The sequence below is a fragment of the Bos taurus genome, chromosome 18 (genome assembly GCF_002263795.3).
Source record: "Bos taurus isolate L1 Dominette 01449 registration number 42190680 breed Hereford chromosome 18, ARS-UCD2.0, whole genome shotgun sequence".
NCBI lineage: Eukaryota > Metazoa > Chordata > Mammalia > Artiodactyla > Bovidae > Bos > Bos taurus.
The window spans coordinates 34623734-34692067 of NC_037345.1; the positions used below are offsets into that span (position 1 = coordinate 34623734).

The following is a 68334-nucleotide window of genomic DNA, read 5'->3' on the forward strand; positions in this document are numbered from 1 at the left end:
AGATCGTGCTATCTCTATCAACACGAGGAGGGCACCAGCTTGTTATTAGCTTTCTCTTCCATCAGACTCGGAGGCCCTCTGGGGCGAGACTCAGGGACCCAGTAATTAATGACCTGGTCCTTGCCTGGCCCTGGCAGCTCCCAACTGACTTGTGGAACTAAGATAAGGAGCTGGAGGTGCCATGTGCAGGATAGGGGAGTGGTGCATGACCTGACCCAGATATTCGGAGCTCCAGACCACCCACCAGTGTGACCAGTGGGCAGGCGTAGGAGGACAGCAGCCCATGAGAACCCCTGAAGCTCCCTAGGTGCTCACACTAGCCCCTGGACACAGACAGGGCTGGGACAATGGACCGCCTCGTGCCTTTGAGAGGAGAGAGGAGTTTGAGCCAGTTCAGGTGACCTTGAGTGAGTTGCAGGGCTGACGGGAGGCCCTTCCCCCACTGGTGTAGCCTAGAAGCTCCTGGGGCCTGAGTGTGTGGAGTGGTGGGAAGAGGGTGGGAAAGGTCAGGGATCTTGGTCTCCGATCTCTCCTGTGGTTTCCTTGGAGTCCTTCCCATTGCATATCTGGTTAATTTCTCTTAGGCTAGAAGGCTGGATCAGGACCCTCAGCTGACCCCAACTTTGTCCATCACAAGCTGAGTTCCTGCCTCCAGGTCACTTGGGCACCCCAGCCTGGAGCAGTGCAGCGTGGGAATGTTGAAAGGGTCTCACGTGTATTAAGACCACATGAGAGGGGTCTCCAGCTATGTGCCTGGCACTACTGTAAGCAGATACCATCATTATTCCACCCATTCCATTCTGAAAAGGGCACCGTGCCCATGTCACACACTGGAGCACAGAGAAGTCGAATGACTTGCCCAGGGTCACACAGCCAGTAAGTGACAGAGCTCAGGAGGTCTGGAATCTTCTTCAGGTCTCAGCACCTTCACCTGTTCTGAGAAAACCACGCCCGCCTTTGCCTTGGTGAAGTACACTGAGACTGGGAGTGGGACTGCAGCTTTGAGCTGCCCTGGGGGGCATATGGGTTAGTCACGGGGATCACACACCTGAGGAACGGCTTTCAAACCTCCACCTGCTATTGAACAACCGCAGAGTTCTAACCAAGTTCTGAGGGCTCCCAGGAGCCCTGAAAAAATTGACTAATATATAAATATCTGGATCCCAGCCTGGAACCTTCTCAGAAACCGTCCCCAGCCTTGCCCCTGCCTGCCTCTGGGCTCCCAGTCCCCACTCAGCCACTTCTGCCCATGGGGCCCCAGGTAAGTACTTTGTCCCCCATCTGCCATTGTTGAATGGGAATGCTCACTCCTGAAACCACAATGGTAAATCCAAGCAGGCACCTGTGCCCAGAAGTCTCCCCTTCCCAGGTGTGGGCGGTGGGGAGATACACACCTCCAGCTATCAGCAAAGATGTACACATTTATACAAGAATGCAAGGCCTCTCATTCCAGGCAAGGAGGGCCCCAGGGACCTGCTCCTATATTAGGCAATGCCGAGCATGGAATCCTCTGGCGTGGCCACGCAGTGGGGAGAAGAATGGCCCTCCCTGTCCCCTCACCACTTCCTGCCTAGCAACCCAGCCTCCGCCAGGAGGTGGGGAGCCACACGGAGTCAAGTCCACCTGAGTGTGCCTTCCTTGTGCATGTGTGTGTGCTGTCACTTCAGTCGTGTTCAACCTTTGTGACCTGGTAAACTGTAGCCCGCCAGGCTCCTCTGTTCATGGGATTCTCCAGGCAAGAATACTGGAGTGGGTTGCCATGCTCTCCTCCAGGGGATCTTCCCCACCCAGGAATCATTTGGCATCAAACTGGCATCTCCTGTAGCTCCTGCATTGCAGGCAGATTCATTACCACTGAGCCACTGGGGAGGCCCTGTGCCTTCCTCACCCCAGCCTTAACAAACCAGCTGCTTCCTTCTCCAGCCAGGGAGTCTCGGAAGTCTTCCACAGTCACACCACCTTAGCAGCTTTCCAGCCCCTCAAGAGGGAGCAGGCCAGAGACAACCACCCAGGAAACAGACCCAGGAATCTTGTTTGGCCATGACACCCGGGGGCAGAACGTGGTCTCTTGGGCAGCCTCAATTTCCTTTACGTACAGTATGTGTTAGTCGCTCAGTAATGTCTGAATCTTTGCAACCCCATGGACTGTAGCCCTCCAGGCTCCTCTGTCCACAGGATTCTCCAGGCAAGGATACTGGTGTGGATTTGCAGTGATTGAACCCTTGATCAGCTGGGCAATGCCAGGCCCCAGTACAGAAGAATCTGAATAACAGGTTGGGTGAGATTCATGTCTCTTCCTGCTGCTTGGACCCCCACCCCCAACCCTGTTACCCCTGCAACCAGACCACAATCCACACCTGCCCCTTGGACGCAGCTGGGCACAAACATTAGAATAGTTAAGGCCACAGACTGGGGTAGGGCAGTGAGCCCCCTTCCTCAACTTAAGGAAACTCTCCTGTTCCTACAGCCCCCAGAATCAAAGGAAACACAAAGTTGCCAGCCCTGGCCTATCGGGAAATAGTCTTTATTACAAAAATCTGCATGTAAACAAATAGCCACTGCACTGAACAGCCTCCCTCCAGGGCATGCACACCAGGGTGTAGGGAAAGGCAGAGTCCTCTCCCCATTCACAGGCCTGTCCCCAAGGGCTGGCTGGGGTCAGCCTGCTGCTTGGGATGCACACGGGCCGGCACAGGCATCTTGGTGGGCCCAGCCCTCAACGGCCACTGGGAGCCGCCTCCCTGGGCAGCACTGTCTGTCTGTCCATGACCGTGAGCTGGGGGACGCCCAGAGTCTGAGCCAGCTCTGAGGCACCTTGGGCGGTTGGCTGGGCCAGCCCACCAATCAGCCCATCTGTCTGCACAATACAGCAAGTGCCCCAGGGTCTAGAGCACCGATAGGTCATGGCAGGACTTGGACTTGGCACGCATGGCCATCTTGCGGCTGTTTCGAGCGACGATGCGGCCCAGGAAGCGCTTCGCCTTCTTGCCCAGGCTCTCTCGCCGCCGGGTACCCGCTTGCCGACGCGCGTTGGCCTCTTTGCTGTCCCTGCGCAGGCGTATCTGACGCACGACACCCTCGAACAGTGCCTGGACGTTGTGGTGCAGTGCAGCCGACGTCTCGATGAACTTGCAGTCAAAGACAACGGCACAGGCCCGGCCCTCTGGTGTGTGTGGCGGGGGTGGGAGACAGGCACACATCAGTAAGCAAAAGGTGAGTGGGTGAGAAGCCCACTCCAACCCTGGCCACACCTTGGCAGCTATCCGTGGGGAAGGGGAAGGGAGTCCTGGATCCTCCCCAGGAACATGATGAACCCCGGCTCATGTAGGGAGGGGCCCAGGCATCACTGGGTCACCCAGCTGCAGAGCTTGCCCATGTTTAAGGAGCTCACAGAGGCCCACAAAAGGAGATTCATTTATTGAAATAATTCGAAGTTTGATATTTAAACGGTAGTGCTGGGGGGGAGGACATCATCAAGTCACTGCTGGTTCTTCTGTGGGGTTCAGGTCTGAGGGTCACAGAGGATGCTGAGCCCAATGTTGGGGGAGGGGTTCTCCCCAGGGGCAAGACTATGCAGAGACTGGACTGGGCCTGGAATCCAGGCTCTGGCCTCCTGGCCTGAGTCCCTGAACTCTCCTCACCCCTCATCAGCCAGGCCAGGGACAAAGAGGACAGAAAAGGAGGGCTCTGAGTTGGTCCAGCAGCTTTTACCTCCTCTAGTGCATCTGGTCCCTTCCCCAGGACTCAGGACTTGGGAGACCTGTGGGAGGGCAGAAGCTCTCCCCCTGCCTCCCTGAGTTTTCTTCCTGGACATTTTTAGCCACTGATGATCCCCAGGGACTCGAGCTGAGTCAAGACTGAGTGGACCACAGTGCAGCCAGGATCTCCCTCCCTTTCCAACCCAGCTCCCTGCTCACCGTCCAAGGAGACCTCGCGAGAGCGCACCAGGTCGCTTTTGTTGCCCACTAGGATGATGGGCACGTCATCTGTCTGCCGCGCCCGCCGCAGCTGAACCCGCAGCTCTGAGGCCTTCTCGAAGCTTCCCTTGTCGGTCACTGAGTACACAATGACATATGCATCTCCCATGGCTAGGCAGTGGCCAGGTAGCCAGCGACCCCCATCCTAGGGGACACAGACACATATTTACCCAATAGTCCTCACACCCCAGCTACAACGCTGTCATTCCCAGCAGGTCCCTACCCCAGCTCACCCCTCACCCAGCCCTGGGTCTCAGCCTACATCCTACCTGCTCCCAAATGTCATAGACCATGAGTGACGCCTCTTCTCCGTCCACCATGATGGAGCGGTCATATGTGTGCCCTGGGCAGGAGACCAGTAGTCAGGTTACTTGCTGGCAGCCACAAGCCCCCCCTCCTCCAATACATCAGGCGTCTTATTCTGGCCACACCCTTCAACTCCTCCCCAAAGCCCCCCAACCTTCTCCTCCAATGATGGATGCTATATAGTAACGGAAATGACAGGGCTGAGAAATGGGGGGCGGGTGAAGGGCGTGATATGCCGGGGCCCCCACCTAGCTACCCCTTCCCCAAGCTAGCAATGTCCTGGGTGGCCATTCCTGGGCTCCCTGCCCTTCTGTTGCCTGAGACCCAGGATAGTTTTATCACAGTGGCCTGAGTTAGAACAGACATGCCCTGGGGATCTTGGTTACCTAGGACTCCTCTCCTAGACTCTCCCTCTGGCTGTGTTCTCGCCGGTCCTGGCAGGGGGGGCTATCCTGTCCTCACACTACAGAACAATTAAACATATGCCCTGGGTCTTCTACTCCAAGCATTTCTTTCCCTACTAAAGGCTAGGGTACCTTCCCCCTTAGTTTCCCCATCTGTGAAAGGGGGAGGTAGACGCGATTCTCAAAGCACCTTCAGAATTCCGTTGGTATTTGCTGCTTTTAACCCTGATCCCCAGTCCTGCAGCCCCTAGTCCTAACCCTGTGTTCGCCCCTCCCTCGAACAGTCCCTCCCAGTCCCTCACCTGCGGCTTCCGCTTCAGGCCCGTCCTCTACACCTCCGAAGATGCGCGCCAGAGCGCTCTTGCCCACGCCAGGCGCCCCCAGCAGCAGCACCTTGTAAACGCTCTCGTCTGAATCGCTTCCTCCTGAGCTGAGCGAGTCGGAGGAGCCCTCGGGCCAGTCCAGCCTCGGACCCTGGGCCCCTGTCCCGGCTTCGGCCGTTGTCAGAGCGCCCGGAGACAGCGCCGCCTGCAGGTCGCGCTCGTCCACCGGCATGCTCCGGCGGTGCAGCGGGAGCGCGGGGCCCCAAGGTGTGCTGCCCCGACGGCGATCGCGTTCCCGGCCCCCGCCGCGGTTCCCGCCGGCTCCGCTGCCGCCGCCGTTCAGAGTCATCGCGTCGGACGCCGTCTGGGGAACGGGAATCCGGGTGGCCGCGTAAGCCGCGGTGGACATGGAGTAGGAGGCTGGACCCGGGACACGCCTGCCTGACCACGGGTCCGGAAAGATGCTCGGGGTGTAGGACCTGCCGCGGAAGGTCTTTGCGCCCTGACAAGTGACCCACCCTCCTGGCTCGTCCATCCCAGACGGTGAGACCACCCCAACCCCGTTCTGCCAGGACACTCACCCACTCAGACACGGTGAGGACTAGGTAGGTACCAGGCTCGGATACAGTCCACCCGTAGACCTAGGCGCGAACACTGGACCAGTCGCAGCCACCGCCTTCTCAGTCCGTACTGGGCTCAGGCTCCAGAGTCGCCTATTTAAGCCTCTGCCCGCCCCCGCCCCCACCCCCACCCCCGCGCTCGCCCCCGTCTGCGCGATGCGGGGGCTGACGTGTCGGTCTACCTCCCCCGAGGGGAATCCCCCACCCTCCTCCTAGGACCTCACACCCATCCAGCCCTGCCTCACTCTCTAGGGCGGGGCAGGGACAGACCCCGCAGACAAAAGCCCGGTCTGAATGTGTGTGTGAGAGACAATTGGGGGTGGGTGGAGGGCAGGTAAGGAAGAAGAAGGAGAGGGTGTATGTGAATGGTACGAGGAGGAGGGGGACAGAGGTGGAGAGTGCCATCACGGATGGGGCGGGGTGGAGGGGGGGTGCGGGGGTGGGGGGGACAAGGCGGGAAGAAGCCCTATCAGCCCAGTGGGCCAAGTCCCCACTAGGGCTGACTTAGGTCTGGCCCTTTAAAAGTGGTTTCTCGCTTCCCTCTCTCCCAGTCCTGGCCTGTTGCCCAAGCAAGCAGACCAGTTACAGGTCCACGGACTTCACCCTTCACTGCCCATGACACCCATTTGTTTTGGGGCCCTAAATCCAAGCTTCTAACCTCAACCCCAGGTCCTACCCACTCTGATTCCTGCCTTTGGGAGTTGACGATTCTACCTGATGAGCCTGCCCTTTGAGATGAGGGTTAGTGACACCTGAGCCCCCAAAGGGGCCCTCAGAGGCCTGTGGGGAAGGGGTGGAGAAGGGAGGCCCTCTGGCAGTGTGGTGCAGGTAGAGGTGCAAGTTTGAATCTTGAAGAGGGAATGTGGGCCCAGAGAAGGAAAAGGATGGACTCAGCACCACCTCCCCCTCAGCACCCTCCAGGCAGCTGCCAGCAACTCTGCTAAAAATACCTGGTCATTCGGCTCCTGGCCTGGAGGTTGCCCAAAGTTAGGGAAATCCTGGCAGGCAGGTGTCAGAGACCAGCAGGAGCGGATAGGGGTGGGACTAGACTGGATCAGGTCTGGTTCCAGTCAGAGTCTTCAATGTCTTCTTCCTTCCCTTTAGTCTCAGACTGGGCCTATAATTCAAGGCACACTCGGGGTCTGGAGGTTCATAGTCATAGAGCATGGATGGGATCGGGCTTCCCAGGTAGCTCAGTGGTAAAGAATCCACCTACAATTCAGGAGACCAGGTTCAATCCCTAAGTTGGGGAGAACCCTAGGGATTGGGAAGAAAGAAATGGTAACCTGCTCCAGTATTCTTCCCTGGGAAATCTCATGGACAAAGGAGCCTGGCGGGCTGCAGTCCATGAGGTCGCAAAGAGTTGGACACGACTTAGCAACTGAGTGTGCATGCACACATGGATGGGGTCAGGCGGTTGGGAATGGGATAGCCACCACTTGGTGCCACCACTGCCCAGAGATCAGCCCCTCCTCAGACCCAGGGAAGATGCTGGGGCACAGAGGGGAGGAGATGTAATGGAGAGACTTGGTTTCTAGTCCTAAATCTGTCCCCAGGCTCCTAGGTTTTGCTTCTCTCCCAGCTTCTATTACTCTATCCCAGCCCCTCTATTATTGCCTTGCTCGTGTTTGGGGTGTGTGAGGACTGGGGGCAGGCAAGCTGTGAGGTACTTTATAACAGGGACCTCCTATTAGACTGACGTTTGATTGTGAGGGGTGTGATGGGGGTGGGGGGCACCCATTCAGGGCTCAGGTGACATCACGAATGGATGGATCCTAGTGGGCTGCTGTAGGTTGTCATGGAGACCAGGGTCAGGGCTCTCTGGCTGCTGTGTCAGTTTCCTTGGCAATATCTGAAATGGCCTTGGAATGAGCAGGGCCTGGTTAGGTAAGTGTTAGAGAGTTCACGCAGGCCCCTCTAGTTCTTGACGTCCTCAAAGCAAGCAAGGCCTGAACTGAGGGGTGGTCCATCCATTTGTGTCCTTCACATGGCTTGGGGGGTCTTGGGAGGACTGGGCAACCCCATGTTGGCTCTAGCTTCCTGGACCAGGTCCAGTGGGAAGATGGAGTCATGGATTGAGCCTCCTGTCAAAGAACAAAAGTCTTGGGACTTCCCTGGTGGTCCAGTGGTTAAGACTCTGCACTTCCAATGCAGGGGGCATGGGTTTGATCTTTGGTCAGGAAACTAAGATCCCACCATGCCATGCAGCATAGCCAAAAAAAACCCAAACAAACAACAAAAGTCCTAAGAGCCAGCAAACCACTTTCCATCAGGAATCCCAGCTGGGCTGCTCACGGCCTCTCCTAACCACCTTACACATGACCTTGCTGCTGACAAGAGCCCCTGGATGTCCGACAGAGGGTGGGTGTTGGGGGGGTAGCTGTGGTCATGTAAGGAATTAGGGCTGGGTTTCCCCTCTGATAATCTAAGCTCTTGACCTCAGCAATGTTTCCTCATTGCCAAGGGAACTGCATCCACACTGGGCCACTCAGGCCCCAAGCATTCCCCAACATGCATCAGTATGGCCAGGGGCCCCAGGAACCATACCAGGACATGCCCTTGAAACACCCCCAATTCTCCGTCCTCTCAGTTCTCTGGGCTGAGCTTGGCTGCCTAGGAGGAACAGACCGAGGCAAGAACACCCTCAGGAGAGCCTGGCCTTCAGATCCCAGCTCTGCACCTTGCTAGCTGTTTCACCTCTTCCCATTTAGTTTGGCTGAGCCTCAGTTCCCTCCTGTGTAGAACAGGAATAGTGCCTTCATGGCGGTGGTTATAAGATATGAATAATCTGAGGACTTCCCTGGTGGTCCAGTGGTTAAGATTGCATGCTTCCAATGCAGGGGATGCAGGTTCGATCCCTGGTTGGGGAACTAAGATCCCACCCACTGTATGGTGCATCCAAAAAAGAAGAAAGAAAAGGTATAAATAACATGAAATTCAGAGGTAAACTGGTTGGCATGTGTCTGGCATATAGTAATATCGATATCTCAGTATGAACACTTTTATTATCACCCTTGGTTGGACAGGACAGGCTGAGTGGCTCTGTGGGCCCTCTCCTGCTGGTTCTCTCCTGCTCCTGCTCCATTCTGTCCACAACAGTGGTCTGCCCAGGACAGGGGCAGGTACAGATACTTCTCCCCTCTCCCCACTACCCACCTTTTCTCTGTGGGACCCTAAGCCCTTCCCCTTCCTGGGGTAGCAAAATGCTGCAAAGGGAACTTGGCTGGATTTCAGTGTCCCCACCCCTTCTCACACCACAGCTCCCATGCCCCAGTTCCTCTGTTCTGTTCTAAGGCTCGATTCATTCATTTCACTGACCTGTATTACCTAACTGTATGCCAGGCCCTTGTGCTTTGGGCAGGATGATGAGCAAAAATGGACAGACCTGGCATGTTCATATGTGTCCTCTAATCCCTGGGTTGGTCTCACTTAGCTATGATTTGTTGTTCCCATTTTGTAGACATGGTAACCGAGGCCTGAGAAGTCATAGGCCAGAAACAGCACAGCCAGACACACCTGGTGGAGGGCTTCAGGGACCTGAAACTTCATTCCCCCCTCACCCTCCAACCCTACCCCTACCCCCGTGTTTGCAGATAGCAGCTGGGATTCCAGAAAGTTACTCAGGCATTAGTCCAGTATTCACAAATGGTGTCACTGCAGGCAGCTGGGGGCCAGGCCCAGATGAGTCAAAACTGAAAAGGGGATATCTGATACGCTGGCTGGCTGGATGTGAGCAGCTTGGTGTCCCTCATCCACTGTGGCCTGGCTGCCAGGAGGGCCAGCTGAATGACTCAGTGACACCTGTCTCCCCTGTGACCCACCCCCCCACAACCCCCAGCTGAACAGAGACACCACAGATCTTAGACAGATCCGGGCTGTCACTGCAGACGTACACAGGCGGTGAAATCTACAGCTGGGTACTGGTGGTTGGGAAGCCTCCTTGGGGCCTGAGGGACCCTGGCTGGTTGGTCACCTGCCTCTCTGGAGCACTGAGCTGCCTCATCCTTGGAAATGGGAGGGTGGGTACTCTGCCTGGAAGGTCACCTGAAATGGTCCTAGATCCACTTGCAATCCCCTCAGAGCAGTCCTGAGCTGTTGTCACCACTTCCCACATCACACATGAAGAAACTGGGTGACATGAACTGATGACTCCACCTCTCTGAGCTGCCAGATCTTGGTCACTGGGTGGCAAAGCCACTCCTGCCTGGAAACCAGGTGACATTGGTGGTAAAGAACCTGCCTGCCAATTCAGGAGACTTAAGAGATGAGGGTTCGATCCCTGGGTCGGGAAGATCCCCTGGAGGAGGGCATGGCAACCCACTCCAGTATTCTTGCCTGGAGAATCCCATGGACAGAGGAGCCTGGTGGTCTATAGTCCATGGGGTCACACAGAGTGGGACAGGACTGAAGTGACTTAACACAGCATAGGCCCCTCCAGCCAGGCAACAGCGCCCCCTGCCAGCTGAGCAGTACCTGCTGAACTCCTTAGGTACCTCTACTCTAACTGGAGGTCTTTGGGAGTCACTTACTTATTCTAGAAGCTTCTTTCCTCACCTGCATAATAGAGATAAGAAAGATGCCACACAGGGCTGGCTCAAGAATTGGCCACCTAGGTACTAACATATCTAGGCTTCTGCCAATGCCCACTCTCAGGACAGGCTCAATATCTTCAGAAGGCCCCCAGGAACAGATGTGCCAAGGGCCCAGGCCCCTTGCTGAGGCCTCTGGAAGGCTCTGCCCACCAGATGGGCTGGCAAGTCTTCTTAATAACTGAATTTTTCCTCAAAGAAATGGAGGCAGGGAATCACATTATGACTTCTGACTGGCTGATCCAAGGGCTAAGCCCCCCAGCCTATCCTGGTGACCAACTGTGCTGTGGGAGGCAGAGGCTCCAGACCTGAGCACCTGGGGTGACACAACTGGAGGATACTGGTGGAGACAGTGCTTCAGGTGGCTTTCAACAGAGAAATCTGCTGTCACTACCCTGGCCGGGGGACTAGACTGAGCTTCACCGAGGATGGGGACAAGCTGGCATCACACAGCTACTGGTGGATACTAAGGATGCATAGAACACTCCTGGGCAAGGTTCTCATTAATAGAACTAACCTGAACTCAACCAATTCCTAGTTTATAGGAAACACAGCAAAGGAAGAAATTAGACTGTGGGACTTCTCCAGGACAACTCACATTGTGCTTTTCAAAATAGTGTCAAGAAAGATTAAAAGGTGGGGAGGTGGGGAGATAGTTCTAGAAGAGGCTAAAGAGATGACAACCAAATGCAATACATGGAATTTGACTGGAGCCTGATTAAACAAACAATTATGAATGACACTGTGGGGAAATTCATATATGACTGGATATTAGATATTAGTGTCAGGGAATTGTTTGCTTTGGGACCAGATAACAGTACTGTGGTTACAGGCTTAATCTTAGGAGACATAAGATGAAGTACTTAGAAGTGAAGGGTTGTATGTCTGCAGTTTACTGTCAGGTATATTTATATTCTCCACACATATAAATAAAGCCAGTGTTGTAACATCTTAAGAACTGTTAAATCTAGGTGGTGGGTATACAAGACTGTGTGCTACCTTATTCTTTCAATTTTTTGGCATACTTGCAACTTTTCCCAATCAAATCATTGGGAGAAATTTTTTAAATGAACCAAACCTCCTTGACTCATCCTGTATAGGCACTCACTACCACCCCCATCCCAAATCGAGAGTGACCCCACAGAGATGAAAGACTCTCAGGCACCCTGGGAAATGAATATAAGTTAAGGGTTTATTACAAAATGCAAAATGTTAGTTTCTTATTGTCAATGATTCAAGAAAACAAAACCAGGAGCCCTGCGTGGGGCTGGGAGCAAAAATCCAGGCTCAAGACCGGGCTGACAGACACTGGTTCACAACCTCAAGCAGGTGGGTGTTCTCTAGGGCAGCTGCCACCCGCTCTTTATCTGCAAGCTGCTTGTTCACTAGGTGGAAAGAAGAGAGTGGTGAAATATATCTAACCCCCCCAACCCCCAACAAAGCCCTCCTGTCATCTTCCCAGGATTCCAAGTCTTGATCTGGCTACCCCAACCATCTGAGCCCATACTTCCCCCACTTTCTTATGACCCCTTCCCACCTGGCCACTCTCGTCTGCCTGCTACACTATAAGGCCTGGCACACCCTGGTCCTATATACTTAGAAGAGAGAGAAGGCAGGAGTGAAAGAATATGGTAAACACAGGAGACTCAAGTCAGGCCAACTTTGCTTTAGGCGGCCACCTAAAGCATCTGCCTAGTGCCACACCCCCAATCTTGCCCTAGAAACCATCATGGCAAGGGGGAAGCCTCGGGGCTAATGTTTCAATACCAGCCCACACTTACCTGCATGTTCTGAGGCATGGGTCCCTGGTGTAATGTGCACATCCATCTGGGAGGGAGAGAGGTGGGCCTGAGCACCCACACACCTGCCTACCCCCTTCTCCCCACTCACCCCCTCCAGTTGATCCTACTCCTAATTATGCTTTTGGACTCCGGCCTTCCAAATCCACTCACTGCCAGTACATCACTACCCAAATGTCTGGCCAATGGCTACTGACTTAAAGACCTGCCTGCACCCTCCACCCCTGCTCCAACCTTATCTGTGGCTCCCTACTGCCCAAACTGCCACACTCCTCACTACTTTTCTGCACTTTCCATGTGGGTCTTTATTCTTGTCCTATCCAGTTGGAAAGTCTCCTCCCAATTTCATCTCTGCTAGCCAGGTTCCTTCCAGATCTCTCTGACATCCAGACTCATGCTCCCATATCCTCCTCAGTGACAAACACTCACAGCTGCCCCACCCACAGGGCTAAGTTCAAACTCACCTTGAAACGCTGGGGAAGGGATCGAAGAAGCTTGACTTTGATGGACAGGCCAATAAGGGTGGCCATACTGCAGTGTGGAATGGTGGGTGTGAAGGCCACAGCCACTGTGCTCTCGGGGTCGCTCACCTAGTTGGGGAGAGGGATGTTAGGAGTCATGACCCGTTCAGTCCTGAGCCCCTCTTTTTAGTCTGTTGCTTCAAACAAGTCGTCTAACAAGTATGGGCCTCAGTTTCCTCATCCATAAAATGGGTGTGCAAATGTTCCAAAGAGCCACTGAGGGAGGAGTCCGTGTCCTGAAAGCACACCAGCCCCTAGGTGCACAGCTGAGCTATCGTGGCTCTCCCGAACAAGTCGCTACGCTGGACGCTGGGAGTGACTCACCTGAACCCGGACTTGCTCTACTACGTTCAATTCTTCTAGCGTCAGGGGATGCTCCGGGTCATTGATGGAGCGAATCAAATGTGCCAAGTGAAGGAAAGAGGACTCTGCGCCTTTGCCCACTGAGAAGCCTCCGCCGGAATGCCCGGCCCTAACACAGCTGCACCGACTACACAACGTCACTTCATCCCCCGCATCCCATGCCCCCGAAAACCGCCCTCCACCCCCGCGCCCGGCAGCGGTGGATATCGAAGATCTCGCGCGCGTCGATGCTGTCTGGAACCTGCTCGTCCTCCTCGCCCGCGGACACTGGCCGGTCCCCAGAGCGCTCGTAGATGAGGGGGTTAGCGTTCTCCAGGAGACCGCCCCCCATGCCGCCGCCGCCCACCATCGCGGAACCGCTGCCGGCGACCTTAGGCATGCACTTCCTCTCCTACGGCGCACTTCCGGGGAACGGGAATGGGGCGTGGCGTGGTGACGGGGTAACGCGAGGGACACGCGGCGCTGCTCTTGCTCCACCTGGGGTATGGGTGGGACGGTGGCCACCATGAGCTCTCCACCCGGACCCGGGAACATACCGAGCGCCTCCAACAACGGCACCGAGAAGGGAGCACTTGTGCGAGCCGGGAGGGTGCTGGGCACCGCAGGATAAGGCTGGAGCACTGAAGATCCGAATGAGATCGAGCCAGGCATCATTTCCTCTGAGAAACCTGCCCCGTAGGCTGGGCAGTTGCCTAGACTTGCCTGTCTGCCCCGGAACGGCTCACTGCGTTTCGGAACTTCCCGGACACGCACCTGTAGCTCCATCTGCACCTGGGGCCCGAGAGTGCTCTCCCAGTCCCCAGCACGCGGACCAGCAGACGTTCTTTAAATGTTTGTCCAATGGATAAATAACTGACCTCGATTTTGGAAAGAGCTGGGGACAGGGAAAGACCCGGGATGAGGTTGAGGGTGTCCTTAAGATGAGTGCCACAATCAAGTGTGCATTTCAAAAGGGGGACCTTTGCTGAGTAGGGCGGGGGGCTCAAGGAGACCCTCAGACCAGAGACAGTAAGGGGATGAAGCTGAACCCAGGAAATCGATCCCTGAAAACAAGGAGGAGTTTTTGGAATGACTGGCAGTCACGTTTTCCTGCCTTTACTCGAGCGGTTCCTTTCCCTCTGAACGAAAGTCGTTTTGATATCTCTTGTCTGTGGGAATTCTGATCGTGCCCCTCCTCAAGGAAACGCTCCCGGTTTCCCCAATTACAGCTTATTGCTCCCTCTCCGCGCTCCTCGCACCGGTTCCCCCCGCCCCCGCCCCAGCACCACATTTGTCAAGCCTGTGACTGTAGGGACACTGAACGCAAGTTTGGGGAGAGGGGTCTTGGTATTGCGGAGAACTGCGGAAGCCTCAATGCCTCTTCGAAGGAAGCCCAAGGGGACCCAGACAGAAGGGAAGCGGTTGTGCTAGCCCTTGCCTGCCACTGGGCTTAACCCATTTAGTCCCGCTCTCCTGCCAAACCCACCTTTGCTCCCGCCTACGCCCTGCCCAGTCCAAACTACAGACCTGGGCGAGGCACTGACTGGTCGAGTCCTGGCTGGACGGGTCCCCGCGCAGCCTCTTGAAAAGCCGTGTGCCCGCCAGTAGTACAGAAAAGACTTCTGAGCTCACGATGAAGCCGGACGGGCCTCGCTTGCGTCTGAGGGCCGTGGCCTTCGGGTTCTTGCTTCTCCTCGTCCCGGGCCAGGGTGAGGCTCCCGCGCAGGGCAACATAGGGACCGGGGTAGGACTTGGCCAAATTCTGCAGAGGCTGTGGGGATGGAGGTGGGGGTGGGAGAGCGGGTACTGGCGTCCGGGAGGTGGGAGCCGCTGGAGCGCTACAGTAACAGAACCATGATCCCACGCATCTCTGCGTCCCCAGAGGCGAGAAAAAGTCTGGCCTGCCCCAGGTCTAGCTACGCTGAGGGGCAAACGGGCTCTAGGTTGTGAGACGCAGCCGGGCGGGGTGGGAAGTTATTTGGAACATTTCCCTTCTAAGTGTTCGTGGTGGAGCTGGAGCTGATCGGTGATAGCATCAACAATAATAATAACCTTCCTGCCACCGTTTGGCTCTGAGCGTTGCAACCTTGGCCAGAGGGACGTCCTGACAGCCTCTGAATCTCTCTCCACGGAGTTGTAGGCAAGGTTACTGGCTCAGGCTACAGAGGCCCCCATCCCCAGCAGCTACATCTAGCAGAAGAGACTGCCACATCCTCTTCACCCCATGCACCCACCCGAGGTGAGGGTATGCCTTAGCCTTCAGGGCAAAGGTAATAGCTCTTTGTGCCAGCCCTTATCAGTAGCTTTTACTGATAAGTAGCTTAGGCTATGTGGGCACAGTACCCGAGCACAGCCCCAGCTCCTGTACCTGCTCTTGAACCCTGCTGCTGCTGCTGCTAAGTCGCTTCAGTCGTGTCCGACTCTGTGCGACCCCATAGACGGCAGCCCACCAGGCTCCCTCGTCCCTGGGATTCTCCAGGCAAGAACACCGGAGTGGGTTGCCATTTCCTTCTCCAATGCAGGAAAGTGAAAAGTGAAAGGGAAGTCGCTCAGTCGTGTCCGACTCCCAGCAACCCCATGGACTGCAGCCCACCAGGCTCCTCCATCCATGGGACTTTCCAGGCAAGAGCACTGGAGTGGGATGCCGTTGCCTTCTCCGGCTCTTGAACCCTATGATCATGTAATTCAGAGGTTCTCTGCCTGTGACACTTGACTATCTTGTCCCCTCCCAGTCCAATCTGCCCAGGAAGGGTCCACACACTCATGACTCCCCCGTGGCCCACCCCACTGGGCTTCCACCCTGACCCCTTGCTGACCAGACTCTAGGAGGTCCCCGGAATCTTCCAGCACCACAATCTGCTAAGCTTGGCTGAGGCCTCTTTTTAAACATGTTGCTGTGTTGGATTGGACCCACTTTCAGAGCAGAAGAATTGATAAGTACAGGTGATGGGTCTGTCCCTCTCCTGTTCTACCAAGTCCTAGCTTTTTGACAGGGACCATCTAGATCTCCAGGGCTTTCCACACACTGCCCAGGAGTTCACCCAAGAATGGGTGTGTGCATGCATCCTTGGTTTTCACCTAAATGGTCACCCATTGCCTCCCTTTCTGGTCCCGGCTTTTCCACTTCCTGACCCCAGGAGTGACTTCCACACCCCATCGTGGTAGAACTTCTTCATCCTGTTTAATGAAAGGCCTTCTCTTCAAGAAGTAAGCATCCTCAATGTAACCAGCCTCTGATCAGGAACATTTTAGCAGGTTTTGTCCTTTGCTATAACAAACAACCAGCATTAGAGGCTGGTGGAGGCAGTGAATTACATGGATAGACATTCCATCCCACCAGGAACTAGAGAGCAGCATGTTCCTTGGGAGAATGGTGGGCCTTCTGACTTGAAAAGGCATTGCTCAGTTACCCTCTGTGGAGCGTGAGAATAGCTGCTGACTCTGGCCTCACCCACACTATGTGTTATCAAACATGTTAATCCGTGTAAATCTAATAGGTATAGGGTAGTACAGTCACGTGAGGCTGTTTTTTGTTTTCTTTCTTTTAAAAAAAATGAACACTTTTTATTATGAAACCAGGCTCAGATCTGCCAAATTCTGCAGACAGAACCTGAGCATGCAGGAGGAAAGGCGCCAAGGAGGTGGGAACCGGTGGAGATAGCACCAGAGGAATTGGGAGCCTGATTGGATACCTCCCTGCACCCTGAGGCACAGAGAGGGTCAGGACTGCCTGAGGTCACATAGCACTGCAGGGCTCCCCATCTGAGGTAGGGAGAATAATATAGCAGACTCAGTATGCCTTCAACAGTTATCAAGACCTGGGCACCTTAGTTTTGTTTGGATTATCGCCTCTCCTTTGCACTATTATTTGAAGCAAATCCCAGACATCACATCACTTGTAAATTTTTTTAATCATGTCCTACTAAAATAAAAGGTGTATATCTCTCATAATTTCTTAATGTAATCAAACATCTAGTCAAACATTGTTTTTTCATGTTATCTCATGATATTTATGACATTTTTTAAAACCACGATTTATATAAGATTCATACTTTAAGAACTGGTAGCTGTGCTTCTTTTTTTAATAGCAAATTTAAGATATAATTCACATAGCATTTAATATGGTTTGTAGGGACTTCCCTGGTGGCCAGTGACTAAGACTCCATGATCCCAATGCAGGGGGCACATGTTTGATCCCTGGGCAGGGAACTAGGGACTTCCCTGGTAGCTCATCTGGTGAAGAATCTGCCTGCAATGCAGGAGACCCTGGTTTGATTCCTGGGTCAAGAAATTCCCCAGGAGCGTGGATAGACTACCCAATCCAGTATGTTTGGGCTTCTCTGGTGGCTCAGATGGTAAAGAATCTGCCCTCGATGAGGGACACCTGGGTTCGATCCTTGGGTTGGGAAGATCCCCTGAGGGAGAGCATGGCAACCGACTCTGTATTCTTGCCTGGAGAATCCCCATGGATAGAGGAACCTGGCGGGCTACGGTCCATGGGGTCGCAGAGTTGGACACAACTGAGCAACTAAGCACAGCACAGCACGGGGAGCTAAATCCCACATGCCATAACTAAAAAAGATCCCACATGCCACAACTAAGACCCAGCACAGCCAAAGAAATAAAATAAATAAACACACATTTTAATATGGTTTTTAGTATATTTATGGAGTTTACCACATTGATTTCCCTTTGCCCCAACATTTTCTCTCTATGAATATCCCAATTGTGATTTTGTATAAATTGAATCATCCAATATGTGGTGCTTTAGAACTGGCTTTTTTCACTTAGCATATTTTCAAGGTTCATCTGTGTTGTAGAATGTTTGGTAATTCTTTTTATTGCTGAATAATATATTCTATTGTGTAGATATTGTACATTTTATCAATCCATTTATCAGTTGATGGACATTTGGATTCTTTCCACTTTTTGGCTATTATAAATAATCCTGCTATGAACATCCATACCCAAGTTTTTGTGTGGACATGTTTCCAATTCTCTTGAGTTTATACCTAGGAGTGGAATTGCTGGGTCATTTGGTAACTCTATGTTTAACTTTTTGAAGAACTACAGGATGTTTTCCAAAGCACTTGCACCATTTTCCTTTCCCACTGGCAATGTACGAAGGTTCCAGTTTTTCCACATCCTTTCCAACATTTATTATTGCCTGTCTTTTTGAAGTATTTCGTGAAGCTCAATCTTCAGATTCCTTCTCTGCCTCGCTTCTGTTTTCCTTGTGATTTTGTTGTTGTGTTGAAGAAACTAGTTTATTCTGGAGAGGATCCCAGAGTTGGGATTTGGGTTATTTTTGTTTGTTTTCTTGAAGTATAGTTGATTTATAATGTTAAGTTAGTTTCAGGTGTACAGTAAAGTGGTTCAGTGATAAACATATTCATATTCTTTTCCCTTATAGATTATTATGAGATATTGAGTAGAGTTCCCTGTGCTGTATAAGGGCTCTAGGCCCTTGTTGGTTATTTTATATATAGTAGTGTGTATATTGGCGAAGGCAATGGCAACCCACTCCAGTACTCTTGCCTGGAAAATCCCATGGATGGAGGAACCTGGTAGGCTGCAGTCCATGGGGTCGCTAAGAGTCGGACACGACTGAGCGATTTCACTTTCACTTTTCACTTTCATGCATTGGAGGAGGAAATGGCAACCCACTCCAGTGTTCTTGCCTGGAGAATCCCATGGACGGAGAAGCCTGGCAGGCTGCAGTCCATGGGGTCGCACAGAGTCGGACATGACTGAAGCGAATTAGCAGCAGCAGCAGCAGCAGCAGCAGTGCATATATGTTAATCCCAAACTCCTAATTTATTCCTCCCCCCTTTTTCCTTTTGGTAACCATAAATTTGTTTTCTGTGTCCCTGAATCTGTTTCTGTTTTGTTCATTTGTATCATTTTTTAAATTCTATATATAACAGAGTTTGGATTTTGCTGGTATGGTGTCTTTTAACTGTTTCTCTGCCCCCTGTGTGCCTGTAAATTTGTATTTATATTCTAGAGTCTCGATCAAATTCAGATTTTACGTTTTGCTTTGTTTTGTTTAGGGTCAAGACTGCTTCATATGCAGTACAATGGACTTCCAATAGAAAACATACAATGTCTGATTGTCTTGCTTTCTGTGACAAAATAAGTTGCTGACATCACATTCAGGTTTCAGTATGCATTTCTCTTAGCATGATTGAGACAAATATCTCCTCATTTGTGTAAAAGCTATTTATTGGTATTCCTCATTCTATCTGAATATGCACTTTCACCATTTCATGTTCTTTTGCCAAATGTACGTTGCTGTCATCTTTCTTATTTATAGAATTTTTTATCTATTAGGAATTTCAGCTCCCCAACTGTTAGGTGACTTTCTTTCTTTTTTTAAATTTTTAAACTTTTATTTTCAAAGAGCTAGTATTGTTTCTGCATAAGATAGATGTGCTGGACGATCCATTTAAGCAAGTCCAGTTAGTCCAACTTAACGACGCTGATGTCCTTCGCATACTGGTGGAAACGCTGGTGGCACATTTTGAGGCCGTATTTTTGGATCAGACCATGGTGGTTTGAGCAGACCCAGCAAGAGCGAGAACTCTGGCCGAATTTTCTCTGATGGATCCAATAGAGCTGCTGGTGGCCCATGTTGCTTTCTTGGCTGCAATGAGGCAAAGGTGTTAGGTGACTCTTAATCTCTTCCTGGTTGCCAGATCCCTTTAGCAGGGCGGGCTGTGCTTTCTAATGTTCTAGACACAGCTGCCCTTTCCTCTGTAGTTCTCCTCATAACATCACTCTTTATTTGGGGAATACTTTATGTCATTCTTGCCACCTGGAATGTGAGATCCTTAAGGACAAGAATCTTGTCTGTCTGATTCCTATAGTTCTCCTGCTGCTCCTAGGCCTGCACACAGTGAGTGGAAGGGACACTCTCACCCCCATCAAGCTCATATGGCTATTTGAGGCTCCTGGGGCTAAACCATGATGCCAAGCCCCAGAGAGGTACACTGAGCCTGATGGAAAAGGCTGGAGCAGTAAAGGCAGTGGGGGCAGGGCAGAATTACAGGCAGGGAGTCTGTAAAGCAAGTATTGGTAGATCAGTGTCCCTTGAGCTGAGCTGAGGACAGGAAGGAGGTGAAAACATCAACAGTCTGGGAGGGCAGCTGAATGGGGAGACCCAACCCTGATGTCCATCTCTCTGCCCACAGGCCAGGACTCTACCCGCCCTGTCCGAACCACACACACAGGGAAGGTACAGGGGAGCCTTGTCTACGTGAATAATGCTGATGTGGGGGTCCACACCTTCTTGGGAATTCCCTTTGCCAAGCCACCTGTAGGGCCGCTGCGATTTGCACCCCCGGAGCCCCCAGAATCTTGGAGTGGTGTAAAGGATGGGACTTCCCAGCCAGCCAAGTAAGCAGGAGGTCTGGGAACTTTAGGCCCTGGTATAGAGGGTACTCTTGAGCTCTGGGCCAGGTTGCAGTTGTTATTTCATCTAAGCCACAGCCAGTTTTCCTTCTGAGTTTGATGGATATTCGAATGCATTTTTCCGATAAGCATGCTGAAGCTTGAAAGAGCAAAGTAACTTTCCCAGATTGAGGACTTAGCACTCAAAAGAGCATTAGATCTACATGCTGAAGGGACAAGCAGAGACATGTAACTCCCTAAGTTTTAATCATACCAAGTGATCTCTGACACCAGAGAAAGTGGCTCTGAAAGAGGTTTGACCCTTGTAGGAGCTCCTGATTCTAGCAGCTCATACTGTAGATTCCCAAGGAGTGGCAGACCTGAGTCTTCACAGTCACTGTGCCAACCAACAGGGCCAGGTGCCACAACTGCAACCTGGCCCAGAGCTCAAGGAATTGACCAAGGAATGTGTGAATGTTCTTGCAGCTGGAAACTTTGAGGGAGAGATGAGGTTTTCTGAGAGATTGACTTGAGGTTTTTAAAGGACATTGCACTGCTCTTCTCTTGAGAAATTAAGCCATTCATTTTGGCAGCACATGTGTACGGGCTACTCCCCTGTCCCAGGTGTGTGTGAGTACAGGGATATGGTGGTGAATGTCAACACAGGCAACCAACAGTTCTCATAGAGGCCCTCAAGAGTCAAGATTTCTCAGCCTCAGGAGGATAGTATCCAAGGCCCTCATAAACTTGAGGCTTCCCTGGAAGACGGGGCTCCATTCCAGCTTTCCCAGAGTCTGTGGACTGTAACCTGGTGCAAAGGTCCTTTAAGGAGGGATCACATGTAAGTGGGGCATCAGAGAAAGTTGGACCAAGTAGCTGGGAGTAAATCGGGGCCCAGAATCTGGTTACAGCTACTGCACAGCCCCAGGACTAACTGCCTGCCACCACCAGGTGTCCGCAGGACGCCGACGGCATGAAAAGCATGGAACTATGGAATGTGACCCTGCCTTCTACCTCCATGTCTGAAGATTGTCTGTACCTCAACATCCACACACCTGCCTATTCCCATGAGGGCTCCAATCTGCCTGTGAGTGCCAGGACATAACTGGGTGAGGGGTGGGAGGATGTTTCTTCTGCAAGAAGATTGAAAAGGACAAGATCAGCTTGAGCCCCACTGCACGTGGACCCTGTTAAGACACTGAGTGCTTCTTACCCAGCGTGGATGGCTGACCCTTCGGCACAGGGTCACAAAACCCTGGCTGCTCTCAGAGGTCAGAAACTGTGTCCCTAGGAGGGACAGTGGACTCACCCAACCAACTCATACCCAGGACCCAGTCAGGTACCTAGGTGCCTAAGGCCTGCACTTTGAGGTGGCCAGAGACCCCAGTCTTGGATTATCCATTGGGCCAGTGAGAATGGAGTACTCTTAATTAATGTGCATGCATGTAAGGTGATCAGAGAAACACTCCTTTTCTTTCCACCTCAGAGGGTTCTGGGGGAAATGGAGCCAGGCTCTGGTAAGTGGGACAGGCCTTACATGTGGGAGGTGGGTTTTCCTGATAGAACATGGGTCACCTTCAGTCCAGGTAATGAAGACACTACTGTGTCTTGCTAGAGTTCTGTCCATGTGGTTAGGTGAGCAGAGTCAAAGTGGTGGTTAGTTTAGGTAGCAGCCCTGGTGGGGTTTAGGGCCAGGTGGGAGCCACATGGTAACTATACCTCGGATTCCCCAGGTGATGGTGTGGATCCATGGTGGCGGGCTTGTCCTGGGCATGGCGTCCATGTATGACGGCTCTGCACTGGCAGCCTTTGGAGACGTGGTGGTGGTCGTTATCCAGTACCGCCTGGGTTTGCTGGGCTTCTTCAGGTGAGTCTGGGGTTGGGCTGGGCTGGGCAACGAGGACTGATGGAGCTAGGACAGCCCCATGACCCTCATCCTTGCCACCTCTCAGCACTGGAGACAAGCACGCAACTGGCAACTGGGGCTACCTGGATCAAGTGGCCGCACTGCGCTGGGTCCAGCAGAATATCGCCTACTTTGGAGGCGACCCTGGCCGTGTCACAATTTTTGGCGAGTCTGCGGGTGGCATAAGCGTGTCTTTGCATGTCATATCCCCCATGTCCCAAGGACTCTTCCATGGCGCCATCATGGAGAGTGGCGTGGCCCTGCTGCCTGGCCTCACCATCAACTCATCTGACAAGGTCGCCAAAGTAAGTGCCCTCACCCGTGGAAAGCCCAGACCTGCTCCCTGCATTTCTTAGCCCTCAGCCCATTATGCTGTCTGTTAAGTGGAGATAACAGGGACTCCCCTGCCATCAGAGGACCTTGGGAACAGCCATCTACCTGGGGATTGTTCAGGGGTCAGAATTCACAGGACTCTGTCAGCTCAGAGGCTGAGTGTGTTCCGTGGCCCATAGAACTTCTGCCCTGGGACCCCCATCAGAGGCAGGACCATCTAGGAAAGTGGGATGGCACCCCCCCCCCAGCTGAGTCCTCTGAGCAACAGGGAGGTTGGGACAATTTCAACCCTGTAGAAATCCATTCACAATACTCTGTGAGATTTGGGGGTACACCTGCCTGCACCTGGGGCATTGGGCATACCTCTCTCCCCTACCTGGAAGGATGAGCCGACCACTGCCTGATCTCTTCACAGGTGGTAGCCAACCTGTCTGCCTGTGGCCAGGTTGACTCAGAGGCCCTGGTGGACTGCCTGCGGCACAAGAATGAAGAGGAGGTTCTGGCCATCAACAAGGTTTGGCTGAATGGATGTGGCTTTGAAGGGAGGGGCAATCAGGTGTGCGGCAGGCAAGCCTGGGTACCCTTCACTGTCACGGGCAAGTTTTTCTAGCTCCACACTGTGGTGTCCTTATAGCCCTCTTACAGGAGCCTCCTGTAAGCCTCCCTTACAGGAGATGAGGTGCGAATTGAGACCAGGCCATGTTGAGGCAGATGTAGGACCTTCTGGGGTGGGTGTGAGCATCCTGGGATGAACCAGGAAGGGGTGCATGATGTCTGTGGCATCAGAAAGTGTCTGCGACCTGACCTTGAGGATCCTTAGCTCGTCAAGATCATCCCCGGCGTGGTGGATGGGATCTTCCTGCCCAAGCACCCCCTGGAGCTGCTGGCCTCTGACGACTTTCAACCTGTCCCCAGCATCATTGGTGTCAACAATGATGAGTATGGTTGGATCATCCCCTTGGTGAGGCCCACTCCCAAGCCTCCAGGTGCCTGGGAGCCCATCCAATGGGAAGTCCTCAGGGCTTCATAGTTCTGGGCCCATCCTATTTCCAACTTGAGTCTCTCCCACCACCCAGAGCGTGAACAATTCTGACACTAGGAGGGAAATAAGCAGAGAGTCCGTGAGGAATGCCTTGCAGGAATTGTCAACAATGACGGTGAGGTTCTTGTGGACCTGCCCTCATGGGAAGGGGTTCCTTTCCTATCCCAAGGCACGGGGAACCCATCACCCAGATATCCTGTCTATGCAATACCTGCCCCCACCCCCACCAGAGCTTGGTCCCTGTCCTCAGTTCCCAATCCCAACCCAGAATCCATCTCCCACCTCTGCCCCTGCTGCCTCCCGGCCCCTGCCAGCCTGCCTAACCTGACTCCCTCATCCACCTGGGGCAGACTATGCCTCCTGAGTTTGGTGAGCTGTTGATGGAGGAGTACATAGAGGACAGTGAAGACCACCAGAACCTCCAAAACCAGCTCCATGAGATTATGGGGGACTACCTTTTTGTGATCCCTGCACTCCAAGTAGCAATGTTTCATCGTAAGTACATCTGTAACTAAAGCCAGACTGGCAGGGGGGCAGCTTGGAGCTGCAGGTGTCAGGGGAGGTCTACCAGTGTCCAGGTCCCCACCCATATATATTTATTGGGCCCCAGGTGCCAGGCACTTGAGATCCTTCATCTCGGTAAATCCTCATGGCTAGTCTAAGAGACAGACATTTATCCCATTTTACAGAAGAGGAAAAGAGTTCAGTGACCTTCAGTGACTTGCCCAAGACCACACCCTAGGAAGTTCCAAGGCCACGATTTGAACCCAGGCCCTTCCCACTGCCGTTGCTCCAGCCTGGGATTCCCTCACCCCATTGTCCAGATTCCAACCATCTTTGGACCTAGCTATGTCATCACCATGGATCATGCAGGAAGGCTCCCAGTGAGGGGCTGCCATGTCATGGCCCATCTGCCCTACCTCCCCAGGTTCCCACGCCCCCGTCTACTTCTACGAGTTCCAACATCAGTCCAGCTTCTTCAAGGATGTCAGGCCGAGCTCTGTGAGGGCGGACCATGGAGATGAGGTTCTCTTCCTCTTCAGAAATGAGCAAAGTGAGTCATCCTGGGTGGGGCTCCTTGTTCCCAGGATGTGGGATGCTCGCTGAGACCCTGGGTGAGGGCAATCATGAGAAAACTAAGGCTCTGAGAGAGGACGGGATCAGGTGTCCAAGATCTGACAGATGGAAAGACTGAGCTCCAGGGACTTCCCTGATGGTCCAGTGGTTAAGACTCTACACTCCTGATGCAGGGGGCACAGGTTCAATCCCTGGCTGGGAAACTACAGTCCCGCATGCTGCAGGTACAAAAAAGAAAAGGAAATTTTAAAAAAGAAGACGAAGAAGAAAAGGAAAGGGAAAAAAAAACTGAGCTTGGAGTCCAGGACTCTTCAGACCAGAACCTATACTCCATCTCTCCCCACCCTGATTTTAGGTGTCTGGCATGGGTGCAGAGAACATATTTCAAAGGCATTTTTCTCTCTCTCTCTCTCTTTTTTTTTCCCTTCCTCCCTACCCTTCTTTTTCCTATTTATTTATTTATTTTTTAAAATCACTCAGTCATGTCCAACTCTTTGTGACCCCACGGACTATACAGTCCATGGAATTCTCCAGGCCGGAATACTGGAGTGGGTAGCTGTTCCCTTCTCCAGGGGATCTTCCCAACCCCAGGTATTGAATCCAGGTCTCCCTCATTGCAGATGAATTCTTTACCAGCTGAGCCACCAGGGAAGCCCTCCTATTTATTTTTTAAATCTCTTCCAGTGTCAGAAGAAGAGAGCCTTCTAGGTCAGGGTTGAACCCAGTGTCGGGTCAGCCAGAGGCCGGGATGAATATATGGGGCTTGGGCAAGGACAGGGCCTGGGGATCGGGCAGAGCTGAAGGCTGGGGATGACAGGACAGAGCCTGGGATGGTGGGGAGACGGGGGAATGACCCACGTGCCGGACTGAACTGCCCTGACCTGGACCCTTGTCTTCTTGCTCTGTAGTCCAATTCACGGAGGAGGAGGAGCTGCTGAGCAGGAAGATGATCAAGTATTGGGCCAACTTTGCTCGAAATCAGTGAGATGTCACACCCCTACTTTAACCCCATGGTGGGGAGGGCAGGGCCTGGAATCCATCTGGGGCTCCCCTCATCTGTCTACGGTGACTCATGAGTGTATGTGTCCTTCATTGCATGGCCCCCTCCCCAGCTCCAAGATCCTCTTGGACACTCTTTCCATCTCTGGGTGACCTGGATGGTGGGGGGAGGGGCGGTGACAGTGCTGTTACCTACAGAACCTCCCTCTGTCAGGAAGGAACAAAGGCTGCCCTGCCTCCTGTAGAACTGATGCTCTAGTGGGAGGTGGTTTCTTTCTTTCCTACTTCTAGAAACCTCCCCTCTCATTCCCCAAGCCCTGTTTGGTTGCCTTGCCTGACCTGTCAGGGTGCTTGGATCTGAGCTTGGTAGGACTCAGAGTGACCCTCATGTCTACAGGAACCCCAATGGTGAGGGTCTGCCCCACTGGCCGATGTTCGACCAGGAGGACCAATACATGCAGCTGAACACGCAGCCTGCAGTGGGCCGGGCCCTGAAGGCCCACAGGCTCCAGTTCTGGATGAAGACCCTACCCCAGAAGACACAGGAGCTAATGGAGACCAAGGAGAAGCACACAGAACTATAGTTTCCTGCATCTGGGGGTGGGGGGTTGGGGGCTTGAGTATAGGTGGGGCTCTGCCAGATGTGCCCACACATGCCCAGTGAGGAGCCAGCAGTTTTTTCTTTCATTCACACAGCCATTCATTCATTGATTCTTCTACCCATCTATCCTCACGGAAACCTTGAAGAACCAACTGCCTGATGTTCCCAAGCCTGCCACGGGTCCTCTCTTCTCAGACACAATCAATAAACCTTCCCAGGAAGCTGCGTGAGCAAACACTAATGGAAGTTTACTTTCTTTAGCACTCCACTGGACCCTGAGCCCCGTCTTCCCTTCCTTACTTCCACTGCCTCCCCAGCCTCTCTCTCCTCTACCTCTGAAGGAAGGTGCTTGGGGAACCTTGCACACCTGGCTCTCAGCAAGGCCCCCATGCTCTCCGTCTGTAAATGGCCAATCAGAAACCTGGACACTAGGATCCTGGGAGTGTAGGATCTCAGCCCCACCCTCCACCCAGGCTACCCATTACTCAGAATGTCGATGTCCCTATCCCCACCCATTGTCTTCCTAGACTAAGTGCCATCTATTGTTGACCTTTAAACAAACTTCTCTTTCACTTAGTGTCCCACAGAGGTGATTGACCCTTTTTTTTGTAGGAAGCAGAATTGGGCTTGTCCATGGGCTGCTGGAGCCTGGGCCAGCTGCACAGTGGCCAGGAGAACTGGGCGGGTTCCTCAGTCACTGTCTCCTGAACCTGTCTTTATCTTCAGTGATTCTGCAGACATTGTAGGGCCCAGACTTTACATGATCGCAGCACATCCATGAAGAGGTTTATCTGTGAGATATTTCCTGGAAGCAGGATTGAGGCATCAGAAGATCTAGGATGTTAGGAGAAGAGACTTGTCTGTTGGCTCCCAATGGCCTCTTCATCCAGGGAGGTCTCCTTTGCTTTTTAGAATCCCCCTTGCTACTGCCGACCCCCACCTCCAACCATCCCCTCTGCTGAGCATTCCCCAACTCACTGTGGGCATTGACATGATTCGTTTTCCTATGGACCTCATTCTCCCTAAACTTTTAATTCCTTTTCACCATCTCTTCCCACCCGCACCCCACCCCACCAAAACCCTATCTTATATTTCATCTCAATATGCAAAAGCACCAATTATGTTCATTCTGCCTCTTTGTTCCACCAAAGCACTTTCTTTATATCAATAAGAGGTTGTATCCCTCTTCTCATAGATCCAGGACTCCCTACCTCTGACCCTCTGAGTACCTGGTTTCCCAGGAGAAATGTCCCCCTTCTTTCTACCCACTGTATTCAGCCCAGTCAGAGCCCCCTGAAGTTGGGCTTGAAGGATGGAGATTCACGCATTGCCCACTATAGACACCAGGTGGCACACAAGTACACCCTTGAGCTTGAGATGACCAACTCTGGATGAGAAAGGAGACTTCTTTCTAAAGAACACTTTCTTTTGGTGTTTGTTTTTTTTTTTTCTTTCTTTTTTTTCTTTTGTTGTTCTTGTTAGTTCATCGCTAAGTCTTGTTCGACTCTTTGCGACCCCATGGACTGTAGCCTGCCAGGCTCCTCTGTCCATGGGATTTCCCAGGCAAGAATACTGGAGTGGGTTGCCATTTCCTTCTCCAGGGGATATTCCCAACCTAGGGATTGAACCCACACCTCCTGCATTGGCAGGTGGATTCTTTACCACTGAGCCACTAGGGAAGCCCGTTCTCATGAACACTGTCTGGTTCTAATGCTTCCCCAGCATCCTGAAAGCATCTGTTGGCATGCATGCTTCTGTTTTTCAGTCCTTCTATGCACAGTGTACTTCCCAAAAGTGGACTCCCAGGACTAGTTTTAGGTAAACTGATTTTTTGAACAGCTTTATTGTGGAATAATTCACATACACATTCACCCATTTTAGGTGTGAAATGTTTTATAAATTTGGATAAATGTATAAGACGTACAACCACCATCACATCAAGTTTTAGGATGCATCCATTGCTCAGAAAAGTTCCTTTGTGCACCCTGGCACTGCCCCGAACCTGATTCCACACAACTACTAACTTGCTTTCTGTTGCTATAGTTTGCCTTTTTTAAAGCTTCATATAAATTGATTTTTTTTTTTTACCAGCTTCTGTCTCTTAGCATAATGTTTTTGAGATTCAACCAGTAGTTTTTCTCTTTTCTTGCTGAAGAAGACTCCATATATGACACGCCACATTTTACCCATTCATCCACTGACGGACATTTGAGTGATTTCTCCTTTTTCCCAGGTGGTGCTAGTGGTAAAGAACCCACCCGCCAATGCAGGAGACATGAGACATGGGTTCCATCCCTGGGTCAGGAAGATCCCCTGGAGAAGGAAATGGCAACCCAGTCCAGTATTCTTGCCTGGAGAATCCCATGGACAGAACAGCCTGGTGGACTACAGTCCATGGGGTCCCAAAGAGTCGGACACGACTGAAGCGTCTGAGCATTTTTAGGCTATTTTCAACAAAGTCGCTATGAACATTTTCAGACAAGTCCCTGGACATATGCTTTCATTTCATAAATAGTAAATTGCTAGGGCTTCCCAGGTGGCAGGAGCAATAAAGAACCCACCTGTCACTGCAGGAGACATAAGAGACACAGGTTCAATCCCTAGAGGACAGCATGGTAACCCACTCCCATATTCTTGCCTGGAGAATCCCATGGAAAGAGGAGCCTGGAAGGCTATAGTCTGGTCCATAGGGTTGCAGAGTTGGACACAACTGAAGCAACTTAGCACACATGCAAATAGCTAACAGTGGATTCACTGAGTCATATGGAAAGTGTGTGCTTAACTTTGAAAGAAAATGTCAAACTGCCTTCCAACTTGACTATGCCATTTTTGCATACTCATTAGCCATATATGTGAGTTCCAATTACTCCAGATTCTCACCAGCACCTCGTCTTATCAGTCTTTTACATTTGATTAATTTAATGGATGTGTAGTGGTATCTCATTGTGGCTGGTTACCTCCCTCCATCACCCACCTTCCTCTTTCTCAGTCTCTCTCTCATGAGCCCTTGCATGTACCTGGGATTCTGAGAGAGGGAATGGCCCCACCAGGGAAATTTCCAAAGAGGATTCAGGAAGCTGCCCTGGTTGTTTCTGGCAGGAGAGAAATTTGGTCCTCAGGCTCTCCAAATTGAGGTGTGAGCTGGAACTCCAGGAGAGGATCTGGCTTCCAGTCCAGCCATGACCTTCACCCAGTCCCTCAATGAACAGCACATTCAGCTGTTCGAATTAGCAAATATTTGCCAGTGCATTGTACTCTCCACCCATCCCCCCACCTCTCACTCCCAGCCAGTCATGTTCCTGACACTGGGGCCCATGGGGTGGGGGTCTCCCAAGCCAGCAGAGAGCCGGACATCCTGTTCTGACACAAGAACAGGCTCCCCTTGCCTCTGGTTTCATACCTCATGTTTTCGTGCTGTAACCTCACTTGAACCCTGCGAGGTGGCTCCTCTTATCATCACTGTTTAATGGAAGACAAAACTAGGCCTGGAACTGTGAAGTAACTTGTACCAGGTCACACAGCTGACACGTGGCAGAGCCAGGATCTCAGGGCAGGAGGGCTGGCTCTGAAATCACGTTGCTTCAGATTTGAAGTCACGTTGATTTGAGTTGCTACAAGGAGTCTTCCTGCCCCATTTCCTCCATCATCCCTGCCCAGGAGTCTCAGGCCCAGTGGAGGGTAGTGCCCTGCCTCCACCGCTGCCACGTGAGGCCACTTTCAGAGAGTCAGCCTACCTGAGAGTTATCCCCAGCATACACCCTGGGGATCCTCAGCGCACAGGCCCCTCAGCAGGGCTGCTCGGGCCCAAGGCATCATCCAACCACCATGAAAAAGAGCTTGTCTGTTTTTCAAAACATTAAACACAGAACTACTACCAGCAGTTCCATTCCCAGCTCTACAGCGAAGAGAAACGAAAACATAGGACCGCACAGAAACTCATAAACAAATGTTTACAACAGTGTAATTCATAAGAGTCAAAAGGAGGAAACAACCCAAATGCCCTTCAATGAATGAATGGGTAGAAAAAATGTTGCTGCACCCACAGTGAAATATTATTTGACCATAAAAAGTAAGTACTGATATGTGCTACACCCTAGATGAAACTCCAAAACATCATGCTGAGGGAGAGAAGCCAGATACTAAATGTCACATATCATATGATTGCTTTAATGTGATACATCCAGAATAAGTAAATCTATGGAGTCAGAGAGCAGATTAATGGTTATCGGCTCCTCAGGGGATGGGGTTATTGGCATGGAAGGTGAGGGGGTAGGAGTGGGAATGGAGAGTGACTGTTTAATGGGTAGGATATATTGCTGGGGTAATGAAAGAATTTTGTAACTAGAAAGATTGCACGAAATCGCAAATACACTAAATGCCACTGAATTGTATACTTTATAATGGTTCATTGTAATGTGAATTTGGTGGTGGTTTAGTTGCTAAGTCGTGTCCGACTCTTGAGACTCCCTAAACTGTAGCCTGCCAGGCTCCTCTGTCCTTGGGATTCTCCAGGCAAAAATAGTGGAGTGGGTGCCATTTCCTTCTCCAGGGGATCTTCCCAACCCAGGAATCAAACCCAGGTCTCCTGCCTTGCAGGCAGATTCTTTACCGACTGAGCTACAAGGGAAGACTCGATTTTTTTTAAAAAAGGGACTTCCCTGGTGGTCCAGTGGTTAAGAGTCTGCCTTCCAATGAGGGAGATGAGGGTTCAATCCCTGGTGGGGGAACTAAGATCCCACATACCTCCAGGGATCTAAGCCTGAGCACCCCCAACTCCTGAGCCAGGAGATCTTGCTTGCACAACAAAGACCTGATGCAGCCAAAAATAAATAATTTTTTTTAAAGGGGGCGTCAACCCCAGTTCCCTCTACCCTGCTGCAGAGCTCAGGTGCCCCTCCAGCAGGTAGGACCAGACAGTGGCCCCCACCCCAGTGAGCTGGTGCACTCAGAGCAGGACTGGCACCGGGGTCATGTCCACTATTCACTCAGGTAGGTGATATGTGTGTCTTGCAGTGAGTGTACAAAGTGTTCTGGAAGTCTTGGTGTCAGGAGAGCTGGAACTTGAACCCAGGGTTGTAGAGCACCTTCCCTTGCCTAGGGCTGTCATATCACCCAGGCTCCTGCTGGCAGGGCTGCTCTCCCAGCCCCACCTCCCTCCTCCCCCAACCTGGGTGCTAGACTCTGGGTCTTTGGACTGGCCACCAGTCAGGTTGGGGCGGTCTGCTGAGGCTTTCCTAACAACCGTTTAGAGATTGGCTGTGCCAAAGGGCAGGGACATTGTTCTACCTTCCACCACTTCTGCCCACAGTTGAGTGTGAGTAAGAAGCATGGGCACAGTGGTAAGAACCGGGTCCAGGGCCCTGGTCGGGGTGGCCTGTCTGCTCCTGGCATTCTCTGCTACAGACACTGGTAAGACACACCCGCAGGGCCTGCAGAGGTGGGAGCTTCTGGGTTGGTGGGAGGACTTGGAGGAAGGGGCAAGAGTTGGGTAGGGACAGGGAAGGTGGGCAGCCTGCTCAGAGAAGGAGCCCTCTGTTCTGTTCAGTTGTTCACCGGAATGCCAAGGGTTGAACATCCTCTCTGGGCAGGGGCAACCATCCGGGTAATGCTACCCACCTCTTTTTTTTATTATGATAAAACATACAAAACATAAAATTTACCATTTTGACCATTTTTAAGTGCAATTTGTCATGTTTTTAAGAGTTCCTAGGATTTCATTTAATCAGTAAGACACAGACATAGAAATGATTATCATGAGAAAGAAAGTTTACTTGCCATTCCCTAGAAACAGGGCCACTCAGGGAAGCAGGGGTCCCTCAGGAGGCAGAGGAAATGAGCAGGGTGGGGAGGGATGTGGATGAGAGCTTTCATTGTTTCCTGTGGGAGGAACAGGTGAGACAGGCAGAGTAGGTCTGGGTTAGCTCACTGGAATGGTTTCAGTAGGTTCTGGGGCACGGGGCTGTCCCTAGTTGTCCGGGACTTGGCCTTGCATTGATTAGGGCAGGTGGTTAGTTGCCAGGAGCATGAGGGTGCCCAGAGGTGGCGGGGGCCGGGGGCATGGCCTCTGGATGGACTGTGAAGGGCACATGTCTCAGTGAGTGGTTTACCATCTCTAAGAACTGGCTAGCCCTGGGAGGGCAAGGCCAGCGAGCCAGATGTCAAATTATCAGAACAGAGAAACCAAAAAGATAAGGTTGTCACACCTTATTCAGCAGGTGAGAGTTAAGAGAGGGCAAGTGGCCGGCCCAAGCCCACCACCCACTGCCCACCTGGCAGGTCTGTGGGTTGCAGGGTAGTTTAGCTTGATCACTACGGGGAACTGACTCAATCTGGAGAAGAGGTGGGGAGAGGACTTAGGTGGTAGTCACAAGACCCGTTTCACAGGTAGGCTGGGGCAGTTCATCAGAGTGCTCAGAACCCGGCCTGGCAGAGGAGGTGCTCAGAGAGCAGACTAGTGGGTCCATCTGCCACCCCATGCACACTCACCCACAGCCCCTCTGTCCTGCCCTCAGGGCCGGGGGTCACTCAGCCTGAAGTGGACACACCCCTGGGCCGTGTGCGAGGCCGGCAGGTGGGCGTGAAGGGCACAGACCATCTTGTGAACGTCTTCTTGGGCATCCCATTCGCCCAGCCGCCCCTGGGGCCCCACCGGTTCTCGGCCCCGCGCCCAGCGGAGTCTTGGGAGGGCGTGCGAGATGCCAGCAGGGCCCACGCCGTGTGAGTAGCCCCGCGGAGGTGGGCAGGCAGGCAGGTGGCAGGGGTCCAGCTACCTGGGCTGGTGGGGCTGACCCATTGGCCCTCGGGCTCCTCCTCCACCACAGGTGCCCACAGGATCCGGAGAGAATGAACAACAGCAGATTTACGCTGGACGGAAAGCACCAGACCTTCCCCATTTCGGAGGACTGCCTGATCCTCAACATATACAGCCCGGCTGAGGCCCCCTCGGGGGCAGGAAGGCCAGTGAGCTGCCTAGAGGGCCCTGTCCACCCAGCCAGTGCGGCCAGGCTTGATTTCTCCCCACTCCCGCTTCGAAAGTGCTCCAGGAGTCCCCAGAAGGCCCTGAGCCAGTCAATGGGCAGCCACAATCACTGACCCACGGCCGTCTCTGCAGGTCATGGTGTGGTTCCACGGGGGCTCTCTCGTGACTGGCACCGCCACCTCCCACGATGGGTCTGCCCTGGCCGCCTATGGGGACGTGGTCGTGGTCACAGTCCAGTACCGCCTGGGCTTCCTTGGCTTTTTCAGGTGAGGCAGCAGGCCTGGCGGAGGGCAGTGACTGCATAGGGTGAGGGTCCGGAACTCGAAGCGAGACCGGGTCCCAGGCAAGCAGGGTGCTGGGCCGAGAAGAGTCAGCTGAGGCTCCACTCCCTTGGGGGAGGGGCTCAGCCAAAGCCAGGGTTTGACTTGGGCCTTTGGGCACAAGACTTTGGCTCCTGGCCTGTGGGTCAACAGAGTCTGTAGGGTCAAGGAACAACACATTCCAGAAGCCGCAGGAGAGCCAAAGCTGGCGGGTTGCCCAGCCAGGCCCACCCATCCCACATACTGGGAATCTTGCTACTGGGCGTCGCTCATAGCCAGGCCAGATTGAGGAGCAAGGGAAGGTGGGGCATCCCAGGGGCTGATTCAGAGCAAAACTTCAGAGGCTGAGGAAGATCTGTCAAGGGATCCAACCGGCCCTAACCACTGCCCCACCCAACTGCCAGCACTGGGGACAAGCACGCTCCTGGCAACTGGGGCTTCCTCGACGTCGTGGCTGCTCTGCGCTGGGTGCAGGGGAACATCACCCCCTTTGGGGGTGACTTCAACTCTGTCACCATCTTTGGTGAATCTAGCGGGGCCTCTGTCGTCTCTGCCCTGGTGAGTCACCCCAGGGAGGGAGCCAGCATTGGTATCTCCTGTGGTCCCAGACCTCCCGGATCTTCTGCCCTCCTCTGACAGCCATCTGTCCTCCACATTGCCCTCAGGTCCTGTCCCCGCTGGCTGCAGGGCTGTTCCACAGAGCTATAGCACAGAGTGGAATCATCACCGTACCGGGGTTACTGGATCCTAACCCCTGGCTCCTGGCTCAGGTCTGCATTTCTTTCACTCTCTCACCCCCTGTACACCTGCCCTATGCTTGCTCTTGGAGTCCCAGGGCGGAGGTGTTAACCAGTAGCCAGCTCCTTGCTGGCAGAGAGGGACACACTAGGCTGAAGGAAACACATGACCAGTGAGAACTCAGGGAAAACCGCCAGAGCTCCTAGGGTGTGACATGGTCCCTGAAGTCATCCCTCCAGCCTCACGGGCTACCTGACCCTGCTCCAGCCTCAGCACCAACCACGGTCCCCTCCCTGCCAGAGTAGCGCACACATGACTCCCTCCCCACCTAAACCCTCTCTCCTTTCCTTGTGTGCCTGCATACTAAATCACTTCAGTTGTGTCCAACCCTTTGGGACCCTGTGGCCTATAGCCCACCAGACTCCTCTGTCCATGGCAGTCTCCAGGCAAGAATACTGGAGTGGGTTGCTGTACCCTCCTCCAGGGGATCTTCCCAGACTTAGGGATCGAACCTACATCTCTCACATCTCCTGCGCTGGCAGACAAGTTCTTTATGACTAGCATCAACTCCTTCCCTTACTCCATAAAACTTTTTTGAGCCCACTGACTCTGGGACTAGAGTTAATTAGATAATGACACTGTTCTCACAGGGGTAGAGGGGACCCAGACACACACACACACACACACACACACAGATAGTGACAGTAATGACTTAATGGGGGACATATGGAGTGCCTGGGGACCACCCAAGCTGGTGGGCAAGGAAAGCTTATCTGAGTTGGTGGTGGATCTCTGGCCAGTGTCAAGGTCCTGTCTCTTACATCATTGACCCGTTTCTCCTACAAATTTGTCCTCTGTGGGAGGCAGAGGGCTGGAAGTGGGCACTGATGGGCGAGAGGGAGTCAAGACACTTTTCTTTCCCAGACCCTCGCAGACTCCTTGGCCTGCAACTCTGACTCCTCGGCTGAGATGGTGCAGTGCCTTCGGCAGAAGACGATCAAGGAGATGATCCTCGCCTACAAGTCGGTATGCTCACTTCTTGGGGAATGGCAGTAGGCAGTGACACAGAGGGGATTCTGTCCAGTGCCTGCAGGAGCAGAGGGCCAATCATCAGTGCAGGGTGAGGCAGCTACCCAGGAGGTGAAGGGTCTGGGGGCATGAAGAGGGGGGCCACCCCAGTCCTGAGGGTCTTCTAGCAAAGAAGACGGCTTAAAAGCATCATGGGCCTGGTCTCCCAACTCCCTCCAGTCTTCTCACCTTGGTGATCTCATCCCCTCTCTTCTCCTTAAGGCTCAGCCACCCAGGCAGGCAGCCAAGGCATCTCTAGGGTCCCATCTGTTGAGGGCCTGACTGGGAGGCTCTCTGCTTTGTTTTCTCCTGTAGAAAAAAATAGCTTCGTACAACATCGACGGCACCTTCTTTCCCAAGAGCGCTGAGGAGCTCCTGAGGGAGAGGCAGTTCCCCTCTGTGCCCTTCCTCTTCGGTTTCAACAACCATGAGTTTGGCTGGCTCATCCCCAGGGTGAGTGTGCCCTTCAAGGCCCTCCCTGCCCCATGTGGTTCTCTCCCACCCCGACATCATCTCCATGTGCTGTGAGCTCAGACCCTTCTGTCTCATAGGTGAGGAAGCAGAGGCTGACCCAGTTTCATTTTCTCAAAGCAGATATTTCCTTCTTAGGGACCACATTTTTGTACTTTCTAGGAAGTACTGATCCATAGCATATTCCTGCCTTGGTGTCTGGTTTATGAATCAGGCTCTATGAGACTAGTTTGTGTGACTCTGTACCTGAGAGACCAAGCCCCCAAGATTCCCAGGTTTCTGACAATGTCAAGTCACTGGGAGACATCATGGCCCACGTGCCTTCCAGTCCTTTTCAGGTGCACAGAACACCCCACACAGTGTCACCGTCATACCTTCCTTCTAAGCATCTTCTCATATTTCATTCTCACTCTCCCACCCATCTTCACAATGAATGAATTTAATGCCTGCAAAACCTTCCACAAAGAAAGGGTCGTCTCATAATTTTCCTTCATTTCATTGCTTCGGCAGCTTCTCATTTTAATCACTGAAGCTAATATTGCAGTGAATGTCTTCATGTCCACAGCTTTGTCCTTTGACTTATTTCCTTGGATTTAATTCCCAGGGGGACATTTGGGTGCTTGTTAGATGAAAGCCTTAAGCAATGTTGACACTCACTGAAGTTTGTAGGAGTTTACAGTCCAGGTGTGTGTGTGTGTGTGTGTAATAGCAGAAGAGTGCCCTGGACTCTGGTAGGCAGCCTTGCCCCCACACTTGCAACATTGAATTGTGAGTGTTAAGTGAAAGACAGCCGACTTGGCTGGCTCCCAAGACATAGGCAAACCTGTCTGGTGTGGAACGCTGTGCCCAGGACTTTGTAGCTAAAGATATTTCTCAGGTTGGTGACTCAGCGGGCTGCTCACCCCATCACTAGTGCAGGCGTTCCTTCCACTCTCCATAGGAGCACAACCATAACATTTTCAGCCAACTAGATGTTTACTAAGTATCCACGGCGAAAGCTTTAGCCATGAAAAGTAATCTGTATTCCTAATGGAAACCTCTCCACTTCTTACATGTTGCTATTGGTACCGCACTTTCTGAAATTACTTCACTGATTCAAGCTGCCACCAGCAATGTCTACAGGTTTTTTGTTTTGTTTTGTTTCATTTCGTTTGACTGCTATGAGGCTTGGGGGATCTTAGTTCCCCGACTAGGAATCAAACCCAGGCCCCTTGTGGTGGAAGCACAGAGTCCTAACCACTTGATCACCAGTGAAGTCCCTGGAATCTACAGGCTTTCTTGCAACCTTACCAGCATTTGCAGAGCACAATTTTTTAAATGTCAACTTTTAAAAAATATAATTTACATAGCATAAAAGTTACCTCTTTAAAGTGTACAATTCAGTGGTTCTTAGTATACTCACAAAGCTGTGCAGCCATCACCATATCTTATTCCAGAACATTTGCTTCACCATCACACAGAAAGAAGCCCATACCCATTTAGCTGTCACTTCCCATCCCTCCCCATGGCCCCCACCCCAGCACTTGGCAATCATGAATCTACTTTCTATCTCTGATCTACTCTCTGTCAAGTCTATGGATTTGCCTCTTCTGGACATTTCATATAATAGAATCATACACTATTTGGGGTTTTGTGTCTGACTTCTTTCACCTAATATAATGTTTTCAAGGGGCGTCTATGTTGTAGTGGATATCAGTACTTCCCTCTTTTTTATGGCTGAATAGTTCAGTGTATGGGAGAAGGCAATGGCACCCCACTCCAGTACTGTTGCCTGGAAAATCCCATGGATGGAGGAGCCTGGTAGGCTGCAGTCTGTGGGGTCGCTAAGAGTTGGACACGACTGAGCGACTTCACTTTCACTTTCCACTTTCATGTATTGGAGAAGGAAATGGCAATCCACTCTAGTGTTCTTGCCTGGAGAATCCCATGGACGGAGAAGCCTGGTGGGCTGCAGTCCATGGGGTCGCACAGAGTCGGACATGACTGAAGCGACTTAGTAGTAGTAGTAGTTCAGTGTATGGATACACCACATTTGTTTATCCATTCATCAGTTGATAGACAGTTGGGTTGTTTCCACCTTTTTGGCTCTTATGGATTCCCCTGCTATGAACGTTTGTGTACCAGTTTTTGTGCAAATATATGCCTTAATTGGTCTTGGTTATATACTCAGGGATGGAACCAGTGGGTCATGGATTAAGTCTATGCTTAATCATTTCAGGAACTGCTGAAGTATTTTTCAAAGTAGCTGCACCACTTTATATTCCCACCAGCAGTGTGTAAGGATTTCAATTATTCCACATGCTTGCCAATGCTTGTTAATATCTTTTGTTTTGATTGTAGTCATCCCAGTGGGTGTGAAGTGGTATCTCATTGTGGTTTTGAGTTGCACTTCCCTAGTGACTAAAATGGTGAACATCTTTTCATGTGCTTATCAGCCATTTTAATATTTCCTTTGGAGAACTGTCTTCTGTTTTGCCCATTTTTAAATTGAATTATTTGTCTTTTTATTGTTGAGTTGTAAAATTTTTCGTATATTCCAGGTATATGATTTTCAAATATTTTTCCCATTCTGTGGATTGTATTTTCACGTTGTTGACAGTATCCTTTGCCACACAATTAAAAAAAAATTGATGAAGTTTATCTGTTCTTCTGTTGTTTGCCCTTTTTTTTTTTTGTCATACCTAAGAAATGATTGCTAAATCCAAGGTCATAAAGGTTTACCTCTATGATTACTTCTCAGAATTTTATAGTTTTAGCTGTTATATTTAGGTCTAGATTCATTTCAAGTTAATTTTTGTATATGGTGTGAGCTAGGGCTCTTTTGCACATGGTATCTTCTTGTCCCTGCATGATCTGTTGAAAAAAACTATTATTTTCTTATTGAACTGTCTTGGTGCCCTTATTGAAAATCAGCTGGTCATGAATGAAGGCGTTTATTTCTGGACTTTGAATTCTACTCTATTCATTTATCCTTATGCCACTGCCATAGTATCTTGATTACAGCAGTATTATAGTAAGTTTTAAAATTGGGAAGTGTGAATTCCTCAACTCTGTTCTTCTTTTTCAAGATTGCTATATTATTTTGTCAGAGTTGCCATAACAAAGAACCACAATCTGAGTGGCTTAAACAATGGACATTAAGTGTCTCACAGTCCTAGAGGCTACAAGTCTGAAATCAAGATGTTAGCAAGATTGGTTCCTTCTAAGTGTTGTGAGAGAGAATCCATGCCTCTTTTTAATGTTTCCGTTGGCCTCGTGTATTCCTTGGCTTAAGGATGGCGTTCTCTCTCTGGCTTTCCCTCTGACCTATCTATCTCTGTGCAAATTCCCCCTTTTACAAGGACACCAGACACACTAGACAGTGCTCTGTGCTCAGTTGCTTCTGACTCTTTGTGACACCATGGACTGTAGCCTGTCAGGCTCCTTTGTCCATGGGATTTCCCAGGGAAGAGTACTGGAGTAGGTTGCCATTTCCTTCTCCAGGGGATTTTCCTGACTCAGGGATTGAACATGCGACTCTTGTGTCTCCTGCATTGCAGGCAGATTCTTTACCCACTGCGCCATCAGGGAAGCTGATACTAGACTAGAGCCCACCCTAATGATTACCTCTGTAATCAACTGAACTTGACTAATGGCCTCATCTTTACACAAGATCACATTCTGAGGTACTGGGGATTATGACTCCACGTGTATTTATGTGGAGACACAATCAGTCCATAATTGTTTAGCTATTCTGAGTCCCTTGCACTCCCATGTGAATCGTGGTTGGCTTGTCCATTCCTGAAAAGAAAAAAAAAAAGCAACTGAGATTCTGATTGGATCACACTGAATCTCTAGTTCAATTTGGGAAGTATTGTCATTTTAACAATATTAAGTCTTTCAATCCATGAACATGGAACATCTTCACATTTAGTTAAGTCTTCTTTAATTTCTCTCAATTATGTCTTCTAGTTTTTAATGTACAGTCTTGTACTTCCCTTATTAAATTTATTCCTAAGTATTTTATTCTTTTCAATGCTATTGTAAATGGAATTGTTTTCTTCATGTCACCTTCAGATTATTCATTGCTAGTGTATAGGAGCAATTGGGATATTGATCTTGTAGAACAACTGTTTAAAAAGTTTTGCTACTTTAGCTTCTGTGGCCTTTAGTTTAGTACCTTAATTCCTAGTGAAGATTAACGTCTCCTCTTGGGTATACACTTTTTGTGTTTGTTTATCTGTGAATTTTTTGTTCCTGCCACTACAAAGATTAGCCAAGAGTCTGGGAGCCATGAAAATAACTTTAATAACTTTAACCTTTCTATCCTGCTTACTCTGTCAAGGCCTTTATGCATTAACCCAGTTCACATAACAATCCCATGAGGTAAGATATTGTTCCTCCTTTTACAGATTAAAAGGGGCTTCCCTCATAGCTCAGTATTCTTGGGCTTCCCTTGTGGCTCAGCTAGTAAAGAATTCGCCTGAAATGTGGGAGACCTGGGTTCGATTCCTGGGTTGGGAAGATCCCCTAGAGAAGGGAAAGGTTACCCAGTCCAGTACTCTGGCCTGGAGAATTCCATGGACTTATGCAGTCCATGGGGTCGCAAAGAGTCAGACATGACTGAGCAACTGTTACTCACTTACAGATTAAGAAACTGTGACATAGAGAGTTTAAGTAACTGGTTCATGTTATGTACCTAGTAAGTAGTGGAGCTGGGACTTAAACCAGAGACCCAGCTTTTAAAACTGTAACATGCAAAGCCAACATTTTTTGAATTATTTATTTTATTTCTATTATTTATTTGGCTGTGTCAGGTCTTAGCTGCGCCATGCGAACTCTTAGTTGCAGCATGTGGGTTCCCTGACCAGGGGTCGAACCTAGGCCCCCTGCATGGAAAGCAGGGTCTCAGTCACCAGACCACCAGAGAAGTTCCTGAAGTCAACATTTAATTTTAAAGACAACATTTGAACTTTCTTTGTAACCCCTGCTACAGGACCTGGGGGTCTTGATGTTATTCTATGAAAATATTGAACAAATTCCGAGACTGCTGCTAAGCCCTTGCTTGTTGTATTTGGTGCTTTTCCCTCCCTCCTGAATTAGAAGTTTATTTTTAGGGAGGTCTTCAGGCTAGTGGGTTTGGCCACACTTGGCTCCATAATGGGCTCATGGTCACAGGGCTGTGAACACTGGCCTGCTCCAAGCTGGGAGCTGGCTGGGAAGGTGAGGGTGAGGGGCATGGGCCGTGATGAGGCTGCACTAAGAGGGCCTTGGTGTCTCCACAGGGCTGGGGTTTCCTGGATAAGATGGATCAACTGAGCCTGGAGGACATGCTGGCCATCCTGAGGCCCTCCTTGACCAATATGGTGAGAAAAAGGCAGGAAAGGGTAGTCCAGTGGGGCTGAACCCGACACAGTCTCTACCCGCTACCCTCCAACACCCAGCTACCTACCTGCCACCAAGCCTGGGGGGCAACTGTTGGATTTTAGTTCTGTCTAGGAATCCCCTTGGACATGACACAACATGGTTCTCAGAGCAAGAGCATCACCACATCATTTTCATCACAGACTACCCGTAATGAGCACACACTCTCTGCCAGGGACTGTGCTGTGTTGAGCACTAGGACAGGCATTCAAATCCTCCAATCCTCATTACAACTTTGTGAAGCAGGGACTTTCATTATCCTCATGTTACAGATGAGGAAACTGAGGCTCAAGGCCTCGTGGTAGGTAAAGGGCAGAGGCAGAGCTTGTGCCAGCCATCTGATCCCAGAGCTTAAGATGGCACTGCCAGACCTGAAACCAGGTGGTGCACGCGTGCTAAGTTGCTTCAGTCCTGTCCGACTCTTTGCAACCCTATGGACTATAGCCCGCCAGGCTCCTCTGTCCCTGGGATCCTCCAGGCAAGAATACTGGAGTGGGTGCCATGCCCTCCTCCAGGGGCTCTTCCAGACCCAGGGATCGAATTCACATCTCTTAAGTCTCCTGAATTGGCAGGCAGGTTCTTTACCACTAGCACCTCCTGGGATGCCTGAAACCTGGTGGATCTGGGGTCAAATTCTGACCCTGGCTGCTTGTCCACAGTTAACCTTCCATTTCTCCACTCATAAATAGGGATGCTACTTCCCACCCGTGTGAGCTGTTTAAGAAAGATACTGGATGCTGTATTGGAAGAGTCTGGTATCCAGGAGGTGCTCAATCGATGTACATTTCCTTCCTTTGAGACTCTCTAGTCCCTCCTCACTCACACAACCTCATCACTGCTCTCTGGAGCTGGGGGAAGTCCCATGATTCATTCTTCCACTAACTTCCTAGTAAACTTCAACTGAGTGCCTGCTCTAGGCCAGAACTCTGTGATTCACATAGGCTGCCAAACCACCTTACAGGGAGGAAGTGACTTTCAGAGAGGTTCAGCAACCTGTCTGAGGTCACACAGCCAAGCAATGATTGCAGAGCGAGCATTTAACTCCAGATTTGACCTCTTCCCACCCAGACATCATCTAGAACCCCCAAGGAAGGCAGGTGGCTAGCCTCCTGGCACATGAGCCCTGGGATATGAAAAACGCCAGACAGGAGGATGCAGGACTTCTTGGAAGGGTCTGCCATGGCTATGGGATCTGACAAGGCCTCTTGCCCCAGGATGTGCCCACTGAGGTGATGCCCACCATCATAAAGGAATACCTAGGCAGCAGCTCAGATGGACAAGCCAAGCGAGAGGCCCTCCAGGAATTGTTAAGTGACATTATCATAACCTTACCCATGTTGCAATTTGCGAGAGACCTCCAAGGTAAGCCTATCACTGTCTAACCTGTCCCACCCTTCCCACTTGAGCCCAGGACCTGAGCTATCACAGGTGACACAGCCTCACGCTCCACTGCTTCCCCCACTCACCACTTCCTCTCCGGGATGCAGTGTTACAGCAATGAGAGGTGACTCTGGCAGGACACTCTGCAGAGGAGAAAACCAAGGCACAGAGAGATGCAGTGACCTGTCAGAGGTCACTCAGAAGGGCTTATCACCAATTCTCTGGGATTCAATTGACTCATGAGTGATTTTTCCTGCTTTCAGCCTTCCTCCTGGGAGAAGTCTTGTTTCCTCCAAGCTTCATGGCTCAGCAGTCCCCAACCTTTTTGGCGCCAGGGACTGTTTTCATGGAAGACAATTTTTCCACAGACCAGGAGTGGGAGGGGGATGGTTTCAGGATGACTCAAGCACATTACGTTTATTGTGCACTTTATTTCTATTTATTATGACATCACCTCCACCTCAGATCATTAGGCATTCAATCCTGGAGGCTGTGGACCCCTGTTGTGGCTAAACCCTAACATAGTCCTAGAACAGTTCCGAGTTCCTGTCTTTGTGACCCCTTGGGCAGATACATAACCCTTCTGGGCTCATTTTCTCATTTCTAAATTGGCTATAGTAGGGACTTCCCTGATGGTCCAGTGGCTAAGATTCCAGGCTCCCAGTGCAGGGGACCTGGGTTCTATCCCTGGTCGGGGGGAACTAACGATCCTACATGCCACAACAAGATTTGGTGCAGCCAAATAAATAAAAATTTAAAGAAATAAAATGGCAATCATAATGCATAATGATCTAACCCATAGGTTATTATGAAGATGAACTGAATGATGACACATAAAGCACATGGACTGGTGCTGAACATCCAGCAAGTACTCAGGAAAGGCTTGCTGTTCATCATTTTGTCATGATCATTATTATCACTGGTACTGGTGCTATGATGAGCCTGGCTTAGCAAAGATAGTACCTGATCAGGCTGTGGGTGACCATCTCTCATCCAGCCCTCTCTCCACAGATTCTGGTGTCTCCATCTTTTTCTATGAGTTCCAGCATCGACCCAGTTCTTTTGCGAAGATCAAGCCAGCCTGGGTGCAGGCTGATCATGGGGCTGAGTTGACCTTCATGTTCGGCGGTCCTTTCCTCACGGATGAGAGCTCCATGTTGGGTGAGGATGATGGACCGGTGATCCTTAGGTTTCTGGCTCCACCAGGGGAGGAGAGGGGCTTGCAGAAACAGAGGTCTCAGGTCAGCATAAGGGACCCTGGAGTCTCCTTCAGGACCCACCTGAACCTGATCCAAGTCTGTCCTTCCCACAGCCTTTCCAGAAGCCACAGAGGAGGAGAAGCAACTGAGCCTCACCATGATGGCCCAGTGGACCAACTTTGCCTGGACAGGGTGAGTAAGCAAACAGGCCTGCCTGGCTTTGGGCCTAGGACTACTTAGAGCTGCCTGCCTGGGAGCAATACAGGAGGCCTTGGTCTTCATTCATTCATTCCTCCCACCCAGGGACCCCAATGGCAAGGGGCTGCCTCTTTGGCCACCGTTCAACCATGCGGAGGAATACCTGGAAATCAGCCTGGTGCCACGGGTCAACCAGAAGCCAAGGGAGGCCAGAATGCAGCTCTGGGCAGAGATACTTCCCACCAAGTTTGGGCAGTGGCAGCAGAAGCAGAAGGGCAAGAAGGTCCAGGAGGAACTCTGAGGCAGGCCCTGAGACTTCTGGGCTGGAGCTCAGCCCTAGGGGTGACCACATCCCAGGCGGGCAGCCTCCTTCTCTCCCTGCTGTGCTATGTGCTAAATCGCTTCAGTTGTGTCTCTTTTGCAACCCCATGGACTGTAGCCCACCAGCCTCCTCTGTCCCTGGGATTCTCTAGGCAAGAATACTAGAGCAGGTTGCCATGCCTTCCTCCAGGGGATGTTCCTGACCCAAGGATCAAAGCAGGGTCTCTTACATCTCCTGCATGGGGAGGGGGGTTCTTTACCTCTAGTGCCATCTAGGAAGCCCTCCCTCACTGCTAAGAGACTTTAACCCAAACCAGGCTGATGGGCAGTCATGTCTCTTAAAGCAGGGGTCCCCAACCTCCGGGATCTAATGCCTGATGATCTGAGGTGGGGCTGATGTCATAATAAAAGAAATAAAGTGAACAATAAATGTAATGCACTTGACTCATCCTGAAACCGTTCCCTCCTCCCTAGTCGATGGAAAAATTGTCTTCTACAAAACCAGTCGCTGGTGCCAAAAACGTTGGGGACTGCTCGCTGCATTAGAGCATCAGCCCCTCTGTGACTCCTGTGAAATGTTGCCTGCTTCTCATGTAGGGGGATTTTTCCCAAACTTCCTCCTCTTCCCACTTGCTCCAAGGAAAGTTCCAGCTCATACCTCAAGCTCCGCAGAGGATCCTCCTCCGGAAAGCCTTCCCTGCCTTCTCTGGGCCTGGCCTGAGCTCTGTCCATGACAGTGTATCCCACTCTAGGCTGGCACTGCTGGTTTCAGTGTTCCTCTTCCCCTCTCAGAAGCTCTCTGAGACTGGAAATCAGCCTGACCCACTCTGCATCTCCCATACCAGTATCAGGCAAGACCTGGGGTTAAAGGATGCTTGCTGAGTGAGAGACTGAGAAAGTATGAGGATGGGGACTGTTGCATGTGAACCCAGGCCCTTTAGGCAGCAAAGCTCTGCTTAGTTCTGGACAAATGTTGTCCTCTCTGATCAGATGGGTGGGTGGACTCTGGTGGCAGAGACCTGGGGTTGGAGAGGGTGGGTCCTGCGGCTTCAGGGGATCCAGCGGACAACCGACCTCAGAGGCCTCTGACTAGGGCTGGGGGAGGTCCCTGTGTCCATGCTGCCCAGTCTTGGCCCTTGCACAAGACAGAGCAGAGTCCAGCAGGGCCAGGGCTCCCACCCTTGGACGTGAGATGCAAACTTCCCAGCCCTAGTACCTCACCCACTTATGGCCTGCCTGGGCTCTTTCCTCTCCCCCCAGCTGAGGGAGACTGACTTCTGGGGTTGCACAGTTCTCAGAGCACCACCAGGACATGGGAGAACAGGCTGGGGGTGGGTGTCTGGACTAGTGCATCAGTCAAGCTGCTGTCACAGAGAGAAGACAAGGTCTGCCCTGTCAGGCAACAACAGGTGAAAAGCAGCCAGAGGTTTTTGAGTGGGGCACACATTTCTTTCTTTTGTTTGGTTTTGAGGATCAATATACCCTTCCCTTGAGACATCTGGATTTTAATACAAACACAATGACTTCCCCTCCCCCCACTATCTCGTCCCACCAACTTTGGTCCCACATATACCCTTCCTCAGTCAGACTAAGTTCCTGGCTGCTGCTGCTTGAATGAAAACTACTTGCAGTTGAGACCAATTCTGTTTTGTGCACTCATGCTAAGTCATTTTAATCATGTCCAGCTCTTTGTAACCCCATGGACTGTAGCTCTCCACGTTCCTTTGTCCATGGGGGTTCTCCTGGCAAGAATATTGCAGCGGGTTGCCATGCCCTCCTCCAGGGGATCTTCCGGACCCAGGGATCAAACGCATGTCTATTATGTCTCCTGCATTGGCAGGAGGATTCTTTACCACTTGTGCCACCTGGGAAGTTCTGTCTTGGGAAGTCCATTTAGGGCAGAAAAGAGTCATAAACCAGAGAGGTTCCAAATCATGCTGCTCGGCTACTCTAAAGCTGCCTGCCACCCTCAAAGCAAGTTCAAGCTCTTTACACAGCATTGAAGGCCTCCTTTTATCATCCCCATGTCCCCACAAGCTGGTAAGAGAGTCTGACAGGTAAACAGCCTCCAATTCCACAGTGTGTTACTGGAGACACAAAGAGCTGTAGGAACATAGAGGCATAGACTGGCCTGACTTGGGAGACAGGGAAGGCAGGACATCTAGGCTGACCAGCAGAAGTGGCTCAGGCCAGGGAGGGTAGGCTTGAGTGGTGGGAGCAGGGAGGAGGGCGTTCCTGGCAGATGGAACAGCAGGAACAAAGGCCTGGAGGTTAAGATGTGCTGAGGAAACAGTTCTGTACATCTGGAGAGGCCAGCAAAGAGTAGACTGGGAACAGCCTTGGAGGCTGGACTGGGGGCCTGGCCTGGAGGGTGACAGAGAGCCTGGGAAAGGTTTAACTGGGTGTGGGGGGGTGACATGAACAGGTTGGGGGTGGTGACGAGGGAGGGGACAGGGAGAGCAAGAAGGGGGCCAGTGCGGGCTTCCAGGGCGGGACAGAAGGCACTGGTGAGCTCTAGATTTAGAAGTGACAGGCTGACGTGGTAATTGAGGGGACAAGAAGGTGAGAGAAGGAAGACTCCTGGAGGGTGGGGGGCTGCCTGGGGGTGAGCAGGACTGGGTTGGGAATCAAGGGGTCGGTTTAGACCCTGCTGGAGTTACAAACAGGCCTCTTCCTCCAGGTCTGAGGGCACACCACACCTGGCAGCTGTGGGGAAGTGCGGGCTGGGGGGACACACACCAGCTTCGGTGTCACCACTGCCAGAAAGCTCCAAGGAGGGTAGGGGAGCCTGCTGGTGAGGCATCAGACCGTGTCCCAGGTCAACTTCCTCCCTTCTTCTTCTTCCCCCAACTTCTGGGGTTTTCTGTCCATGGGAGGGAGAGGAATGACTTGGCATGGTCCCAGTGGCTTGGGGTCGAGGGGGAGGCTGTGCCAGACAAGGGGGTGCTCCTAGGATTCCAGTCTTCTTGCTTCTCTACTCTCACTTCCCTGGGCCACTACTCACGGAACTCCCCTCCCCTGCCAGCAGCGCATCCTCCATCCACCGATGGTCCAGCCCCAGGACCCAGAGTGAAGGGAGCAAGCCAGGGGCACCCATAAATTCAGAAGGACCAGGCCCTGCAGGGCAGGGACTGGTGGACCCAGGGAGCCTCCCCAAGGCAGGGTGACGGGAAGGACCCAGTGAGCCGTGTGAGTGTGTGAGCATGAGGGGGTACTGCAGGGTCAAACATGCACACCTGGACCCAGCCACCTGATAAGAGATTGGTAGACACTCCCAGTAGATGCAGACAAGTGTGTACATACCCAGCGCTAGTCACACACACACATCCACACGCATATACCCTCACTAATAGGGTCCCAATACAGCTTAGCAACTACTAGATACATATGAGCAAGTTATTTAGTTTCTTTGTTCCTTAGTTTTCCCTTTATGGATATGCTATGAAGACTGAATGATAATTAGCTGTAAAGTGCCTGTAATAGTGCCTGACACACAGCAAGTGCTCAATAACTGCCCCCTGGTATAGGTGTGTCCACAGATTTCAATTGCTCTGTCTGAGAAAATCATATGGCTCCTTCAACCACAGTTCAAAGACAGAAGAACTGGGGGACATTAGGGGTGCCATCATAATGTTCAGTTCAGTTCAGTTCAGTTCAGTCACTCAGTCATGTCCGACTCTTTGCGACCCCATGAATCGCAGCACGCCAGGCCTCCCTGTCCATCACCAGCTCCCAGAGTTCACTCACACTCACATCCATCGAGTCAGTGATGCCATCCAGCCATCTCATCCTCTATCGTCCCCTTCTCCTCCTGCCCCCAATCCCTCCCAGCATCAGAGTCTTTTCCAATGAGTCAACTCTTCCCATGAGGTGGCCAAAGTACTGGAGTTTCAGCTTTAGCATCATTCATTCCAAAGAAATCCCAGGGCTGATCTCCTTCAGAATGGACTGGTTGGATCTCCTTGCAGTCCAAGGAACTCTCAAGAGTCTTCTCCAACACCACAGTTCAAAAGCATCAATTCTTCGGCGCTCAGCCTTCTTCACAGTCTAACTCTCACATCCATACATGACCACAGGAAAAACCATAGCCTTGACTAGATGAAACTTTGTTGGCAAAGTAATGTCTCTGCTTTTGAATATGCTATCTAGGTTGGTCATAACTTTCCTTCCAAGGAGTGTCTTTTAATTTCGTGGCTGCAGTCACCATCTGCAGTGATTTTGGAGCCCCCAAAAATAAAGTCTGACACTGTTTGCACTGTTTCCCCATCTATTTCCCATGAAGTGGTGGGACCAGATGCCATGATCTTCGTTTTCTGAATGTTGAGCTTTAAGCCAACTTTTTCACTCTCCTCTTTCACCTTCATCAAGAGGCTTTTTAGTTCTTCTTCACTTTCTGCCATAAGGGTGCTGTCATCTGCATATCTGAGGTTATTGATATTTCTCTCGGCAATCTTGATTCCAGCTTGTGTTTCTTCCAGTCCAGCGTTTCTCATGATGTACTCTGCATAGAAGTTAAATAAGCAGGGTGACAATATACAGCCTTGAAGCACTCCTTTTCCTATTTGGAACCAGTCTGTTGTTCCATGTCCAGTTCTAACTGTTGCTTCCTGACCTGCATACAGGTTTCTCAAGAGGCAGGTCAGGTGGTCTGGTATTCCCATCTCTTTAAGAATTTTCCACAATAAACTATGAGGCTTTTCCACTTTGAAATAATTTTCTTGGGCCTGTGTCTGCCTAGAAGGGGTGGCAGGCGGAGCCTTGTGATGTTCTGAATGAGTCTCTGGCCTTCCCTGAGGGTCTCAGGGAAGCTGTCATCCAAGCCCCTCCCACACTTTACCTGCAGTCCCTCCTTTTGGATTTTAGTTGTACGCCCTCTGGTCCCCCTGGACCCCAGTTCCCAGCCCAGCTTGCCTAGGCCCTGGGAAAACCATTCCAAGAACAGGAAGCTACTTGGCAGGGGAACACCAGCTCTGTTACTGGAGAATAGTGGCATCCACACATCCCTCCTCCCTCTGCCCCAGCCCTTGGGCTTCCTTTCCCATCAGCCCAGATTCCTTGTCTGGAGATGGCATTGCCCACTGGAGCCTCTCCTGAGGTGGCCTTGCCCGTCCCTACTGTCCCTGAGCTGACTCTTCTGACTCTGGATGTCTTGACCAGGGCCCAGGGCACCAGGCAATCAGAGGGCCAGGTCTCACCCCCCCAAGTAGCCTTGCTGAGCTCCCTCTGTGCTCAAATTCACCCACATCCTTTCTCTCCCTCAGGGCTCTGGACCATCCTCTGGGGTCCTGAGTAGTTTTATAGGACCTTTGGACCGTCCTCTGGGGTCCTGAGTGGATCCCTGCTTTACAGAGGAAGAAACTGAGGATAAGAGAGGGGAAGCACCTTGCCTGAGGCCACACAGAGAGTGAGGATGGAGCCAGGACCTATTCCCAGTACTGTGGGTCTCCCTCCAGACTGTGCCCTCATGCCTAGAGTGAGCTTTCCAGCTGCTGGAGTCAGGGTCTAAGGGGTTATGCAGGCAGATGGATTCCAATAGCCAGCACTGTCAGCAAGTGAGGCCCAGAGTGGGGAGTTTTGCAATACTTCAGGCAGTACAGAGATGAGAGATGACTGCACCGCACTGACTGGGTCTGCAGAGCTCCAGGCACAGGCTCCTCTTATCAGGAGCTTGGCTTCATCCTGTGATCTGGCCCCTAAGGACACCCCACCCCACTTGTCATGCATCTTTGTAGCCCAGTCATGAACCAGATGGAGCCTCATTTCAGTTCAGTTCAGTCAGTCGTTTCTGACACTTTGTAGCCCTGTGGACTGCAGCACACCAGGCTTGATAGAGCCTCACTTTTCTCTCAAAAAACAGAGGGTGCTGGGTGACCCAGGAGAAGATCACCTAGCATTACATGTCAGAATCTCAGGTTCTTACCCCTAAGATAATGTATTCCCAGAGCCACCTGACTGACCCAGCGCCCTACTCAATGTTCCCTGTGCCCCATGTGGGCATTGGATGGGACCCACTTGAGTCCTAGGTGCTCCAGTCAGAAGCCTGGCCTGGCATTACTCCCACTTATATGGCCCAGGTAAAAGGTTGTTTCTTCCCCAGGGAGAGGTGGCACGAATGGAGCCAGCTGTTGGCAGGACCGGTCCTTAAGGCCCACACAGAGCGGGCCAAGTTGCTGCACAGCTGGGCTGGGGATTCTACATGTGACTGACCTCCAGGCCTGCTGGGCAGGTAGACTCACAGTCTCATCTGCCTTTTCCACCACTCACTTCCCTTGTCCTCCACACTCACACTCCCCTCCACCTCCCAGCTTGGCCCTTCCTTTCAGTAACACATGCTTAGTACAAACAGATAAACTAACCTTGTCACAGCCTGGGAAGCAGAAACAAGTGGCTGTGTCACTTCCCTCAAACCAGGCTCCGTACTCCTATTGATGTGGCCACACATGGACCACGGGGGAGGCCAGCAGATGAAGTAATGAGAAGGGGAATATGATCCAGAAAGAGAAACGTGGCCCAGGCCAGATGAAACTGCTGGTAACCCATACTTCCCTGATCTTGCCTTCCCTGTTCCCTCCCATACCTGACTCTTTAAACCCCACGATGATAGTACATTCTCCATAATGTTGGCCAAAGAAAACATAGAAACTACAGAAAATTGAAAGGAGAAAGAAGGAAAAAAAAAAATCAAGGTCACTGATGACTCTGCAACTCAGAGCCAACCACAGACTCCATTTTGGCATCAATCCTTCCTGTTACTTTAGACATCTCTGGAGTATTTTGGTATGTACTTTCCATGGTCATATTCAATATACAATTTCAGATTCTACCTTTTTCAAGTTATTAAACCACATCAGCTTTTCCCCAAGGACTAATGATGACAGCTGACAATGGGTTTTCCCTGTTTGAATTGCTTTGCCTACATGAACACATTTAACCCTCACTACAACTCGGTAAGTACTATTATTGAGCAAAATTTACAGATGGAAAAACTGGAGTCCAGAAGAGTCACACAGCTTGTAAGTGGCAATGCTGGGATTCAAGCCCAGTAGCCTGGCTCATAACCAGTGCTAAATCATCGGCTACTCTAGAGTCTCATGGAACATGATATTACTGACCGTGTAGCATAAATTATATTCTGTAGGTGTAACATCCTTCTTCACCCATCCCCTACAGTCTTACTGGGGTGAGGCTGTTGTCAACAAGGCTATAGGACACTCATCCTGTAAACAATTTTTTTGTGTATTTTGGATGGTCTCCCAGACCAAATTTCTCGGTCAAAGGATAGGGTAGTTTTGTTTTGTTTTGAATATTTATTTGGTTACCCTGGGCCCCTGACCACCATCACCCAGTTCTGGACTTCCACATCATGACTGCTTCCAGACCCACATGGTCCTGGCTGAGAAAGTCAGCATGTGTGAGAAGGGTTAGGGAGTGTCTGTAAAAGAGACTGCACAAACCAGAGGGGAGCCTCTGTGTATGTGTGGAGGGGAAGCGGGGAGTGAGGCCTTTAAATCCACAGGGAGGAAACCTGGGGACTAAGAACTAAGCACTCAGGTGTTCCGCTCCAACCTTAGTACCTACTGGTGCTCAGTGCTTGACTCACACTACCTCAACTTTAAGCCCACTGCACAGATGAGCATACTGCAAAGGGGTTACAGGCTCGTCAGTTTTTCGAAGAGCCAAGATCATTGACAGTGACTTATCACCCCAAGGCAGAGATAAGGCTGTGGGCTGATGGGAGAGCTGGTTACAATTTCTCCCACCCTCTCACCTTCTATTCATGACTAAAAGAAGATAAAGGTCAGACTGCCCAGCTCGCCGCAGACTCACCTGCCATCTGACATCTGCGGGGTAGACATCATCCCAGACTGTGGCAGGAGCTGGCTGGCTGGAGAATGAATTGGATTCTGTGTTTGAGCCTCACCCTCCTTCTGGTGGTGCAGACAGCCTGGGGTAAGCCCCCATCCTTCCCTGGTTCAAGAGGGACATAGGCCATAGGGACAGGCCCCCAATTCAACCTCTCCTGGGCATAGCAGTGTAGGGACATTTAGAGATCTGGGTGGATGGGGGTGGTGGGCAGCTGGGAGCATGGACATTTATATTTACATTTTTATAAAATATATCTTATAATTTATGTAACTTTATGTTTATGACTATATACTTATATTCTTTATATAATTAATACTATTTAAAATTCTTACTATATTAGTATATATATATGTTATTATATGTGTGTGTGTGTAAAATCATCATGTAACCACCAGCCAGATAAAGATCTAGAACATTTCAGGACTTCTCTGGTGGTCCAATGGTTAAGACTCTGTGCAACAATGCAATGGGGTGGGTTCCATTCCTGGTCAGGGAACTAAGATCCCACATAACATGAGGCAAGGCCAAAAAAACAAAAAAAGATCTAGAATATTTCCAACATCTGACATGTACCTTCCCAGTCATATCCTCAAAATAACCACCACCATTCTGATGGCTATCATAATTTAGTTTTGCCCATATTAACACATTAATTTTTTTTTCTTCGTTACATGCAGGAACTTAGCTCCCCAGCTAGGGATCAAACCTGAGCCCTCTGCAGTGGAAGTGGAAAGTCTTAACCACTGGACCGCCAGGGAAGTCCCCACATTAAAAAATTTTTTTAACTTGAAACTTTGCTAAAACAACTTTTGGCATTCTGGCACATTGTTAGTCTTTTCATTGCATATTTGTATATAGTTGTGATATAAGCACTTAAACAATTTTATTCTTTTTTTTTTCACTTAAGGTCGTGCATAAACAGTTTATAACTTGAGTTCATAATTACATTTACTTTTCCTGATCCCCAGATACAAATAATGCTTCTTGTCCTCACTATGGCAAGTATGACTGTGGTTCATAAAGTCGTTATTTTAATGCATTTCTGACTATTTTCATAAGGGTGGACCAAGAGTGGAATTACTGAGTCAAAGCATGTGAACATTTTATGCCTCTTATACATTTTGCCAAATTATTTTTTCAAGGTGGTGTGTCAATTTATCTTCCACCAACAGCATATGAGAGTGTCCTTCTCATTGCATCTTTGCCAGAATTGGGTGCTATCATTTTTTAAAGATTTCTCTTTTTTTGGATGTGGACCATTTTTCAAGTCTTTACTGAATCTGTTACAATATTGCTCCTGTTTCATCTTTTCGGTTTTTTGACTGCGAGGCATGTGGGACCTTAGTTCCTTGACCAGGGATGGAACAACACCTCCCTGCATTGGAAGCACAGAGTCTTAACCACTGAACTGCCAGGGAAGTCGAGGTGCCATTGTTTTTATTAGGTAGAAATTGTAACTCTTGGTTTTAATTAGTGTTTTATGACTTCTAAAAACATGGAATATTGTTTTCATAAGTGCTTACGTATTGCCTCGGGGTAGCAGAGTTAGGACCGGGAGCACTCCTCGTCAGCTCTGATTCAGGGGTTTAGAGCACTCTGTCACATGCTTAGGTGCTTCTAGAGGCTGGAGTGAGGACAGTAAAACATTATTGTTTAAAGCAGAGCTCTGATGTGAGACAGTCTGTGTCACCTTGGACAAGTTATATACCCCTTTGAACCTCCATTTCCACATTTGTGTAGTAGGAAAATACAAAACAGTTACCTCATAAATTTTTTTAGGCAGATGAGGTGAGAGAGCATAAAAGTGTTTGGCAGAGTGCCAAGCTATAATAAAAGATCAGTCAGTCATAGTCAACAGCTATTCAATCATGAGTGGACCCATAATTCAGGGCAAATCTGAGTAATACAATAGGTCTTGACCTCCTGGCTCTGTCCTATGAGATCTCAAGCTGGTCACTAACCATCTCTGGGCCTCAAGGCCCCACCCTGCTCCTCCAAGGGCCACTGAGAAGCCTACATGAGAGGACCATGTGAAAGGGCCTTGTAAGTTGCAAGGGACGACACACACACACAGAGGAGGTGTGAGATGGTCCCTTGCCCCCACTGGCATACCTCCATGTTTGAGGGGTCACTATTGCAGCCAGTTCTTTGTGCCCAGATATTGCTCATGTAAAACCTGGGTACGTGGGCAGAGAGGCCACCTGCAGCTGGGGTGTGAGGGTGTGTTCTTATCACACCAATTGTTCAGTTGCTCAGTCATGTCCAACTCTTTTCCATCCCTCTTTGCTGCCTGACTGCAGCACGCCAGGCTCCTCTGTCCTCCACTGTCTCCCAGAGTTTGCTCAAATTCATGTCCATTGAGTCAGTGATGCTATTTAACCACCTCATCCTCTGCCACCCTCTTCTTCTATTGCTTTTAGTCTTTACCAGCATCAGGTCTTTTCTAATGAGTCAGCTCTTGACATCAGGTGACCAAAGTATTGGAGCTTCAGCTCAGCATCAGTCCTTCCAATGAACATTCAGGGTTGATTTCCTTTAGGATTGACTGGTTTGATCTCCTTGCAGTCCAAGGGATTCTCAAGAGTCTTCTCCAGCTCCACAGCTCGAAAGCATCAATTCTTTGGCATTCAGCTGTATCAATGCTATTTGAAAAATGAGTTGCAGCAAAATCTTCTAGAAGGGGTTGAAAATCTAATTTCCTGATGCCACCTGAGATTATCTTTCAGAGGATGTAGAATGGGACCTAGGAATCTGAATTTCCTGATGATTTCTCCAGAGGATTCTAATGCCCAATCAAGTTCGATAATATTTTGATTAGATTTGCTTTCTGTCATCTCCGTAGGGTGAGCCCCCAGGGAACCAGGGCACAGAAAAATTCAGCTTTTTGTTTTGTTTTTTGACCATGTGGCTTGTGAGATCTTAGTTCCCCAGCCAGGGATTGAGCCTGGGCCCTTGGCAGTAAGAGTACAGAGTTCTAGCCACTGGACCATTAGGAAATTCCTGAAAAATTTAGTTTTGATAAAGGGGGCGGAAGAGAAAGAAATGACAGGGGTGCTTCCGGAAGGGGAAAAACAAACAAAGAAACATAGCTTTGATACCTTAAATCAAATACACTAGATAAAATTCCTAAGAGGAACACAAAAGAAGTAGGCAATGACACAAGTGAAAAGTTTCAAGCTGGTGCTGTGGCAGATGGGTCAAGGTGTTTCTGATGTCCAGGGTGACCCTTCTCTTCTCTTTCTAGGTGCCTTGCACACCAAGGAGCCTCTAGCGGATACCAAATATGGGACACTCCGAGGAAAGCAGATACACGTGGGGAAGACGCCCATCAATGTCTTCCTAGGAGTTCCCTTCTCCAAACCTCCTGTGGGTGCCCACAGATTCGCTGCCCCAGAACCCCCAGAGCCCTGGGAAGGAATCAGAGATGCTACCACCTACGCCCCTGTGTAAGAACCAGAGGACTGTGGGCTGGGTGGTGGGCAGATCCCAAGCAAGGCAGTGAACCCATGCCCGCTTCTGGGCCAGGGTTTGAACAACTCACTGAAGAGTGCACTGTGTGGCCACAGGCAAGCCTGGGGACCATTCTGGGCCTCAGTTTCCAAACCTATATAATGAAGCAGCTGGTCTAGATGGTATTTAAGGCACTGATAAGGCTGTTTTTTATTCTCTTGTGGGAAAGCTCCAGGCAAAGAGGAGGTGCATACTGACTGTGCCCCCAGGACCCACTGGGAAGCTGTTTTCCTAAATGTGTGTGAGGAACAGTACATACACAGAGAACCCTGAGCTCTTCCCTCTTCCTTGGTGCTTGAGCCTAAGAAGCCCACATGTCACCCCCAGCCCTTCACTGCAGAATATGGGGAAACCTGGACTCAGTTGCAGTTTCAATGTCCCAGGGTCTTAATGCAACCCCTAGCTGGGCCTGAATCACATGAGCATGTTGGGACAATGACTGCCCTTTGAAGCACTGGGCTTGGCAGTTTACCAAGAACAAATATATTTACTGTTCACTCAGACCATTGAGTAACACACTGTCCAGAACATTCTATGATGAACATTAACACTGTTCAGCATTGGTTGGATAAATTACTGGATTTAGAAAAATGTCTACTATGAGAACCTGGGTGTCAGGTGATATAAAAAACTACAACTACTTGGGTATCTAGTTGTTAAAAGACAGGATGTCCACTGTTAGAACATGATTTACTGTTACTGGAACACTGGGGTGTTGGTTGTTAAACTACTGGCCATCACTGAGAGAAGCCTAGGCATTCTGAACATTGTGTGACTGTTATTCGGAACTCCATGGATCAGGTGACAGAACATGAAAAAACCGTTGTTGGAACACTGAGGATCAGGAGTTTTGAGATTGGGGTGTCCCTTGCATAAACATCTGGGTGTCAGTTGTGGGAATATTGGCCACTGGCTGTTTGGAACACAGAGTGCCAGGTGTACAAATTTGTGGATAACTTAGAACAGATTGTGGGGTGGTAATTAAGGGGAGAACAGGGAGAAAGAAAGGTCTTGCAGAGATGGTGGCTTTGGCCAGGGTAGTTACAGTGGAGGTGAGTGGGAGAGTCAGGCTCCAGATTTATTTTGAAGGTAACACTGACAGGATTTTCTGGAGAATTGGATGTGAGTCACAAGGAAAGAAGAATAATCAAGGATAATGACTAGTTTGGGGGCAGAGTAGCAAGGCGAATAGAGGCACAATTTACCTAAATGGAGAAGACTAGGGCAAGAGCAGGTTTGGGCAAAACAAGAGTTCATTTTGGGGTATGTTAAGTTTGGCATGTCTAATAGATATCCATGTGGAGATGTGGAATAGATGGTTTGGACAAAGGGAGCTGGAAGGAGACTAGTCATCAGAATGTCAGTGGTGTGAAGCCCTAGGCCTGACGGACATCAGCTCAGGAAAGAAAAATCAGACTGAAAAGAGAAATGAGGATTGAGGCCTGGGGCATTGTCCTACTTAGGCCAGAAAGAAGAGAAGGAGTCACCCATGAGGTGGCAGGAAAACCAGGACAGTGGGATTGCAGAAGCCTAGAGAAGGAAGTCAGGTGGCAGAGGATGAGATGGTTGGATGGTATCACCGACTCGATGGGCATGAATTTGAACAAACTTTGGGAGACAGTAGAGGTACTGTAGTCCACAGGGTCACAAAGAATAAGACATGACTTGGTGACTGAACCACAACAGAGAAGGAAAGCTCTGAAGAAGCAGAGAATGGTCAACCATACAGAGGGGCTATCAGGGCAAGTAAGATGATGGGAGAGATTTAGCAAGATGGAAGTCATTGGTGACTTTGACAGGAATGGCTTTAGTGGCAGGTTGGAGACAGAGGCCTCAAATGCTTATAACCCCAGTTCTAGGCTCTAAGAGCCCTGGCCTTCCTGCTGGGATGCTGGATGTGATTTATTGGACAGCATAAAGAAAGCTGAGCGCTGAAGAATTGATGCTTTTGAAGTGTGGTGTTGGAGAAGATTCTTGAGAGTCCCTTGGACTGCAAGTAGATCCAACCAGTCCATCCTAAAGGAAATCAGTCCTGAGTATTCATTGGAAGGACTTATGCTGAAGCTGAAACTCCAATACTTTAGCCACCTGATGTGAAGAACCAACTCATTGGGAAAGACCCTGATGCTGGGAAAGATTGAAGGCGGGAGGAGAAGGGGACGACAGAGGACGAGATGGTTGTATGGCATCACTGACTCAATGGACATGAGTGTGAGTAAATTCCGGAAGTTGGTGATGGACAGGGAGGCCTGGCGTGCTGCAGTCCATGGGGTTGCAGAGTCGGATACGACTGAGCTCCTGAACTGAACTGATACTAACACCAACATTAGCTGCTGCTGAGAAGTCAAGCAAAGACAATCTATATAGAGAGAGACAAGTTGCCTACTGGTGATCTTGGACAAGGTGGTAGGTGTGGAGGGAAAGAAAATCTATTGAAAAGTTTGGCCTTGAGGGGAAGAGAGAGAGAGATTAGTTGCTGGAGAAGGTGGGTAGTAGAGGATAGGTTTGGACCAAGGTATGTTGAAGTGCTGTGGGGAAGGACTGAAAAGGAACAGGTGATGATCTAGGGTTAGGGAGGTGGAGATGAATTACACCTACAAAAACTCACATACACATAGTGAAGACAGGCTGGGACAAGAGAAGGGAACAGAGGAGTAGGTAGACAGGGTTCCTGCATCCAGTCAAATGCGCCCAGCCCCACCTGTTATAAGAATAGCCATCTCCAGGGCTGGGCCAGCATGGAGGGAAGGCAAGATGGCCTGACAGCCCAAGATCTATACAGTGCATATGCACAGGGCCAAGTGCCAGGAATCAGATGAACACATCTCCATCCCTACCCTTTGGAAGCAAAAACAACCAATCAAAATTACTCCAGGCCAGTATTGTAGTTAGTGGTGTATAGAGGTTTGGGAAGCCCAGAGGGGAAAGTGCCCAGCAGAGACACACATAAGCTGGACCTTAAATGTGAGTAGGAGCTTGCTGGGCAGAGGAGAAGGCATTTGGTAGAGAGAATAGAGGCATGGGAGCTAGGAGGTGGGAGGCAAGAGGTCCTCTGTATTTGGAGCAAAGAGTGACTGGGAGGAAATGACTAAATGGGAAGGAGAGCCTAGGTCAATGTGGGTGAACCTAGACTTTATCCTGGGGGCAGAAGGAACTAGGGAAGGTAATAAGGAGGGGAGTGACATGGTCAGATTTGTGTTGTCTGTCAATCTTTCCAGCCAGGGAGTGGAGGATGAGTTGGAGGGGAGGTGAAGAGGCAGGGGCAGAGTCCTGGCCAGGGTGATGGTGGCTTTCACAGGGCAGCAGCCTTGAAGTGAACAGAGGGGGCCTACTCAAAAGCTGTTTTGGAGTCAGAATAGAGACTGAGGGGAGGACAGGGCAGGTAAGAAAGGAGTTTGCTCAGGGCATCCAGGTTTCTAGCTTGACAGCACCAACAGGTCTCCAACAGGAGCAGGGAACTGCTTCCTTCCTTGGGAAGAGGCACACCAAGGCGCAAGGCAGGGAATGCCAACCTGCCCCTCACCCCTGGACCTAATGTTAGTGGAGACTGCTAGGACAAGGACACACACACACACACACACACTGCCTAAATTTTGTTTTGGGTTCTAGTCCCTCACTATTGGAACCTGGGTTGAAACCAATCTCCCCAGTATCACCACGGTGCCGGACCCCAACTCACATCGTGTCCACAGGTGCCTCCAGGAGTCCTGGGGGCAGGTCACTTCCATGTATTTCAACACACACAAACGATATAAATGGCTGCACTTCAGTGAGGACTGTCTGTACCTGAATGTGCACGCGCCAGTGCGAGCGCGCGGGGACCCTCTGCAGCCCGTGAGTACTCAGCCTTCAACCACCCACCATTCAAGCACCCCACTGTCCCGCTCAGGCCTCAGCCTTTCTCGCCCAGGTGATGATCTGGTTCCCAGGAGGCGCCTTCCTCGTGGGTTCCGCTTCCACGTACGATGGCTCCGAATTGGCTGCCCGGGAGAAAGTGGTGGTCGTGGTTCTGCAGCACAGGCTCGGCATCTTGGGCTTCCTCAGGTGGGCGGGACCGGAAACCCACGCCTGGGATCAGGGGCGGGGCCTCCTCGGCTCTTGGGCTAAGGGCGGAGGAGGTGAGGATTGGGTGGAAGAAAGGGGCGTGGTCTATGGGGGCGTGTCCTCGTGAGGGGCGTGGCAGGTGTAATGCTTGGAGCAGACAGGTAGGTGCTCGCTACCGCTCAATGGGGGCGGCGCCCAATTATAAGGAAGGAGATGCGGTGGTTAGACCCAGTCTCTGAGGGACAGGGCGGAACAAGGCGCGGGGCTCCTGACCCTGATAGTGAGCCCCGCGCTCTCAGCACTGGCGACAGCCAAGCGCGCGGGAACTGGGCCCTGCTGGACCAGATTGCGGCTCTGCGCTGGGTGCAGAAGAACATCGAAGCCTTCGGTGGAGACCCAGGCTGTGTGACTTTGTTCGGCCAGTCATCAGGGGCCATGTGCATCTCGGGACTGGTGAGTGCAATGCCCAGATAGACCTAAGCACAGTCGCAGGACCGCGTGGCCCACGGGTTCTGCACATATACTTGTGCAGATTTGGGTATACAAGAACATTCCAATCCACAGACCTGCCCTCACCACTGCCATGGGTACCACGCCTCACAGTCAAGGATATCTGTTCCATTCAGGGAGGAAACCAAGCCAGCCCAGAAAGGGCAATGCTAAGTCTATGAATGTGGTGGGCCAGAAAGATCATCCAGCACTTCCTGCCTCTCCACATTCCCCCAGAGGTCTATGCCCGAAACAGAGACCACTATGTGCCCTCTGGGCAGGGTTGGGGCCACAGATCAGGCATACGAGTCAGGCCTAGGTTAGAGACTGGGCTTTGCCCCTGACTTCTGGGGTACTGCTGACCTAGAGTTTGAGGGTAGGTCAGGTGCCCTGTGAGGGTCATGTGGCTGGGCAGTCAGCGGGGACCACATCACACAGGACCTCATGGGCCACAGTAATAACACTCAAACACTTGAGCACATTCCGTGTGCCAGTCACTTTTCTAAGCACTTAACGTGTATTCATTCACTGAATTACCTCAACAATCCAAAAAGGGGAGTATTCCCTTTCTGCACTCTACAAAAAGAGAAGTGTTCTCCACTCTACAGAGGAAGAAAGTGAGGCCCAGAGAAGTTAAGCAACTTTATTGAAAATGCATTGGAGAGCAGGCAAAGACTTTAAGCAGGGGCGTGACACAATCAGATGTGCCTTTAGAGTTGGCTCTGTCTGCTGGATCTGGGTTAAAATGAAGCACAAACAGAGGCTTGGAGTCCACCTTGGGGTGAGGGATGTTATATCTAATGGGGGCTAGTTCTGAAAAAGAAGCAGGAAGGATGGACAGTAGAGGAGCAATGCAGGAGGTCAAATAGTCAGGACAGGGCCAATTGCAGCATGCAGATGACTGGAGGAGAGAGGGAAGGCCCAGGTGGATGATGTGGGTAAGGGACAACACCCAGATGGGGAGTGGCTGGAGCAAGTTTGGGGCACATGAAGTCTGAGGTGCCCAGGGGATAGGATGGGGGTCCCATATATGGTTGTTCTCTCCAACCTGGGTAGCAGGGGAAAGCTAAGAGCTATCAGTGCAGGTAATTGGGGTCATGGGAACCATAGGGTCCCCTTCCCATATTCCTAGCCCAGTAGCAGAGGGGAGGCCCTTTTGGTTTGTTACAACAACAGAACCACTGCAACAGCACCAGATGCCCTGGGGGAACCCTGGGGCCATTCCACAGACCAGGACATGGATGCCCAGAGAGTAGAAGGCACAGGCTCTAGATTTAGGACTCCAACCCAGAACTCCTGTCTCCCTCCTTGCTTCTGCCCTCTCTGGGCCCCTTCAAGCAGCCTAGCCAGGCCAGAAAGGCACCCCAAACTGCCCAAGTGGTCCCCATTTGTGCATGTCATGGCTGCCACTCCCCCCACCCCTGCAGATGACATCATCCCTAGCCCGGGGTCTCTTCCATCGGGCCATTTCCCAGAGTGGCACTGCAGTATTCCAAAACTTCATCACTCCTGATCCACTGAAGGTGGCCAAGGTGAGTGTCTCCTCTCTCCTAAGGTTCAGCAAGGGAGGCAGGATGGGCACACACTCAAGCACCTCTTCTCTTCACAGAAGATTGCCCAGCTGGCAGGCTGCAATCACAACAGCACAAAGATTCTGGTAGACTGCCTGAGAACACTATCGGGGGCTGAGGTGATGCGTGTTTCCCAGAAGATGGTAGGTAGAACTTCCTTCCGGCCTCTGATCCAGCTGCCTGCATCCTTCTGACCTGGTACCCAGCCGCCCCAGGCACCATGCCTCAGAAGATTCCCTTTAGTCCCATTCTCTTCTCTTCCCACAGAGATTCTTCAAACTGCACTCCCAGGAAGACCCTCAAAAGGTGAGCAGACCCCATTCTGTCTGAACATCTCCTGTGAGCCAGACACTTAGGATACTCAGGCCAAAATTCCTTCACAGGGCTGATGTTCCACTAGGGGCAGACAATAAACACTATAAATAAATGAATTAGTCACTTCTTTAGGAGGTGATAAGTTAATGGAAACAAAAGGAGGAGAGTCAGGAGGTTGGGCATGTTGGGAAGGGTAGGATTTTAAATAGAAGGAAAAGAGAAGTCTTAGCAAAGATTTTCAAGAGATGAGAGAATGCGCTATGTGAATACCTCTTGGTGTCAGCTGAGGGGTGGGAAATGGGGGAATCCTGAGTCTGAGTAGCCTGGTCCTGCCTGTGGCTGGTCCTCTCTCACACCAGGTTGACTAAGCCCCAGCCTTTTCCCAGTCAAAGCGCATATAGCTAGAGTAATTTCTGGAACTTGCTGAGCTGGTGTCTTAGACCAACGGGGTCCTAGGAGGGTAAGTGAGAGGATTGGCTGGAAACCCCCTTGCCTTATAGGTTGTGTGGTTCATGAGCCCCGTGGTGGACGGTGTAGTGTTCCAAGACAACCCTATTGTGCTTCTGACTCAAGGGCAGGTTGCACCTGTGCCTTACCTTTTGGGTGTCAACAATCTGGAGTTCAACTGGCTCTTGCCTTTTGTAAGTGAAGAGGAGGGATGCCCATCACAGTAGGGGTAGGAGAGGATGCCTCTTGAGCAGTGCTGAGTACCAGGTCAGATCCCAGAGGTCTCTCTGGGGATGCCCAAGAGCTTGGAGCCTCCTGCAGTCCCTGTGCAGTGAGAACTGTACAGGAATGATGAGAGGGAGAGAAGTGTAGTCTCTTGGAGGTTTGGGGGCCCCAAATCTTTAGCTCATAGTGTGAATGGGTCCTCATATCCATTCGTTCCCCTCCAGGTGGCTGTACGTCCTGGGTCCCTCCCTTGCTCCCTGGGTGGATCAGGGCAGATGCCCGAGCACAGGAGGGCCCTCCCAGCCCCCACTGGAGCTCCAAACCAAGTTAGCGAAGGAGACATTGGGAGCAGGAGTGTGGGAAAAGGTCATGGGCACTTCTGCTCTGAGAAGAGCCTTGGGGCCTGATGTAGCACAGCTGGAATCCTTCCTAATGTTTGGGCCTGGCCTACACCTGGGCCCTTGCCTTGTGGAGCAGATCATGAAGTTCCCGATGAGCCATCTAAGGAAAGAAACCATCGCCAAGCTGCTCTGGAGTACCAGCACCCTGTTGGTGAGGGGCCGTGCTGTCACGTCTGCTCTGTTTGGTAGGACAAGGCAGCCTCCCTATTTTTACCTAGTAGCTGCTCTTCACAAAGGGCTCCCAGCCTGGACAGAGATATTCCTTGAGGGGGCATGGGGTTTTGCATGGGATCAGGTGGCTGCTGCTGGGCAAGGCTCTCCAGACTTCCTCTGGGACACAGCAGGCAGTTCTTATGCAGCTAAAACACTGGGGTAAGAATTGTCAAAGGGGGAGACCTTCCCAGGAGGCTCCTCATCCCCCCACACCCAGGCCAAAAACTCCTGGGGGTTCCAAGCCTAGATTCAAGTCACCGGTGTGCCTACCTCTGACCCAGCTGACACCCCACACCTCAGGGTGGGTGTGACTTCCCCACCTAGAATGTCACCAAGGAGCAGTTACCACTGGTGATGGAGGAGTACCTGCGTGATGTGGATGACCATGACCAGAAGATGCTACAAAAACATGTGATGGACCTAGCAGCGGATGCTACCTTTGTGTACTCCACACTGCAGGCTGCCCACTACCACCACAGTATGTGGGGTCCTCAAGAGTGGCCACACCCTGTCCACTGGTGCTGCTTGCCACTGGGCTGATCAATCACTCACTCACCCTCTCTGTACCTCTGGGCTGATGTAGAATTCCAAGTGGCCACAGAAGAGGCAGCATACTGTCAACTGCAGAGAAGAGAGGCTGTTCCTTAGGGCTGAGGAGGGCAAGGCCAAGGCCAAGGCCAGCCCAGAGGAAACAGCCTAGGGTGGTCAGGGAAGGTCTCCTGGCTGCAAGGACAGGCCTCTATAGGGGTATCTTGGAGATCCTTCCTAGGCTGACTCAGGCTTGGGCAACACATGGGTGAGAGGTCAAAGGAGGGGCTGGAGAAGGTAGACACTGAAGAACCTTAAGTGCCAAATAGAGAGAGGAGAGGTTCAGTGGAAGGAAGAGGAAGGCTTACCACAATCCCATGAACTGTTTTCCCGTCCCTAGTCTGCAGATGAGGACTTGCAGCTCTGAGAGGTTGGGTGTCTTGCCCCAGGTCACATGGCTAATGAGTAGTGTAGGTAGGATTCGAATCTGCTCCCTGGGTTCTGAAGCCCAGGCTCTTTCCCCTGCTTAATGCAGGTGGGTGGGATGCGTGGGGTGAATGAGAAGCCCGGGCTGAGACTTTTTCAGCAGCCCTCATTGGGTTCCTTGTTCCTAGATGCTGGCTTCCCTGTCTACCTGTATGAGTTTGAGCACTACGCTCCTGGCACTATCGTAAAACCCCGCACTGATGGGGCAGACCACGGAGATGAGATCGGCTTCATCTTCGGAAGTCCTTTCTCCAAAGGTGCCTAAGCCCCACGTGACTCCCCGCTGGGTGTCTAATTTCTCCATCTTTGTGTTCTGACCCCTGGCTGACCACAGGGAGTTAGCTAGCAAATTCTTAATCTGGAATGCTCTCCCAAATGAAAGCCTCCCAGCATGGAAGCAGTGGGGTGGGATGTCCCCACCCCATGCTCTGTTCTAAACACCACCTTCCATTCTGCCTCCAGGCCATTCCTCAAACAAGGAGAAGGCACTGAGCCTCCAGATGATGAAATACTGGGCCAACTTTGCTCGCACAGGGTGAGTCTGATCCCCCAACAGGTGCGGGTGGTCTTCCTACCAGCGCTAGACCCAATGGTCAGCTGTTTCAGATATTTGTCCTTGTGTGTCCCATAGAAAAGGCACCCGGGCCTAAATGTCCCTAGAATGTACCTCTCTTTGTCCCATGACCACATCCTTCATTCACTCAAGCATTCCACAGTCAATGTGTTTTTATGTGGCCAGTTCAGTACTGGGAGCTGGAATTCAAGGGTATCATAGACATGATCCCCATCTGCCAGTGGCCTGTTAATGGTTAACAAAAATATTAAATTACCATCTGGCATGATGAGAATTGTGTTGGGGGAGCAGAAGGCACTATGAGAGCATAGAGGAGGTGTCTGACCAACTGGGGTGGGCAGGGGTGGCTTCCTGGCAGAGATGACTTCTCAGCTGAGCTTTGGCTAGTCTTGCAACTAGTTTCCATCTCCACATTCTCTCTCCTTTCTCTCCATCCTCCTGATGACACTCAAGGGATCTTTCTGAAATATCATTTGACCAAATCACCCACTTAAAACTTCATGGCTTCCCTTTGTTCCCAGGTAAAGTCCCACCCCCTTCACTTGGAACAAAAGTCTTCAAAATCCTTCCTGTTTCATCTCCTCTCCACACCTATTCTCTTCACACACTGTATATTTTCACCTAACCCTGTACTTGTGCTTTCTTCCAAAAGCCCTAGGCTTTCATACCTCCAACCCTTTGCACATACAGTTCCCTCTGCCTCGAAGTCCCCTCCCACCACTCTTTTCCTCCTCTTTCTTAAAGATCTGTCTAAATATCATCTCTGTAAGGCCTTCTTGAACCCTACCTCCCAAAGGGAAAGTGAATGAGGGAAAAGTAACAGAAGGAGGCAAGATGAAGATGAGCTCAAATAATCCTCTCTCCTTCCTCCCGGGCAGAAACCCCAATGGTGGGAAGCTGCCCTACTGGCCACGCTACAACAAGGATGAGAAGTACCTGCAGCTGGATTTAACCACAAGGGTGGGTGTGATGCTCAGGGAGGAGAAGATGGCCTTTTGGAAGAGGCTGCATCAGAATTAAGGACCTGAAAAGCCAGGCAATTCTGAGGGTGGCTCTGCAGGAAGGAGCCTTAGGGATTGTCCCACCACTCAGGCTTTGGGAAGACTGGCCATGGACATATCTGGGACAAGCATCCGGCCCTCCCCAGTCCAGGTCCTGCAGAGGGTCCCTATTCCTTCCATGACAGAGCCTTAGCCTGTTTGGGGCCCAGAATCACCCTCTTCAGCCTGACATCCCATGATGTCCAGCTATCTCACTGACCATTGGATTAGTCCAGGCCCTTTCTGCCAGATTCTGCCCAGCTACCCAGACTCAGAATAAATGCTTCTCTTCCTTCTCCAAATCCTCCCACCCATCAAGGTCAACTTCAAGCCACTTCTTATGGGAAGTCCACCCAGATTGCCACTGCCCCGCCATTGCAAACAGTTTGCCGTTCGTCATTCATCCTGCTCAACCTTATGCCTTTTCACATTGGACTGAGGCCTTGGGCAGGTTATATGTTATAAGGAGTGATGCTTTGACAGCTGGGGATCTTCTCCCCTTTCCATACCGATTTTTCCCAGGGCCCCTTCAAAGCCTGGCCACAGAGACAGTCCTTAATAAAGACACGTTGACTTGCCCTGAATTTGTGTCCATCTGTGAAACAGTTGGGTGAAGTGGATGGTTTCTTGATTTGAGTCCTTGGAGGGAGGGAGCACTCTGGCTTCTCTCTGCTGGGCTGAGCCTGCGCTGCTCACTCAGTCAAGGAGAGCTGCTACAAAGTTGCCTGGGCTGCAGAACACCTGGCTTTTTTTTTTTCACTGTCTCTAGTGCACCTCTCAGGACATCCACACGCCATGCTCACTTGTCTACTGGGTGAGGTCTTGGTGCTGCATTCAGACTCCTCACTCTCTGGTCTCTCTTGCAACCTGGGCATACCGCCACTGATCCCACAGGTTTTTTGTTTTATTTGGGAATATTTTGTGGATTTTTTTATTTTTGGAAAATATACACAACATGCAATTTACCATTTTAACCATTTTAATTTCAGTGACATTAAGTACATTTATATTATCATCATCATCATCCATCTCCAGAATTTTTTAATCATCCCAAACTGAAACTCAACGTCCATTTAACAATAGCTTCCTATGCACCCAAACCCTGCTATCCACTATTCTACTTCCTAGCCTATGAATTTGAGTATTTCAGGAGCTTCGTGTGAACGGAATCATACAGTATTTGTCCTTTCATGTCTGGCTTTTTTCCTTTGCGTGTCTTCACATATTGTAGCATATTTCAGAATTTTATTCCTGTTTAAGACTGAATTATGTTCCATTGTATGTACATACCACATTCTGTTTCTCTATCTGTGGATGAACATTTGGGTTGTTACTACCTCTTGGCTGTTGTGAAAAATTCTCTGAACATGAGTGTCGTGTCCCACAGGTTTTGTGCCATAAACTATAATGTCAATTAGATTCTTTATTCCTAGAGGGTTTCCTTAGTGTCTGAGACAACTGGAGGCTGCAAAGCCCCATGGGGTGAGGGACACCCAATCCTCCATACCCTCACGTCTAAGCCCCCAACACAAAGGGATGGTTGGAGGAGGGAGAAGAGCCCCTTTCAGGTAAACATTTATCTTCACGACAATGCTGGCACATAGATTTTATTATCCCATTTCTACAGACAAGTAAACTGAGACAAGAGACATAAAAGTCCTTGCTCAAGGTCATGAACTAGTGGTGGCAGAGTGGGAATTTGATCCAGGCCTGTCTGACTCACCCTGCCACCTCTATCCAGACCTGGAACAACCCCTGAGAGAAGGTGGCCCCAAAGGAGGTGTGACAGCTCCAATTTCAGGGGAGGAATAGCCAGAAGTCCCTGTCTACCTCTAACCAGGGAACGGGTGACTAAATAGCCATTTCTCAGTGAGAGCCAGAGTGAGGACTAGGAGCTCAGCCCCCTGGAGGGCAGTCCTGGGCAACCAATACAGAAATCAGCAGATGCTGGCTGCGGTCTAGCTGGGCTTCACACACACACACACACACACACACACACACGAAGGATGCCTATATGGGACACCCTGCCCTGGGGATCCAGAGGCCTAACCTCAGGCTGGTTCAGGCCTGCTTCTGAGGCTCCCTCATTTCTTCCCTCCTCAGGCTTCTCATGCAGGGCTGGGAAGGGAGTTTATGGAAACAGCCACCCACCCATAGGGTATTCTCTTCCAAATCAGAGGGAGAGCAGCTGAACCAGAGCGAGGGCTCAGCCAGCTGCAGGAGCTGTGAGGATCATAAAGGAATTCCGAGAACCCTGGCACCTTCTCTAAGAACTCAAGCCAGCGAGAACTCTGATGGGCAACCTGGATGGTGGGCT

General features: G+C 50.9%; 6 protein-coding genes across 11 annotated transcripts; 3 read left to right on the plus strand and 3 right to left on the minus strand.

Moving 5' to 3' along the window:
* Window positions 1–2505: 2505 nt before the first annotated feature.
* On the minus strand, window positions 2506–5702 carry RRAD (RRAD, Ras related glycolysis inhibitor and calcium channel regulator). The gene is given in 5 exon segments (NM_001045913.2): window positions 2506–3163; window positions 3918–4122; window positions 4247–4320; window positions 4990–5374; window positions 5592–5702. Coding segments are annotated over 4 exon segments (927 nt in total). The 5' UTR covers window positions 5360–5374; window positions 5592–5702; the 3' UTR covers window positions 2506–2885.
* Window positions 5703–11391: 5689 nt separating this feature from the next.
* Window positions 11392–14325, minus strand: CIAO2B (cytosolic iron-sulfur assembly component 2B). Of its 3 annotated transcripts, none has more exons than NM_001193038.1 (5): window positions 13110–13251; window positions 12864–12943; window positions 12483–12608; window positions 12001–12046; window positions 11392–11604 (listed from the first exon to the last, which is right to left on the minus strand). In NM_001193038.1, the coding sequence occupies exons 1-5, from the start codon at window positions 13249–13251 to the stop codon at window positions 11507–11509; spliced, it is 492 nt and encodes a 163-aa protein (NP_001179967.1). In that variant the 3' UTR covers window positions 11392–11506. The 3 variants fall into 3 exon arrangements, with proteins under 3 accessions (NP_001179967.1, XP_059732874.1, XP_059732873.1); XM_059876891.1 differs by having other exon boundaries at window positions 11394–11604; window positions 12864–12941; window positions 13108–13290; XM_059876890.1 differs by having other exon boundaries at window positions 11394–11604; window positions 12864–14325.
* Window positions 14326–14404: 79 nt separating this feature from the next.
* CES2 (carboxylesterase 2) lies at window positions 14405–26472 on the plus strand. 3 transcript variants are annotated; one of them, NM_001034260.2, is given in 12 exon segments: window positions 14405–14590; window positions 20075–20279; window positions 21225–21360; window positions 22007–22140; window positions 22226–22484; window positions 22928–23026; window positions 23333–23473; window positions 23589–23669; window positions 23905–24049; window positions 24483–24608; window positions 25540–25612; window positions 26028–26466. In NM_001034260.2, coding segments are annotated over 12 exon segments (1662 nt in total). In that variant the 5' UTR covers window positions 14405–14514; the 3' UTR covers window positions 26215–26466.
* On the minus strand, window positions 19321–19794 carry LOC112442294 (small ribosomal subunit protein uS14-like). The gene has a single exon (XM_024978975.2). It carries the CDS (start codon window positions 19512–19514, stop codon window positions 19344–19346), a length of 171 nt encoding a protein of 56 aa, XP_024834743.1. The 5' UTR covers window positions 19515–19794; the 3' UTR covers window positions 19321–19343.
* A 5050-nt stretch (window positions 26473–31522) lies between the features above and the next one.
* On the plus strand, window positions 31523–44743 carry CES3 (carboxylesterase 3). 2 transcript variants are annotated; one of them, XM_002694809.6, is made up of 13 exons: window positions 31523–31640; window positions 32744–32948; window positions 33053–33191; window positions 33343–33476; window positions 33935–34088; window positions 34196–34300; window positions 35193–35294; window positions 35652–35789; window positions 41072–41152; window positions 42425–42572; window positions 43602–43751; window positions 43903–43981; window positions 44093–44743. In XM_002694809.6, the coding sequence occupies exons 1-13, from the start codon at window positions 31559–31561 to the stop codon at window positions 44286–44288; spliced, it is 1713 nt and encodes a 570-aa protein (XP_002694855.2). In that variant the 5' UTR covers window positions 31523–31558; the 3' UTR covers window positions 44289–44743. The 2 variants fall into 2 exon arrangements, with proteins under 2 accessions (XP_002694855.2, XP_010812953.2); XM_010814651.4 differs by lacking the exon at window positions 32744–32948.
* Window positions 44744–52137: 7394 nt separating this feature from the next.
* On the plus strand, window positions 52138–66601 carry CES4A (carboxylesterase 4A). Its single transcript, NM_001167834.1, has 14 exons — window positions 52138–52258; window positions 55419–55620; window positions 59377–59518; window positions 59595–59728; window positions 60028–60181; window positions 61645–61749; window positions 61827–61931; window positions 62056–62094; window positions 62604–62744; window positions 63253–63327; window positions 63714–63867; window positions 64532–64660; window positions 64866–64938; window positions 65856–66601. The coding sequence occupies exons 1-14, from the start codon at window positions 52201–52203 to the stop codon at window positions 65995–65997; spliced, it is 1653 nt and encodes a 550-aa protein (NP_001161306.1). The 5' UTR covers window positions 52138–52200; the 3' UTR covers window positions 65998–66601.
* The last annotated feature ends 1733 nt before the right edge of the window (window positions 66602–68334 follow it).

Bases quoted from the DNA above. Each gene is read 5' to 3' on its own strand.
- CIAO2B (XM_059876890.1), bottom strand. From the start codon at position 13,667: ATGGAGCTACAGGTGCGTGTCCGGGAAGTTCCGAAACGCAGTGAGCCG. The intron at 12,047-12,482 runs GTGAGTTTGAAC...TCTCCCTCCCAG, and splicing joins CCCTTCCCCAGCGTTTCAAG to ATGGATGTGCACATTACACC. The intron at 11,605-12,000 runs GTAAGTGTGGGC...CTTTCCACCTAG, and splicing joins CCATGCCTCAGAACATGCAG to TGAACAAGCAGCTTGCAGAT.
- LOC112442294 (XM_024978975.2), bottom strand. From the start codon at position 19,514: ATGGGCCACCAGCAGCTCTATTGGATCCATCAGAGAAAATTCGGCCAG.
- CES2 (XM_015475718.3), top strand. The intron at 22,485-22,927 runs GTAAGTGCCCTC...ATCTCTTCACAG, and splicing joins CATCTGACAAGGTCGCCAAA to GTGGTAGCCAACCTGTCTGC. The intron at 25,613-26,027 runs GTGAGATGTCAC...TCATGTCTACAG, and splicing joins GCCAACTTTGCTCGAAATCA to GAACCCCAATGGTGAGGGTC.
- CES3 (XM_002694809.6), top strand. From the start codon at position 31,559: ATGGGCACAGTGGTAAGAACCGGGTCCAGGGCCCTGGTCGGGGTGGCC. The intron at 31,641-32,743 runs GTAAGACACACC...TCCTGCCCTCAG, and splicing joins ATTCTCTGCTACAGACACTG to GGCCGGGGGTCACTCAGCCT. The intron at 32,949-33,052 runs GTGAGTAGCCCC...CCTCCACCACAG, and splicing joins GCCAGCAGGGCCCACGCCGT to GTGCCCACAGGATCCGGAGA.
- CES4A (NM_001167834.1), top strand. From the start codon at position 52,201: ATGAATTGGATTCTGTGTTTGAGCCTCACCCTCCTTCTGGTGGTGCAG. The intron at 52,259-55,418 runs GTAAGCCCCCAT...TTCTCTTTCTAG, and splicing joins GGTGGTGCAGACAGCCTGGG to GTGCCTTGCACACCAAGGAG. The intron at 55,621-59,376 runs GTAAGAACCAGA...TCGTGTCCACAG, and splicing joins GCTACCACCTACGCCCCTGT to GTGCCTCCAGGAGTCCTGGG.